At 36.6% G+C, this 72,089-nt stretch overlaps 1 protein-coding gene across 1 annotated transcript; it reads left to right on the plus strand.

The window, feature by feature from the left end:
* Positions 1-724: 724 nt before the first annotated feature.
* On the plus strand, positions 725-42,440 carry ZDBF2 (zinc finger DBF-type containing 2). The gene is given in 8 exon segments (XM_079135352.1): positions 725-4,878; positions 6,272-6,347; positions 7,960-8,060; positions 20,791-20,898; positions 20,900-20,926; positions 25,747-25,874; positions 33,421-35,213; positions 35,523-42,440. Coding segments are annotated over 6 exon segments (7,146 nt in total). The 5' UTR covers positions 725-4,878; positions 6,272-6,347; positions 7,960-8,000; the 3' UTR covers positions 40,553-42,440.
* Positions 42,441-72,089: the final 29,649 nt, after the last annotated feature.

Here is a 72,089-nt window from a genome sequence, read left to right on the forward strand (position 1 = left end):
TTGCAAGCCCAGGAGTGGGGCCCCGACCAGGAAGGCAGTGTCCGCTTTAAGAGAGGGGAGGAAGGGGCTCCTCCCGGCGAGCGGGTGAGTGGGTGGGCGGGTGGGCGGGGGGCGGTGCCGCCGCTCCTGCGTCAGAAGGGGCCCTGTTTTCGCACCTTCCCTGACGTCAAACCTGCAGAGGGGCTGCAACGCCGTTGCCAGTGGATGCCAGCGAGAGCCCAGTCGTGACTCGGAGCCCGCGTCTTGCGGGACGCGCTCCAGCTCCGCTTCTCCTCTCCGGCAGGAGTGGCCGGGGGCTCGGGTTTCTGGCTCCGCGGCGCTCTGGACGGCTCGGGAGTCCAGGCGCCGCCGCGGACCGGGATCCGGAGAGAGCGCGCCCAGCACGGCCTCGGTCCCTACCGCGGCCCGGAAGGAATCCGGGCGGCCTCCGCGGAGGTGAGTGCCCGGCGGGGGCGGGCCGGGGCGGCGCGCGGCCGGGGCGGCGCCCGCGGGCGGGGCCTGCTCGCCCGGCGCCCGGAGCGCCTTCTTCCTCCCGAGGGACGGCGGACGGCTCGCCGGGCTCCCGCACCGCCTCGCAGGTCTTCGGCTTCCCCTCTCCCCGCGTCCCTTCCTGCCCCTGCGGCGCGAGCGGGGCCCGCGCCTCCGGGCCGGGCGGGCGGCCGGCGCGAGGGGAGGAGGTGGGCCTGGGTCGGAGGGGCCGGCGGCGAGGCCTGGGGCGGCGGCCGGGGCGGGGGCGGCCGGCGGAGGCCGGCGGAGGGCCGCGTCCCCGCCACGTCTCACCGGGCACCTGTGGGCGAGTCCCCGCGCCACCTGTGCACACTCCCGCTTCCCCGCGGCGTGTCCAGCCGTCCCCGGACCTGGGCCTGGACCAGCCTCTGGCGGTTAGAGTTTAATTTGGAAACGTTCGATTTTGTTCCTGTGTGTGTGTGAATAATCGTTTTACTACAGCCGTGCAACAGTTGTGCAAATCTGGTCGAATTACGCCATCGTCATTACTTGCTCCCGAGAAGGCCCTTTCCAGCTCCTTCGGTTTTCTGACGCGATGATTGTTGGTAGCTCGCGGGAGAAATGCATAACACGATACTGGTTCTCAAGGGACTGGAATGGTTTTCGCCCCAAAATGGAGCATCCTTTTTATTTATTTAGTTAGTTTACTGCAGCAGAATACTACGGGGGGAAGACGGGGCATGAAGAAAACCCGTAGTAATCTCATCCTCAGTAGAGAATTTTACAGTTTCGAGTGTATCTGTTCATTCTTTTTAGGTAATGCATAAATTTATATTTGTGTTGCATCCGCGGGGTATTCATTTTCTGATTTTTTTCCCCACTTAATACTAGGGGACTTTTTCCTGTGTAGTTGTAACTATAGCATCGATGGCTAGAAAGAAACTCGTTAAAGATTTGATGACGTATCACTGCAGTGGCCAGTTTATTGGATAGAAATAAGCAGAATTCAGGGTAGCAACCGGTTTCTAAATGGTATTGTTTATTCTTGTTAACAATTTGAGACCGTGTTTTTCAGACTGCAATTTTCAATCCATTGGCGAATGGTAAAATTAATTTAGTGGTTCGTGACTAGAATTTTGAAAATTCATTTTAAAAATGAAATAAAATAGCATAGAAAATACCAGACTACATTACTTGTTCTGAAGGGTATTGTTTTGTGAAACCTTGTTTTTAACTGCGCATGTGTGCCTGTGAGTGTGTGCTGGGTTGTAATAGAAAATGTATTGCTTCCTATGGCCTCATGATAAATAAATTTGGAGCCACTGATCCAAGGTACTGTTAGTACTCGAAATGGGTGCAGTGATGCAGTTAAACTAAATGTTAGTTTTATTCATTTTCTCTATCTCTCCCCCCCCCCTTTTTTTTTGCGGGGGCAGGGGAATAATTAAATTGTTTATTGCAGCATGTTACGTTCTTATTTGTTTTCGCCTAATATTAAAAACAATTTGCATTTCTAAATACACAGAAAGGTATTTATAGCAATTAAAAGATTAAAGCATTAACTGCTTAGATTGACCAGCTTCACTAGTTATTGGTGTGAGACCTGGAAAAAGATCGCTTCTTTCAGAACTTAAGTTCCCTGATTTTTTTGAGTGGGAGTGATTTTGATTCCTACCTTTTAAAACTGTTTGGTATTTAGATGAGATAATGCACATAAAGCTATTGAGAGTGTCTGTACTCACTAAGCGTTAGTTATTATTTTATTAAGATTGAATGGAGGTGTCTAGGATAATGCTTGTTGCCGGACAAAAGGAAACTGGAAAATTAGTTAATAGTGTTGTGTGACTGGAAATTAAGATGATCTTTTTATATATATATATTTTTTGGGCACTATTTTGTGATTGCTTACCCATTGTTATCCCCTTGATAGGTAATGTAGATTGTCTTATTAAAAAAAAAAAAACAGATTCCCTTCTATTAGTCTTTTCTTACTTTCTATTAAGTTGATGTCTTTTTTGTCAGGCAATTGAAAAATATTTCCTTTGAGGATTCTGGATTTTGTTAGCTCTTATTACAAAGCTGCAGTCAGCTTGGGAAACACACATTACACCTCCAAAATCATTTCAACAATATTTTTCTTGATATTTATCTCTACACCCGGTGTAGATTTCAGATGTACAAGAAATATTTCTTAAAAACAAAAAAACCAAACAGCTCACACCGTTTATATATCTGTTGGTTACTGTTCCAGGTGGGTTTATTCAACTTTAAATGTTGCAAAAAACAATGAAATAAAGAGGGTGATTGTTGTTATTTTAAAAATATCATTAAAATTATTAAAAATAAATAAAATGGTTTGGACTCGGAAAAAAGATTTTGTCACTAGGCGTGATGACTGTAAACGGTTGTGAAAAAAATCCTAAACATTAGTTGTAATTCTCTCTGATTCAAAGTGTCTTTAGATTCTAAGCACATGATTTGAAACTAATTTGTCCAAGAAAAACAAAATCAAAACCCCAAATAACAATGAAGCAAAAAAAAGTCCAACTAACTCTAAATTATATATATGCATTTATGTAAGTTAAAATATTAAGGTTATACGAGTATATATTTTTTTAAACTATTGACTCATCAACTGGTTCTTATTTTGTCAGATAAAAGGGGTTTTATCTGATAAAATGAAATACTATGTAATCATTAAACATTCTGTTTTGGAAATATGTATAGGGCACATGAAGTGCTCATATATGGTTAAACAAGGGGGGGTAGCAATAGAATGGAAGGTACATTCCATTTTTGTAAAAATATGATTAGAAAAAGAATTTATAATGTTAACAGTGGTGGAATTATGGGTATTTATGCTCCTTTTTAAAATTGTACGATAACTAGTGTTTCACTTTTGTAATAAAAATTAATAAAAGTCACTTTTAAGGAAAAAATTTAAATGTGTGTTTTTCTAATTTACAAGACTAAATGAGACTATGCTTTAAGGGATAATGACTTTATGAACTTGAATATTTATGAACTTGAATTCTGTGTTATCCTAGGAAATGGTGCTGACTAGTTTAAAAGTTATATATTTCTTATTTACAGTTGTATATCCCGTTGAGAAGCTCCTTTGAATAGGAGGAAATCATTGTTCCAGAATTCTCAAAGCACTCTTTGCCCCCCTCCCCAAAGTCCACTGCCTAAAGATATGTCTAAATTCTTTAGTCCGCTACCATGTCAAAACTCAATCTACTTTTTCTGCTTTACTGCCCCTTAAATTCACAAATAAAACCTTGGGTTCAGCCGAACTTGTTAATTTACTGTCTCAAATTGTATTTGTACCTTCTTGCTTTTTGCACCTATGCCTTTTACATGGAGTATCTTTTCCTGACCTAAACAAAGCCTTCCTATTTTCCAGAATCTGGTTTGAAAAACTATGTCCACTTTGACATCCCTGACCACTCCAGCTAAAACTGAACTTTGCAATTGAATCCACTAGGACTCATTATTATTTTTGCAGTGCTGGGGATTGGGCACGTGTTCTACCACTGAGCTGTACCCCCAGCTCTGCCCATACAATTTTTATTTAGACGTTTCTCAGACACTTCTTAACACTTTTGCATAAATTTTGCAGTTTCATTTAAAATTTCTTGATTGCAGGAAAACTTGTCTCATCTTTTGTGTCTATCCCTTAAAGCTCCTGAGCACAGAACTCTGCACAGGGTAATATGTGTTTAATAGCTGTATTTTGATTAAACAATGGTGTCACTGACTGTTTTGAGCCCAAGTGTTGGAATTTTTTAAAATCAATGATCCTGGGTAAGGGTCAATCCTTTGCCTACAATAATGTGGAGGAAAAAAAAAAAAAACTGATTAATCTGCTTAATTGAGAGTTGGGTCATTATTACAAGACCCAAACTTAATTTCAGTTATATATTTCTTTTAAAAGTGTTTTAGTAGCTTATTTTGTATTTGGCAGCATTTTGTCCTTAACCTTACCAGAGGCACAGTTGTGCCTTATATTCTTTTACAGCCACTCTTCCTGGGATCCAGAGGTCTGAAGTATTTGATGGTGGGTTTGTTGGGTCATCAGTCTCTGCTCCAGAACACCTTAGGAGGTCATATTGTGACATTCAGTGAGTCATAGTATGTAGTCTGCTTGTGTTCAAAAGTTAATATTTTTTTCTTTTATTGGAAGCATAATTGTATCACTTTTCAAACTTAAAATGACTTGGGGCTACTTGTTACTCAGTCATAGTCGTGGGATGACTTTTTTTTGACAGTGCTGGGTATCAAACTCAGGTCCTTGTTCATACTAGGACTAGCACTCTAACACTGAACTATATCCCTAGCTGGGACTTAAAAAAACTCGTTTTATTTTAATTTACAGATGTTTACCAAGATTCATATAGCGGATGAAATGCCTGACCTTTTCTGCTCACGGTAAATAATTTGTTACTTTGTAAAAAATATCAAGTTCTAATGGAATTCAGTTTGTATAAAAAGATCCAGTTATACAAAGTAATATAATCTCACACCCTGAAGAATGGGTCTTTCTAATGCGTAAGAATTTTATTAGTTCATAAAACCAATAATTTAGATTATTGGCTCAGCTTATATAGCAGATCACCTTGAAGTATTTTTTTTTAATTTAGAATTTTTTTCTACTTTTTTATTTGTGCGTTATAGTTTTACATAATGGGATTTGCTATTACATATTCATGCATGCACATAATATAACAACATAATTTGGCCAGTATTCCTCCCCAGCACTTCCCCCACCCTCCTTCCTCCCACCTCAGTTCCTTTCTTCTGTTCTACTGATCCTACTTTGCTTCTCATGAGATCCCCCTCACCCTTCCTTTTTGGATCATTTTAAATAAACATAATATCCATGTGCCTTGGACCCCCCCCCCCCAATCAAGGTGATTTGATTTGGTAAGTTGCAGGTGGGGGTCCTAACGTGAATTTTTATAAATGCTTCTGATTCATTTTAACTTGTAATTGTGGCACTAGAGAGGATAGAGATAGTAGGTGAAAATGCCATAGTGGTTAAAGGTTATAAGGATTAAAGATTAAATAATACTTTTTCATGTGTGATGTTTGATTCATTTTCATTTTGTTCTTCAGTGAGTGTTGAATTTATATATATACACCCATATATTTGTATATATGTATTTTTTTTTCCAAGTGTGACGGAGACTTTAATTTGGACATGATTCCAAACGAATGGTGACAAGAAAAAAATCAGAGGAATATAACTCTTACCATATTAATAATAACCTTTCAAAGGACTTGTTCAGAAAATTTCTCTGGTGAATAAGACTATGATTTGCATAGTGTTTCCAAGAATATTATTTTAAATCCTGCATTATTATTTTTTCACTTCTCTTCCTCCTTTTTCTTCTCCTTTACACCACCTTTGTTACTTTCTGAGTTTTTTGTGATGGGCATTGAACCCAGGGGCGCTTAAACCCTGAGTCACATCCTCAGCCCTTTTTAAATATATTTTATTTAGAGACAGGGTCTTGCCGAGTTGCTTAGGTCCTCTGTAAGTTGCTGAGGCTGATCTTGAACTCTTGATCCTCCTGCCTCAGCCTCCCCAGACTCTGTGATTATAGGCATGCATCACTGTGCTCTGCTGAATTTTATTTTCAATGCATCACTAAAACATGTTATTTTATGATACTCAGAGTTTAAGCTCAAGAGTTCTCTTAGCTTAAAAATTGCTGTAATTATAATTTGCAAACTTTCATTTCATTGCTTCAGATTAATAAATGAAGTAGATTAATGAGAAAAAAGACCAAATAATGTTATTTCTTAACTATTATTTCAGATGCTGGTTTAATTGATTTATTTTCCCCTTCAGTGTGGGAATTCAGAAAATCAAAGCTTTCAAATAAAAGTAATAGGTAAGTAAATGTTATGATGGAATTTTTACTTGAAGCTTTTATATTATATTGTTGATTTTAAGGCTGCAATTTCATTTTTTCAGTCATTTTATTTTTTGGTACCAGGGATTGAACACAGGCACTTAACCACTTGAACACCAGCACTTAACCACTGAGCCGCATCCCCAGCCATTTTATTTTATTTTTTTATTTTTCGTTTTGGGACAGGGTTTCACCAGTTTGCTTAGAGTCTCACTAATTTGCCTAGGCTGACTTTGACCTTGTGATCCTCCTGCCTCAACCTCCCAAGCCACTGGGATTATAGGTGTGTGCCACTGTGCCTGGCTTTAGTCATTGATTTTAAGACTTAAATCTTTTATAGAATAATCTCACTTAGAAATATTCCATTATAGTATAATTTTTATACAAAAATGTTTAAAATAATTGGAATTAAAAATGACAAATTATTTGTAATTCTATTTTCAGTTTAACAGAACATCAAGAAAATTGCATTGAATTAATGTTTACTTAAAGTAATCATGACTACATACATTGTGTCAGCTAATAAATTGTCTGAGCCTCGGAATTACTTGGGAATTGAAAAAATTCTGAGCTGGCATGGTAGGAGCACACACCTGTAATCCCAGTGGTTTAGAAGGCTGAGACAGGAGGATCATAAGTTCAGGGCCAGCCTCTGCAACTTAGCAAGGCCCCATCTCTAAATAAAAAATAAAAAGGGCTGGAGATGTAGCTCAGTGGTTAAGTGCCCCTGGGTTCAATCCCTGGTACCAAATAAATAATAATAAATCAATAAATCTGAATCCCAGACTTTTAACTCAACTCTACTAACTTAGAATTTTGAGGAATGATTTTGGCATTATCTTGTTTGAGAACTACTACCTTATCTAATGTTAGGGAATTACAGTTAAAGGAGGGTGGAAATTAGAAAATTTTTTGTTGGGAAATCTCAAAAGTACCAGAAGGAAAAGGTTCCTAATATTTTTTTGGTTTATATATTTGTCAGAAGAGAAATGCCCCACGTTTCAGAGGCTTCTTTAGTTGTTGTTCTGATTATTGGCAACTTTGTTGGCTAAATTTTCTCTGCCTCTTTTATGAGCTGAGCAGAAACTGCCATGTTAGGGATCTTTACTATTATCAGAGAACTGGATATTATTATACATGATACTATGAGTTCAAATAATCTGAAATTTTGTAAAGAAACATGGTGGGAAAATTAATGAGCACCATAAGATTATAGAAGTATATTTTAGTAAAACCTTAGAAGTAATTTTTCTACACATTAAGTACTGTATTCTTTAATGAATCAGTTCCTAATAATTCTTGTGAATTATCAGAAAATTGATAAGTTCAGTCATCTAAATCTTCAGATATTGACAACAAACTATTTATTTTTTATTGTAAACAAATGGGATACATGTTGTTTTGACAGCAAACTCTTTAAGAAGGTGTGTTGTTCTCGGATCCATTGCAGGATCATTGAGTGATTCAGTAGATCCCGGCTGCTTTGTGCATTTTCTTAACTACTAATAGAAATACTAGTGAATTTCTGAGTCATTTTCTTCGTAGTAATAAGGAATCACAGTGATTTTTTTTTGTCACTTTTTCCCCCCAGCTTTGAGTATTCAAGGACAGTAGCCATTTTGGTTATTCAACATGCAGAGGAAACAAGGATATTGCAGCTATTGCCGTGTGCAGTATCCTAACCTGGAACAGGTGAGAGGTTCCTACTAATATGATAATACCTCTAAGGACCTTAGTTGTGACTTTCTGTTCTTTTATGTTTTATTAAATTCCTTTATTCATTCATTGAGCAGATTATATTGAGAATCTACTAGTTGGGCAGACACTATGTAAGATTCTAGGGATATGACCATGAACAAAACCAAGTTTCTTTTTTTGGGAGCTTAAATTCTAGCACAGTAAGACAGAATATAGTCATATAAATTTAGTACCTACTATATCAGAATGTGATAATTTTTTTAGGAAAATAAAATAGGGACAGGAGTGTTATTTTAGATGGAGCAGCCAGGTAAGACCTTTTTAAGAAAGTGACACTTGATTTGAGATTTAATGAAGTTTAGTGCTAGTCTTGCATATATCTGGGAGGAGAGTTTCTAGGCAGAGGAAAGAGCAAAGACAGGAATCCTGAGGCAGAAGAGTATTTGTCACACGAACCAAAAGCTAAGAAGCTATCGTGACTGCAGTAGAGATGATTAAATATGTGTTAACTAATAGGCAAAGAAGTCCAAAAAGCAGATACTGTAAAGGCCTTGCAGGTTAAGGTAAGGACTTTGAATTTTATTCTAAGTGAAATGGGAAGCCATCTCAGGGTTCAGAACAGAAGAGTTAAATCATCTAACTTATACTAAAAGGATCATTCTGACTGTTATTAGGGAGAAGAGTTAGTATAGAGTTTGTTTTAAATTTATTGTTTTATTGCAATATAATCCTTACACCATAAACTTAACTCTGTTAAAGTGTGTAATTCAGAGATCTTTAGTATATGCACAAAGTGCATATACTAAAGCCATAGTGTCTAATTCCAGAACATTTTCATCACCCTAAAAGGAAACCCTATACTCATTAATCAGTTACTCTGTATTCTTTTCTACCCCAACCCTTGGTAACAACTAATCTGCTTTCTGTCTCAATAGATTTTGACTATTCTGGATATTTCGTATAAATAGAATCATATACCATGTGACCTTTTGTGTCTGACTTTTTCATACAGTATACAATTTTCAAGTTTGATCTGTCATAGCATGTACTACTACCTCATCCTTTTTCATGACTGAATACTATTCTGTTATAAAGATAATGCCACATTTGTTTATTCTTTTGATAATTGATGAATGCTTAGGTTGTTTTTACTTTTTTTGGCTACCATGAATATTGTTGCTTTGTACATTTGTGTGTAAGTTTTGTGTGGAATATGTTTTCAGTTCTTTGTGTGTGTGTGTGTATTTATATATATGTATATATATATATTCATAAGAGTGTTATTGTTGGGTCATATGGTAAGTGTGTTTAATTTTTTTTTTGAGGCGCTGCCTCACTATTTTCCAAAGTAGATGTACTGTTTTATTTGTTACCACCAGCAATGTGTGAGGGTTCCAGTTCCTCCTCATCCTTGCCAGCACTTATTATCTTTTAGAAAATTACAACCATTTTTGGTGGATGCAAAGTGATATCTCATTGTGGCTTTGATTCACATTTCCCTAATGTGATTGAGCATCTTTTCATGTGTCCTTTATGTATCTTCTTTGGATGAATGCCTATTCAAATCCTGGGTCTATTTTTTAATTGGGTTGTCATTTAATTGTGTTGTCTTTTATATATTATGGGTACTAGACCCTTATGAGATATATGATTTACAAATACTTTCCTGATAGTATACTTCAATATACAAAAGTTTAAAATTTTACTATCATTGAATTTATCTTTTTTTATGTGTGTGTGGTCCTGGGGGGGTCAAACCCAGGGCATTGTACATGCAGGGAAGTGCTCTGCCAGTGAGCTACATCCCTAGCCCTGTTCCTTGTGTTCTTGATGTCAGAAGGATTGCCTAATCCAAGATCATGAAGATTTATGCTTATGTTTCCCTCTAAGAGTGTTAAACTTGCTCTTACAGTTAGATGTTTGGTCAATTTTGAGTTATTTTTGTATGTGACATGAGATAGGGGTCCAGTTTCATTCTTTTGCATATGATATCCTGTAATCCCAGCACAATTTGTTGAAAAATATCTTTTCCTCAGTGAATTGTCTTGATATCTCTGTTGAAAATCAGTTGACCATAATTATCAAGTTTCTTTCTTTACTTTCAATTCTGTTCTACCGGTCTATATGTTTACTCTAGTGCCAGTACTACAGTCTTTTTCTTTTAATATATTTTTAAGTTTTAATTGATACATAGTAATTGTACATATTTATGAGGTACAACTTGACATTTCAGTTCATGTATACAATGTGTAATGGTGAGATTACCATAATTGGTGGATTCATAAAGTAAGACATTTATCATTTCTTTGTATTGGGAACATTCAAAATCTTCTCTCCTTTTTGAAATGTACACCTGCTGGTGGTTAACCATAGTTATTACTGTAATTAGGGCAACTATTACTCTACACTTTTATAAGATCAGCTTTTGAACTTCCACACATGAAAGCATGCAGTATTTGGCCCTTTGTCTTATTTAACATAAGGTTCTCCAGTTCCATCTGTTACTACAAATGACAAGGTTTCATTTTTTATTATGGCTGAATAATATTCCATTGTATTTAAATATACCACCTTTTCTTCTCTCCATTCATTCATCAATGGACAATTTATTTGATTGCATTTCTTGAATAGTACTGTCGTAATTATGGAAATGCAGATATCTCTTCAACATGCTGATTTTATTTCCTTTGGATATATATCCAGTAGTAGGATTGCTTGATCATATGACAGTTCTTGACAGTTCTGTTTCTAGTGTTTTGAGGAAACTCGACACTGTTTTCCACAGTGACTGTACTAATTTTCATTCCCAATAGTATATGAGAATTCCCCTTTCTCTACATCCTTCCCATAATTTGTAGTTTTTTGTCTTTTTGATAATAGCCTTTCTATTTCTTACTAGACTAAGATGATAATCTCATTAGTGATGTTGAGCATTTTTTCATACACTTGTTCACCATTTGTATATCTTCCTTTGAAAATGTCCATTCTGGTAATTTGCTTATAATTAAAACAAATTATTACTTTTACTGTTGAGTTGTTTGAGTTCTTTATGTATTCTGGAAATTAATTCCTTGTTAGGTGAATAGTTTGCAAATATTTTCTTCTACTCTGTAGATTGTTTCTTCACTCTATTGATTATTTCCCCTGCTGTGCAGGAGCATTTTAGTTTAATGTAATACAATTGGTCAATTTTTGCTTTTGTTGCCTATGCTTAGGGATTATATCCAAAAACATTTGCCCAGGCCAGTGTTTGGAAGCTTTTCTTTTATGTTTTCTTCTAGTAGTTTATATTTTTGGAGTCTTAATCTTAGGTCTTTGATCTGTATTGAGTTGATTTTTGTATATGGTGAGAGAAAAGTCTAGTTTCATTCTCTTACATATGGATATTTAGTTTTCCTAGCACCATTTACTAAGAGGCTTTCCATTTTCCAGCATTTGTTCTTGCTGCCTTGTTGAAAATCAGTTGGTTGAAATATGGATTTATTTCTGGGTTTTCTGTTCTGTGCTTTGATCTATCTGTATGTTTTTATTCTAGTATCATACCATTTGGTTACTATAGCTTTGTAGTATGATTTGAAATTAGGCATTATAACGCCCCATCTTTGTTCTTTTTGCCCAGGACTGCTTTGACTATTCAGGGTCTTTTGTGGTTTTCATATGAATTTTATGATTTTTTTCCCCTATTTCTGTGAAGAGTATCATTGAGCTGGGTGCAGTGGTGCATGCCTGTATTCCTCATGGCTTGGGAGGCTGAGGCAGGAGGATTGCGAGTTCAAAGCCAGCTTCAGCACCTTAGTGAGTTCCTCAGCAACTCAGTGAGACTTTGTCTCTAAATAAAATACAAAAAAAAAAAAACAAAACAAAACAGAATGTGGCTCAGTGGTTGAGTGCCCCTGAGTTTAATTGCTGGTATCAAAAAAAAAAAAAATATATATATATATGTACATATATATATATTTGATATCATAGATATTTGAATATCATTGATATTCTGATAGAATTGTATTGAATCCGTTCTTCTAATCCATGAACATGGGATGTCTTCCCATTTTTGTGTCCTCTTCAGTTCTGTTCTTTTGTGTTTTCATAATTTTCATTATACAGTCATTAGCTTCTTTTGTTAAATTTATTCCTAGGCATTATTCTTTATTTCTTATAGTATTTTTAATGATATTTCTTTCTTGGAAATTTTTGTTATTGGTGTATAAAAAGCTACTTTTTAATGCTGATTTTGTATCCTATAACCTTTCTCAGTTTTCTCATTAGTGCCAAAAATATTTTGGCAGAGTCTTTAGGTTTTACCTATATAAAATAACACAGTCTGCAAACTGATAATTTGACCTTCTCTTTTCCTGTTTGAATGTCTTTTATTTGGCTAAGACCTATAATACTATCAAATAAGAGTGGTGATGTAGACAGCTTTGTCTTATTCCTGATCTTAGAGGAAATGGATTTCAGCTTTCCCTCATTTAGTATTAGGTTGTAGGTGGTGGGTTTCTCATGTATAGCCCTTACTGTACTGCAAGACCTAATTTTTGGGGGGAATTTTTATCATGAAGAGATACTGAAGTTTATCACATGCCTTTTCTGCATCTATTGAAATAATCATATAGTTTTCATTCTACTGATGTGAAGTTTTGTTTTTATCACTTTGTATATATTGAGCTATCCTTGCATCCTTGGGATAAATCCTACATGATCTTGGTGTATAAGCATTTTTATGTGCTGTTGGATTGATTTATTCATATTTTTTTTTGAGAATTTTTCATCTCTGTTCATCAGGGATATTGGTTAGTCATTTTATGTAATTTTTTGGTGCTCTCGTCTCATTTTGGTGTCAGTATGATGCCTTGTAAAATGAGTTCTCTTCCTTTCGATACTTTGGAATTATTTGAGAGGTGGCATTTGTTCTTTAAAGATTTGGTAAAATTCATGAGTGAATTTCTGGCCCTGGACTTCTCTTTCTTGGTACACTTTTTATTACTAATTCAATCTTTTATTGGTCTGTTGGATTTTTCTGTCTTGGTCCAATTTCAGTAGGTTATATTTGTCTAGAAACATTTCTTTTTGGTTTTCCAATTTGTTGGCATGTCATTGTTCATAATAGTTCCTAATGACCTTTGTATCCCTCTAATATCAGGTTTAATGTCTCCTTTTTCATCCTTGATTTTATTTGGGTCTTCTCTCTTCTTTCCTTTTTTTTTTTTTTTTTTTGGAGGATTGAACTCAGGACCTTGAGTATGATAAGCACATGTTCTTCCACCGATCTACATCCCTGTCAGTCTTTTTTCTCTGTTAGTCTAGCTATTGATTCGTCAATTCTGTCATTTTTAAAAACCAATTCTTTGTGTCATTTTCAATTGCATATATTTTTGTTCTCTATTTCATTTATTTTTGCTCTGGTTTTTGTAATTTGTTTCCTCCAATTAGAATGGGTTTTGGTTTGTTCTTAGTTTGCATGATTAATTCTGTTTATTTTAAATCTTTTTCTTTTGCTATAGGCACTTACTGCTATAAGCTTCCCTCTCCATACTATTTTTGCAGTAGTCCATAGGTTCTGGTATATTGTTGGAATTTTCATTAATTTCAAGACTTTTTAAGCCCTCCCTCTCCTTTTTTTCTTTTTTCCTTTGAGATAGAGTCTTGCTGTGTTATCTAGGCTGGTTTCAGTTCCAGTCCTCCTACTCAGCCCCTCAGATGCTAAGAAAACAGACATGTACCACCACCCCTGTCCCTAAATTACCCTTTTGAATTCTTCATTGACCCATCGTTTATTTAAGAGCATATTTTTTAGTTTTCATGTATTCATATAGTTTTTAGAGTTACTTTTGTTTATTATTAGTTTTATTCAGATCTGGTCAGAGAAGATCCATGTGCTGATTCTGATTCTTTATATACATTTTTGAGACTTATTTCATAGCCTGATGTATTAGAAAATATTCCATGTGCTGAGAAGAATGTATATTCTGCAGCTGTTGGATAAATTGTTCTGTAATTCCCTGTTTGATTCATTTTGGTTTATAATATAGTTTAATTTGGATGTTTATTGATTTTCCTGTCTGGAAAATCTGTCCATTGATGAAAGGGGTTTTTTTGTTTCTGTTTTTGCTTGGAATTGAACCCAGGGCCTCGTGCATGTGAAACAAGCACTCTACCAACTGAGCTATATCCCCAGCCTGAAAGTGGGGTTTTGAAGTCTGTGTTATTGTACTAGAATCTATCTCTTCTTTTAGATCTAATGATGTTTGCTTTATATAATTGGAAATTTTACCAATGTGTGCATATATTGATATTTGTTATTTCTTCTTGTCGAATTGGTCCTTTCATATAGTTACTTCCTTTATCTTTTTACAGCTTTTTTTTTTTAATATAAAAGTCTTATTTTATTTAAGTAGAGCTTCCCTGCTTGCTTTTGGTTCCCATTTACATAGTATAGTTTTTTTGTATCCCTTTACTTTTAGTCTATGTATAACTTTAGTGGTGAAGTGAGTTTTTAACAGCATTATCCCTGAGACTTTTTAAAAAATCCACTCAGCCTTGTGTTTGCTTGCTTGTTTTTGTTTTTGTTTTGGTACCAGGAATTGAACCCAGGGGCTCTCAACCACTGAGCCACATCCTCAGCCCTGTTTTGTATTTTATTTAGAGATAGGGTCTTGCTGAATTGCTTAGGGCCTCACTTAAGTTGCTGAGGCTGGCTTTGAATTCACGATTCTCCTGCCTAAGCCTCCCAAACCACTGGAATTACAGACCTGTGCCACTGCACCTGGCTACTCAGCCATTTTTATCTTTTAATTGGGGAATTTAACCTGTTACCATTCAGGCTTATTACTGGTAAGTGAGGGCATACTCTGTCATTTTCTTAATTTCTTTCTTTTTGATATTGGGAATTGAACCTGGGGCATTCTACCACACAGATACCTCCCCAGCCCTTTTTCATTTTTTACTTTGAGATAGGGTCTTGGTACTTTGCCCAGACTGTCCTCAAACTTGTGGTCCTTCTTGTTTAGCTTCCTGATTTAGCTGGGATTACAGGCATGTGCCACTAGGCTTTGTTAATTTTTCCCCTGGTTGTTTTGCATATCCTTTGTCTCTTTCTTCCTCTCTTATTATTTGTGGTCTGGTGATTTTCTGTTACAGGTTTGATTCTCTTTCTTGTGCATCTGCACTACTGCTTTGTGTTTTCATGCTGGTAGTTATCCTTTTGCTTCCAGTATAGCAGTCCCTTAAGCATATCTTACAGGACTGATCTGATGGTGGTGAATTTCCTCAGTTTTTGTCTTGGAAAATCTATTTCACCTTCATTTCTGAAGGATAGCTGTGCTGGGTATGCTACTTTTTTTTTTTTAATGACTACCTTTTATTTTTTTGATTTTTTTTTTTTTTAAGTTGTAGATGAATATAATACCTTTATTTTATTCATTCATTTCTATGTGGTGCTGAGGATAGAACCCAGCACCCCAGCCCATGGGTTTACTACTCTTGATTGGCAGTTTTCTTCCTATAACTGTGAATACATATATTTTTATGTCTGTTTTTATTTTTTTTTCCTTTTAGAACCAATAAAAATCTTTTTAACATCAGGATTCATTTTGACATGATTATAAAGGCATGGAATATAACTTGCTCTAATTAAGTCCCCAATATTTCCCCTTTCCTTTTCTTTCTCCATCCCCCTGTTCCCTTCTCTCTACTCTAACTGGTCTTTCTGCTATTTACTTTTAGTTAGCTTTTTTTTTTTAAACTTAGTGTCTTGAGGATACACATGATGGTGAGATTCACTGTGGTATATTCATATATGTACTTTGGAAAGTTAGGTTAGATTGACGTTGAATATATTATCCCTTTCTCTCTTGACCTGTAAGGTGTCTCCTGGTAGGTCTGCTATTAATCTAGTAGGGATCTATGTGACTTGATTCTTTTCTCTTGCTGTTTTTAGAATTTTTTCTCTTTGACTTTCGAGAGTTTGATTATGATTTAGAGATTGTGTTTAGCTATCTAGTTATTACTGTAACAAAATGCCTGAGAATAAATCAACTTACAAAAAGGGAAAATTTATTTTGGCTCACAGTTTTGGAGGTTTCAATTCAAACTTGGTTGACCTTGGTTTTGGGCTTGTAGTAAGTCTGGGAGTGTGTGGTAGAGCAAAACTGTTTACCTCTTAGCCTGGATGCAAAAAGAAGAGTAGGAATGCACTGGGGTTTCACAATTCCCTTTGAGGGCTTTTGCTTTTGCTTCTAGTGTGGGAATTCTTTGCAATGACCTAAAACCTCCTTTAGGCCCCATCTCCTCAGTTTTCCATCTTTTTTTTTTTTTTTTTTTTTTTTTCTTTTATGCTTGGCATCAAACCTAGGACCTTGTGCCTACTAGTGTTCTACTATTGAGCTATGAGCTATGTCCCCGTTCTACCACTTCAAATAGTTTTAAGTAGGGGACCAAGCCTTTATTTAACATGAGGGCCTTTGGGAGATGTTCCAGGTCCAAACTGTTATATAGAGGACTTTTTTTTTTTTTTTTTTTTTTTTTAAATAAAACAACTGCAGCCATTATTAGTGACTTTATTGAAGGCTCATTGGAGTTTGCCAAGAAATGGCAATTATACACCTTGAGGCAGTCACATTGATCTTATTCATGGGATTCCTTAATCTCCCTCCTTAGATTTCCTAATAGTTAGAGGACCTTTTATGTTAGAATCTATTACAGCTCCTTTGAGCTTCCTGGACCTGAATGTGCATATCTTTCCCATGATTTGGAAAAATTTCAGAAGTTATTTTACTGAGTAGATTTTATTTTCTTTAAATTCCCTTTTTCTCCTCTTGTTTTTAAAAGAATACCCATAATGCAAATATTTCCTTGCTTAGTCATCTCCCTTAAGTCTTACAGACTTTGACCATTCTTTTCAATTCTTTTTTCCCCCCAGTACTGGGAATTGAACCCAGAGCCTTCATATATGTTAAACAAGTGCTTTACCACTGAAGTATATCCCTAACCCACAGAAGATCTGTTTTTAAGCTCAGAAATTATTCTTCTTGATCTAATTTGTTGTTATGAGCTTCAACTGCATTTTTTCTTTCATTTATTGAGTTCTTTAGCTTCAACATTACTATTGAACATTGGTTCTTTTTGGTGAATTTCTTGTTCATATTATAAATTATTTTTAATTTCATTAAATTGTCTGCATTCTTTTGTATCTCATTGAGTTTCCTTAAAATCATTATTTTGAATTCTTTTTCAGACAGTTTGTTGGTTTTCTTTTCTTTGAGGTTTGTTGCTGTAGAGTTACTAAGTTGCATGTGAGGCATCATATTAACCTTTTTTTTTTTTTAATGCTTCTTGTGTCCCTATATGGATATTTGTGCGTCCAGCAAATCAGTGTGTATTTTATAGGGTGGCTTTCATAATAACTCACTTGTTGATGTGTCCTAGGTTATTGAGATGGATAAAATACATTGGTTTTGGTTCCAGGTTGGTGTGTTAGCATAGTATCTATGTAGTTTTCAGCTGTAATAAATGTTGGTGTTGCCTGGGGATGTCTCAGTGACTTAGATTCAGGGGTCATAGGACTGCACTTTCAACTGAGATGCAATTTTCTTAGGCAGGGTATTTGCTGGCAGCTCTGGGTGTAGTACTACTGGCTCCTCATGGGTGTGATTTGCATAGGGGTTGTGCCGTTGTGGTGGGCCCTGGCAGGTGTGGCACAGAGCTGTAGCGGTGGAGGCAAGGGTCCCATCATTTTCCAAGAACTGGGTTGGGGCAGGCCTGCTTTGGTGCACCTCCATGAATCTGGTACTGTGTGCCTAGTAGTGGGTTGGAGTGTCAGTGTGTGTAGGGACTGGTCTGCACTGGAGGGGAGGGATCCTGTCAGTGTTCAAGGGTGGTGAAGGTGACTTTGCACACCTTCTGGAGGCTGATGTGCTCGTATACGGCTGTCCAGTTGCTTTGCTCGACTGAGGGTGGGTTGGTGGGTGGGTCCTATCTTTGCATCTGGGTCTTGAGTCAAACAGCTTTGCTCCATCATATGCTTTCTGCCATGATTTGCTGCTTTGCCATAGGCCCAGAAGCAACCCAGCCAATTTTGGACTGAAATCTCTAAAATTGTGAGCCAAAGCAAACCTTTCCTTTTGTAAATTGATTATCTCAGGTGTTTTGTTTTGGTAACGAAAAGTTGACTAACATACTTTCTCTGTAAGGCTATCATGAGTCTTTGTGATCTGTGATATCTTTGCAACATTTCCACTTTACTGTGAAGCACTACTTCAAACACTGTAGTGTGTTTTCTTTTTGGTCTTCGTGTGTGTGTGTGTGTGTGTGTGTGTGTGTGTGTGTGTGTGCGTGCTTGCACGCGCGCACATGTGTGTGGGGAGGAAAATGTGCTAGGCGCAACTAGTTAGCCATCTTGCACACTTTACTCCTACAGTCTTGAGTACTGTAATTTTGTATCAAGTTTTGAAATCCAGAAGTTTGAGCCATCTAACTTTGTTCTTTACTTTCAAGTTTGTTTTTGTTCCATGTACATTTTAGGGTTACCTCATCAATTTCTTCAGCAAGGCAGCTAGATTCTAATAGGGATTGTGTTCAATCAGTAGATAAATTGGGGGAGAATTCATAAGTCTTCCAAATCATGATTAGGGAGTATATATTTCCATTTATATACAACTTCTTTAAAATCTTTCAACAGTGTTTTGTGATTTTTTTAATGTACAATTCCTATGCTGTTTATGTTAAATTTATTCCTAAGTGTTTCATTCTTTTTGATGCTACTGTAAATGAAATTGTTTTATTAAATTCATTTTGAATTGTTCATTGCTAGTATACAGAATGCTATAACAGCTTTTTAAAATACTGATTTTGTATTGTACAACCTTTCTGAACTTGTTAGCTTTAATAATTTTTTTATAGATTCCTTAAGATTTCTTATATGTAAGCTCATGTCATCTTCAGATAGTTTTGCTACTTCTTTCCAATCTGGATACATATATTTTTTTCCTTGCCTAATTTCCTTTGCTGGAGCGTTCAGTATAGTCATTGTTGAGTAGAAGTGGTGAGATGGACATCCTTGTCTCCCTTGATCTTGGGGAGAAAGCTTTCATTCTTTCACCATTAAATATAGTGTTAGTTGGACTTTATTACAGATAACCTTGTTAGGTTGAGGAACTAACCTTCTATTCCTAGTTTTTAAAGTGTTTTAAAGTGTTTTATTATGAAAGCATGTAGCCTTTGTCAAACACTTTCATGCATCTATTAGACAATTATGTATTTTTCATTTAGTCAATTAATATAGCATATTGCTATAATAAAATAGCTTAAATTAATTTAAACAAAATCATTCCAAAGGCTAGGAAGTCAAGATCTAGGTAGTAGTTTTTGGTGAAGGCTCTCTTCCTAGTTTGTGGATGTCTGTTTTTTTAATGTGTCATCACTTGGCAGAGGGGGAGGGTGATCTCTTTCCCCTTTCTCAAGTCAATCCTATTTCATCAATCTTATTATAGATTAAGAATTCATTCTTATGATTTCTTTTAACCTTAATTACCTCCTAATAGCTTTGTCTCCAAGTATAGTCACATTAGGAGCTTCAACATATGAATTTTGGGTGGATGCTGTTCAGTCTATAGTAATTACACTGATTGATTTTCTGATGTTAAACTAATCTCACATTCCTGTGATAAATCATACCTGGTTGTGGTGTTAAAATCCTTTTTGTGTGTTGTTGGATTTGGTTTGCTAATAATCTGTTGAGGATTTTTATGTTTGCATTCATAAGGTCCAACATTTATTATGAATGCAGATGTAAAAATCCTCAACAGGGTTGTTGGTAGTGTTCCTTTCTTGTAATGTCTTTGTGTGATTTTTGTATGAGGTTAATATCAACCTCCCAGAATGAATTGAGTAGTGTTCCCTTCTTTTTTGTTGGAAGAATTTATAAAGCATTGTATATGGAGAGTTTGACATAAGTATTCTTGGTATAGTAGTTACAGTTTTCTGACTAGGGTTGTTAACTTAGAACTGAGCCTCAAATTTTTCTTTAGGGTCTGAGCAATAGAATTGCATCATGAAGTGGTCATATGATGACATTCCGGGTCTGCTAATGCTAAATGGTTACACCTTAGATGATAAGTTTATAATATACAAAAATTTGGCTGTGTGGTGGCATTTGTTTTGTTTAATTACCTAATAGTAATCACTTAATTTCCTACTAAAAAAATTTTTTTATTGTGGATTTGTACCCCTCTGCCCTTTTAAAAAGAAATGATTTTTAATGCTGATCATAAATATGAGGCAGAAAATAAATCTCAAGGTTCTCTAGTATTTTTCTCATGATTGATAAAATTATATCATTACTTTAGTGGAAGATTACTTGTTGAACCTTTGACAATGGTCTACCTCAATTCCTTAACTACAGGTTCTATTCAGTAAGAATTTAGTGCAACTTTTTAACCTAATATTTAAAATAACAATTTTCATTCATTTGGATACTCTTGCACTAAATTGACATTTAAAAAGATTCTGTTGATGACAGGATAATTTGTATTACTGTGAAAGCTTGGAAAAAATGTTTCAAGGCTTTGGAAAACTAATAAGGCAGTGAAGAAATATGGGGGCCTAAATCTAGTGGAGTATTCCATAGAAACAATGGAAGCCAAAAGAAAGAAAACAACTGCCAACCTAGAATTCTCTACTCAATAAGTATATCTTTTAAAAAGTAAGGTGAAATAAAAAATATTTTCAGGAAACAAAAATTAAGGGAATTTGTCACCAGCAGACCCTCACTAAAGGAAAAACTAAAAGGAGTTCTTCAGGCAGAAGGAAAATGATTCCAGATGGAAGCTCAGAGATAACAGGAAGTAATGAAGAGCAATGGAAAGGTAAATATGTAGGCAATCTAAATAATGTTTTGTGGGATTAACAACAATGCCATATAGGTTGGGAGGGCAGTAAATGGAGTTAATTTCTAAGGATCTTATATTGTTCGTGAAGAGATAAAAGTAACAAATAATTTTAGACTATAATAAGTAAGGGTTGTTTGTTTTGTTACTACTAATAGACTAGGAACGAGTTTACGACCACCAAATTAACAGAAAGGGAAAAAAAATGGACTAATAAAATATAGTCCAAAAGAAGGCAAGAAAGAAGAGGAAGAAAAGAATATTTATAGTATAGACATGAATAATAAAAACAGTTTTTAAAAAAGGACATAGGGTGTTGGGGATTAAGCTCAGTGGCAGAGCGCATGCCAGCGCAAGGCCCTAGGTTGATCTTTGACCATTGGAGTAGGGGGGACATGGAAAAAAAAAAAGAAAAAAACAAGGCAAAAGAAAGGAATTTAAATCAAAGTATATCTATGTATTATATACTGAGTGAAAATGGATTTAATGCTTGAATTAAAACTATATTCAAGGTCTATGGGTATAGCCCAGTGGTGGAATGCTTGCCTAGCATGTGTGAGACCCTGGGTTTGATCCCATTAGCGTCACAAAAAGGAAAGAAAAAAAAAAAAAAAACCTATATTCAATATTTTATTAGAGGTTCTAACCACAGAAATAAGGAAAGCAAAAGATAACAAAAATGATAATGATTGAATAAGAAGAAGTAAAGCTGTTACTTATATGCAACATAATTGTGGGTATAAAAAAATCCAAAAGATATCCAGGCAAGCTATTAGAATTGATAAGTGAGTTTGAAAAGGCTGTTGGAGGTTGCTGTGGTGGTGTGTGCCTATAGTCCAAGATACTTAGGAGGCTAAGGTAGGAGGATCACTTGAACCTAGGAGTTGGAGACCGACCTGGACATAGAGACACTGTGACTCAAACAAAGAATGCTCTTGGACCAACTTTTGTATTTTTTGATGCAGACACTATACAGAAAATGGGATTTAAAAAAATCCTTTATAACAGCATTAAAGAACATCAACTCCTAAGGAGTAATAACAAAAATACGTGTAAGATCTTTACATAAAAAAGCTATAAATACTGAGAAATTTTCAAGTTCAAGGATGGGAAGAATCAATATTGTGAACATGTCAATTTTTCCCATATTGTTGTTTTTATCCAATGAAATTCCAGTCAAAATCTCAGAAAAAGTATTTTTTAAATGAAAATTAAGCTAACTGAAAAATAAAAATGGTAATGAAAAAAGACTAAGAACCAGGATACTCTTAAGATCATAATGAGAGGACATACTCTAGCAGCATACTCTACTTATTAAACTACAGTCATTGAGACAGTGCACTCTTGGTGCAAAGTTATAAGGATTAGAAATTTCAGAAATAGGTGTATCTGAATATTTGATATATGACAAAGGTGACATTACAGAGCAATGAGGGTAGGACTTTGTTCAATAAATGATACTGGTGAAATTAGACATCCATATGGGGAAAACATGAAATCTTATTACTGAATCATCCTCTATTCAAAAATGAATTCCAAATGGATTATAAATATAAATATAAATATTTTAAGAAATACAATAAAGCTTCTAGAAACCCGAAAAACTCTTTGTGACTTTGGAGTTAGGAAGTTTTCTGGACACAAAAAGCACTGAAAAATAAAACCATTAACACACTGGCCTGCAACAAAATTAAGAAACTCTGGAAAATGCTTAAGAAAATGAAAAAGCAAGCCACAGAGAGGAAGGTGATACTTGAAACATGTATAACTGAACAGAGAACTTGCGTCCAGAATAAATAATGAATTTCTACAAGTCAATAAGAAGGAGACTGAATATCTATTTGAAAAACAGAAAGAGATTTGAATAGACTCATCATAAAAGAGGATGTGCCAAATGACCAGTGAATATGAAAGCTATTGTAAAAGATTGCAGATTAAGGCTACAGTGATATAAAATTGAACACTTTCTACGATAGCTAAAATTTGAAAAGACAATACCAAGTGTTGATGAGGAAGTAGAACAGTGCAATCTGATACATTGCTGGTAGAAGTATAAATTAGTACAGCTACTTTGGAAGACTAGCCTACAGTGAATACTTAAAACTGAACATATGCAAAATTTATGACCTTGAAGTTTCATTCCTAGTAACATACTCAATAAAAATACATGTGCATTGGCACTAGAAGACATGTAAGAAGGTCCTTTGTAACATTATTTATACTAGCCAAATGCTGGTAACAACACAAATGTTCATCAGGGTCTGAATGGATAAATAAATTATGATATAGTCATACAATGGAATACAGATGTGAAAATAACCAAACCTCAGCTAACATGGAAGATTATCACAAATACAGTGTTGAGTAAGAAAAGCTGAATGCAAAAGAATGAATGTTGTATGACTCCATTTATATGAATTTTAGACACTTTCAAAACTACAGTATTTCTGGGCATGGTGGTGCATGCTTATAATTCCAGCTGTTCAGGAGGCTGAGGCAGGAGGATCGCAAGTTCCAGGCCAGCCTGGGCAACTTATCAAGACCCTGTCTCAAAATTTTACGAAAGGTCTGGGGGTCAGGCACAGTGGCGCATGCCTGTAATCCCAGCAGTTTGAGAAGTTGAGGCAGGAGGATTACAAGTTCAAAGCCAGCCTCAGCAACTTAGCGAGGCCCTAAGCAAAACCCTGTCTCAAATTTTAAAAAATTTAAAAAGGGACTGGGGATGTGGCTCAGTGGTTAAGTACCCCTGGATTCAATCCCTGGTACTGAAAAAAAAAGGGGAGGGGATGGTGCTGGGGATGTAGCTCAGTGGTAGAGCGCTTGCCTAGCATGCGCAAGCCCCTGGGTTCATTCCCCAGTACTGGGGAGAACAATTGTAGTATTAAAAATTAGGACAGTAGCTAACTTTGGGGGGGAGTGGGAAGGAATATTGGTATGGGACATTAGAGAAATTTCTAGTGCTTGCTGATTTTTCATGGATAAGTGATTATGGATGTGTTTACTTGGTGATAATTTGAACTGTATGCATATAATTTTTGTATTTTATGTATATTATATATCAGTTCGAAAATTGTAAAGGAACCCTTCTGGGATGTATATGATATGGTGGTTACTGCAATTTATGTAAATGCAGTTTTCCATTGCTTTTTTTCTTTTCACTTTGGCAGAGAGAGGACAGGGTTGGATTTTAATTGAATCTTTGTTCCCTTGTGCATGTATTCCCTCAACTACCAGCGGTGTAACTCCTATGATGGGTACTGGACAGTGGGGAGTTTTATAGTAAGAAGATTTCAAGATTGTCATATATGTATTTTTTTTGGTGCTGGGGATCAAACCTAGGACTTTGTGCATGCTAGTCAAATACTCTACCACCGAGCTATTCCTCTAGCCCCAAGACTGTCATAATTTTAGATTATTACTGGGGCTTAAGGAGTACTAGAGAAAACTTCTGAAGTCAACATGGAAGAAGTAATTCCAAGAGTTGTAACGGTGGTCAGGAGGTAGCAACCTCATTTTAAGTTCTTTAGCATGTTTACTATGTTGTGTAAAACATGATTTCCCCAAGTATTATTAAACTAAATGTTTTTAAATTGTAACATGTTAGAAACATTCCATTAGTTCTAGCATGATACCATGAAAAGAATATAAACTTTAGATTTAGATTCAAGTCCCGACCTTGATATTTGTTAGCTATATAACACTGGGCAATTACTTTCTTTTTGGCCCAGGTTCTTTATGTCTAAAGAGAACACTTTATTCATACACTGAAAATCAATGAGACTATTGCCTAAACAGAATAATACTACGTTTGGTACATCATATGCTTAGTCCACAAAATAATATTTGTTAAGACAGAATCTTTCTGTGGACAAAAGAATTTAGTGTATTTATGTCAGTATTTACTTAAGGCAGAATTTTTAATCTATGAAGGAAAAAGTACTTTTTGTGAATTAATCTTTGTCCTTTTAAAATATAAGGATATAGCTGGAGCACAGTGGTGCACACCTGTAATCTCAGCAAATTGGGAGGCTGAAGCAGGTGGATCACAAGTATAAGGCCAACCTCAGCACTGTAGTGAGGCCCTAAGCAACTTAGTGAGACCCTGTCTTAAAAATAAAAAATAAAAAGGACTGGGGACTTAGCTCAGTGGTAAAGCCCCCCTGGGTTCAATCCCTGGTACCAACAAAATAAAATAAAAGGATCCAACCGTGTTCTCTCTTTTAGCAGATCAGATTTTTATTATAAAAATAAGGATTTATAAGAAAAACTTTAAAATTATCCATAATTATACCACAGATATAAATGCTTTTAAGATTTTGGTGTATTTTCTTCCATTAACTTGTCTATACATTTTTAAACTGTAATTTGAGATAAAACTCTACATGTGATTTTTACATCTCCTATTTTTATTTTGATATGTAACATTTCTTCATGTTATTAAAACTTGTACTATTATAGGTAGCTGCATGGTTTTACACCCTAGGGCATATTGTAATATAAGGATTTCATTGTTGGACACTTAGAGAGTTTCCAGTTTTTTATCACAAAGTGTGATAAGCACCTTTTTTGGCATCTCATTTACCTTTGAGATGATTTTCTTAGGATATATTTAGAGAAATGCAGTTATGGTATCCAAGGGGAAGATACTTTTATGGTTTTTAAATTTGTATTTTCAAATTGCTCTACAGAGAGGGTATCAGTTTATACTTCTACTAGGAATATATAATTGAATCCATTTTGTGGAATTCTTACTAATGAATATTACTCGTTTAAAAATCCTCACTTTTTTTTTTTTATAGCATTTGTTCAGTGCTCAGCACAGAAGCTTGACCAGACAGAGTAGACGTCGGATATGTACCAGTAGTTTGATGGAACGTTTCTTGCAGGACGTACTGCGACACCACCCATATAATTATCAAGAGAACAGGTAAAGTAGCTCAGTGGAATAATTTAATATCATATAATTGTATGTTAAGGTAGTTTGTGTTAAAAATGGTACAAAACTACTACTGCTACTACTACTTTTTTTTTTTTTTTTTTGGTGGTACTGGGGATTGAATGGGATTGAATGCAGGAGTGCTTTATCACTGAGTTGCACTTCCAGCAACTTAAGCTAAGAAAAATAAAAAATTACAAATGGATGTCACTAGACAAAATTTCACTACAGGGCTGGGGGTGTAGTTCAGTAGTACAGTGCTTGCCTAGCATTCATGAGGCCCTAGGTTCAATCCCTATCACTGCAAAAAGGTAACAAAAATTTTTCTACAGAAGATCGAGACTACACTATGCTTTTTCCTAAAGAAAGTTTTTGGTCAATAAATAATTATATATCATTGTTTTTTATAAGTGTTTCATAGGATTAAGTGGGGGTAAAAGGGGAGAAAAAACAGTTTTTAAAAGATTAGTAACAAATTATGTCATTTACAGGGAAATGGATGAACTTGAGACTGTTATGTTAAGCGAAATAAGTCAGAATGTCAGCGGTTGTATGTTTTTTCTCATGTGAAAGTTAGAAAAAATGAAAAGAAAAGTGGGGGTTGGTCTCATGAAAATTTAAAGAGAAATCAGTAGAGTAGAGGAAAGGGAGCTAGGACGGGGGATGGCTTTGAAAGGGGAAATACTGGGAAATGATATTGAAGAAATTATATTGTTACATTGTGTGCAAGTATGAAAATTTAACAACAAATTCCTCTAGTACTTAGAACTATAATGCACCAATAAAAGATTGGGGGCGGGGAAGATTAGTAGCCAAAAACCTGGGTGACCAGCAGAGTAAGAATAGAAAGTAAAAAACTTTGGAACTGTTTGCTAACTCTGAGTAGAAGAGTTATCAAGTAGAATTGTCTCCTTTTATAATCTCAATTTTGATGTCTTATATGTTTGTTTTGGTTGTTTTTTTGTTGTTGTTGTTTTGTTTTTTTGTGGTGCTGGGGATCGAACCTAGGGTCTTGTGCTTGCAAGGCAAGCACTCTACCGACTGAGCCTCCCCAGCCCTGTTTTGGTTGTTTTAATAAAAATAAATATTTTGCTAACATTTAAGACTTAATGTCCTATGTTAAAGAAAAACATTGGTAGAAAGAAAATGAGATTAAGCTGAATGTGGTGGTACATGCCTGTAATCCCAGAAAGTTGGAAAACTGTGACAGAAGGATTGCAAATCCAAGTGCAGCTTGGGCAATTTAGCCAGACTCTGTCACAAAATAAAAAAATAAAAAGAGCTAGGAATGTCGCTCAATGGTAGAGCCATCCTGGGTTCAAATCCCAAGGCCAAAAAAGAAAAGAAAATCAGATAAAATACTATAGTGAGTTTTCAGCTCTAGTTATAGAAGATAAGGTAAGAAAAAGCACACCTGGAGACTTAGCTGAGGTGCACCCTTCTAGTAGAAAAGTGATAAACCTTTGCTTTGTTAGACAGTAACCTGGAAATGGTGAAAATGTTTTGGTGGGGAATTTCTTCTTTTAAAATTATTTTTTTAAGCTGGCATATAGATTGATTTAGACTATCCTGGGTCAGATATGAGTGTTTCTAGTTTATAATTCTCTATTTCTATGGTTTCAGTTTCTAGAATTTGAACTTCTAGATCAGGGTATATGGACCTTAAAAAAAAATCTATATTTTTTTAAACTTTTCATTATGGAATGATTTCAGGTGTACAGAAACATTACAAAACTGGTACAAGAAATTCTCATCATATTTACCCAATTTCTTTGAATATTAAATTTAAAATAACAATAGTATAATGATCAGAACTAGGAAACTACATAGATGCCATACTGTTAGCTACCATACTAATAGCTAATAGAGAAACCTTATTTGAATTTTGTCAGTTGTTCTGTTTTGGTCCAGGATCCAATCCATGATCACATATTGCATGTTGTTGCCATTATCGCCTTGGTCTCCCTTAATCTTGAACAGTTTTTGAATATTTACTTTTAAGACCTTGATACTTTTTTCAAAGTGTATACTGACCAGTTATTTTATGGGATATTCCCAAATTTGAGTCTGATGTATTCTCATGATTGAACTTAGGTTATGCATTTTGGGCAGGAAATCTCAGAACTGGTATTGTGCCCTACTGTGTGCTGATCTGATGGCATATGATGTTGCCATATCTCAAGTTAAATACTTGATTAAAATTACTTTTTTCCTGTTTTAATTAATAAGAATCTTGTGGGTAAGAACTTTGAGACTTTGTCAATGTCTTATTTCTCCTCTTTTAACCACTTATTTTAAGTGTCCATTTTTTTTCTAGAAGTTTACTAAATATTAATTAATCAGAATTCTGCCACATAGAAGAGCTTTATTTTCCCTATATAGAGCTTTATTCTGTTACCTATTTACATCATGACAAACTAATAGGTTTTTTTTTTTATTCTTTGGGTTTTATTCTGTTACTATTTGTCATTTTGTTATTCAAATTGTGTATGGATATTTTAGATTGTTGATAGATACTTCCTGGAGGGCAATACCAATTTATGCTCATACCAAAAGTACACGAGGGTACTTATTTTATGTCACATTTAACAATGGGGATTCTCAACCTCTTCCCACTCTCCACCATAACATAATAGGCCAGAAAAGGGTATCTTTTAGTTACCCTTTCTTATGAGTAAACTAGAAATTCTTTTTATATACTTATTGGCCATATTTTAACCTAGGTGTTGTTTGTTCATACATTTTGTCCCCTTTTCTGTTATTTCTATACTTTGGAACTGTAAGCAGAATTTAAATATGAATGATAGTTTTTTTTTATCATAGTTCTTTGTATTTTAATGTTACTAGTATTTTCATAGAATCTGTTGTCTTTTAACTGTACATGCTTTTTTTTCCTTCTTTCCCATATGGAAATGGAATTTTTTTTTTTTTCCCCTGGTACTGGGATGAAACCCATGGGTGCTCTACCACTGAGCTACATCCTCAGTGTGTATTATTTTATTTTTGAGACAGTGTCTTTCAAAGTTTCCAAGACCAGTCTCAGACTTGCAATCTTCTGCCTCAGCCTCCTGAGTAACTGGGATTATAGGCAGTCATCACTAGGCAAATTAAACATTTTTAAATAATCAGATCTAAGGAGAAATTTACTTTATGGCTTCTTTTATGTGTTTTTTTTCCTTCATGCCCTTGTTTCTTCTTTTAAATATTTTAAATCATCCTAGATTTGTTTTTATATGGGGTATGAGGCAGGATTTACTTATTTTTTTATGTATATGTCTAATTTATACTGATATAAAATATCATCACAACTGATATAAAATGTTGTCACCACATGTAATATAATCTAATTCACGCATTGTGTGTGTGCGTATACACACACGTATACATATACATATGAATAGCTAATTTTATTTTATTTTTTTGAACTGGGGGTGGAACCCAGGGCTTTGCCAATGCAAGACAAACACGTAGCCACTGAACTCTACATCCCAGTCCACATATCTGATCTTGAATACCATTTTGTCCCTTCTAGTTTTCAAAATCTGTGCAGGTACTACATTGTTTTGTTTATGCATTTTCTAAATTATAGGGTTTGTAGTTTTTTAAAAAATCTTTTCCCCTCTCTTTTCCCTTGTCTAGACACTGTAGATTTATTAGTCTTCCGAAAAATTAGCTCTAGCTTTATTCATTTTTCTTATTTGTTAGTTTTTTTTTTCTTTATTTCACTTTCCTTTTTGTTTTTGATGCTGGGGATTAAACCCAGGGACACTTAACCACTGAACCACATCACCAGACCTTTTTTTTGGTATTTTATTTAGAGAGTGGGTCTTATAAATTGCTTAGGGCCTCGTTAAGTTGCGGAGGCTGACCTTGAACTCACAATCCTCCTGCCTCAGCCTCCTGAGCCCCTGGGATTACAGGCATGCATCACACTGCTCCTGGCTCACTTTCCTTTTAACTAGGGTAGTTCAGTGGTTCTTTTTCTATCTTCCTGAATTGGATTCTCAGTTAATTTGTGTTTAATAATTCTTTTTTCACTTGGTAGTATTTGAAAGTATATTTTCATTTTGGCCATACCTCACAGCTTTTGATATGTGATTGTTTTATTTGTTTTTAAAAGATACATTTTAGCTTAGTAGTTATATAAAAGCTTTATATGACTTTTCTTACATACCTTTTTTTTTCTTTATCTTTAATGGATAGATTTTTGGAGGACTTTTTATGTTATAGACTTAAATTACAAATAACTAGAAATATGGGATATGATTTATTTGATAATTTTAAACCCACAAATATAGAAGCAAATCAAAGGATGTAGATGGCAGTTCCTAATCTTTTGGGGATTTTTATCAATTTTGTAAAGTTTATGATTCTGCCTTCTGTACTGCTCCTTTCCTTTCCTGTTCTGTTCTAAAATTAGTTTCATTTTGAGACTAGTGATAGTTGTGATAGTCCTTAAGACAAATGAAAATAGTCTAGTGTTCTGAAAACTAAGGTAAAAGTGTTTATTGCACTGTAATTTCATTGATTAGAGTTCAAAAGTATATGTTTTTATTTTTATTTTTTTGCCCCATATTATTTTGATGTCAGGGTTAACTTTTATTTTCAAATCCTAAATTAATTAAGATAATTATTTGGGAATGAAAATAACAGTAATACTTTTGTTAAAAAAGGATAGTTGCATGTTGTTGGTACATTTGCCTGTTCTCTTATGCAAACATGGTATTTCTCAAATTGAAAAATATTTAATAAATATTTTAGGGTTTTTTTTTAACTTTCACTTATTTCTGAATTTCTGATTTTTATAGCCATATTGTGTGTTGCTGGGGATCTACAGACTTTTTTTTTAAGAAAGTGAATGCCCTGTGGTGTTTTTTTTTTTTTTTTTTAATTGTAGATGAACACAATACCTTTATTTTTTTCTTATGTGGTGCTGAAGATTGAACCCAGTGCCTCACATGTGCTAAGCAAGCACTTTACCACTGAGCTACAACCCCAACCGTACAGATTATTTTTTAAAACAGCGTTAGATATATAGAAAAATTGAGAAGATGTAAAGAGAGTTCCTATAATATGCCCTCATTCAGTTTCCTTAATGTTAAAGTCTCACATTAATAATGTATATTCTGATTAAAGTCTATTGTTTATTTAGATTCCCTTAGTTTTAACCTAAATTGTTTTTCTAAACTAAGGTTTTCTTGTTTTACTTCTTTTTCTCTTTGAGAATCCCATCTAGAATACTGCCTTACATTAATTTTTCATGTCTCCTTAGACTCCTCTTGACTGTGATAGTTTAATCTTTTTTGTAGGTTTGGACATTTTGATATTTATCACTTTGAATTATACTGATTTTCTGTAACACCTTCCGCCACTACTTGAATGCTCCTTAAGAGGCAGATCAGCGTTCTTTCAATTTCCCCCTGTACTTAACATAGGACCTGTCACATAGCAGAAAGTCCTTGGTGTATGGTTGTATGACTGGATTTTTGCCTCTTTAAGAATTCAGGACATGGTATTATTCTTAGGTCAGCTGCTTATACATATGAAAGAGTGATCCTTGTCTTGATGCTAGTAAAAAAGATTCCTTGGCTGATTTTAGTTAATAAAGTTTTATGTCTTTGTAAAAAACAATTTAAAAATTTGAATGGTAAATACATATAAATAGGTATAATTCAAAAATGGCTTAAAAACCAGGTGTGGTGGCACATGCCTATAGTTGTATCTACTTGAAAGGTAGAGGTAGGAATATTGCTTGAGGCCAGGGGTGAGAGACCAACCTGGGCAATATAGCAAGACCCCATCTCAAAAAAATTTTTTTTTCTCTCTGTGGGTACCAAGTATGACCAGTTTCTTACCTGCCCTCTCTATAGATATTCCAGGTGTATCGTTTTCCTTCCCCTCCATTTTAGTGTTAGCATTTTAATATTTAGTGTTCTACATGTACTTCACTTGCTTTTCATTAATGATGCTTATAGTGACTGATTTTTATTAGTGCACATAAAGCTGCCTTATTATTTTTTAAACCTACATTGTATTTCATTAAGTACCATTAATTATTTCATCAGTGCCCAGTTGATGAGTATTAAGGTAGAAACACTCATCAGGAGACTATTTTGCTAAGTGAAATAAGCCAATCCCAAAAAAACCAAAGGCCAAATGTTCTCTCTGAAATGTGGATGCTAACACACAACAAGAGGTGGTGGGGGAGGGAAGAATAGAAGTTCATTGAATTAGATAAAGGGAATGAAGGGAAGGGAAGTGGGATTGGAATAGGAAAGAGTAAATTGGACATAACTTTCCTTTATTCATATATGAATACACCACTAGTGAAACTGCACATCAAGTATAACCATAAGAATGGGATCCTGATTAGAATAAGTTATACTCCATTTATGTATAATATGTCAAAATACACTCTATTGTCATGTAATCTAAAAAGAACACATAAAAAATAAATTAGAATAATTTTTAAAAAGGTAGATCCCCCCAGTGCAGTGGTGAACACCTGTAATCCCAGCAGCTCGGGAGGCTGAGCCAGGAGGATGGAGAGTTCAAAGTCAGCCTCAGCAAAAGTGAGGTGCTAAGTAACTCAGTAAGACCCTGTCTCTAAATAAAATGCAAAATAGGGCTGGAAATTTGGCTTGTGGTCGAGTGCCCCTGCGTTCAATCCCCAATACCAAAAAATATAAAAAGCAGGATCCACTCATTTAAAATAAGGAGTGAATATTTTTGTATATTCCTAATTAAACACATGAGAAAACCAGGAGTGAAATTACCCAGGTCAGAGGGAGTATACATAAAATTTTAATTGACATTGCCACATTGCTCTTCATAGAGGTTACCAGTCAGAAAGGGTTAACTAAAAATGGGCTGGGGTTGTGACTCAATGGTATAGTGCTCGCCTAACAAGTGCTCGCCTAACAAGTGTTTGATCCTCAGCACCACATAAAATTAAAATGAAGTTATCGTGTCTGCCTATAACTAACACAAAATATATTAAAAAAAAAAGGTTAACTAATAATCTGAAGTTAACTAATGTATACTCCTACTAATAGTGTATTAAAGTATCCTTATCAAAACAGTAGGTTCAAATAAAATAGCTGACATTAGTGAATGCTTACATTGTGCCAGTTTTTTTTCTTTTTAATGCTCTTTACACATAACAACTAATTTACTCTTCAAAATGGTCTCATGAGGGAAAATAGTATCATCCCATTTTTTAGAGGTGGAATATGAGGGATACAAGGTTAAGTAACTTGTGTCAAATTTTTTGCTGTTTACTTCTCTAATGACTAAAAGTGATACGTGGTTTAATTTGCATTTATTTCTCATGTGAGGGAGCCATTTTTGTTTTTTCAGTAGATACTTCTTTTACAATGATTACCTCCCTGAAGCCCATTCAATATACAGTTTGGTGTAATTGCCTCGATTCTTTGTTCTTTAAGAATTGCTCATAGTAGAAAGAAAATAGCACAATGCATTTTAGACAGGTGTTAGAATATTTTTATGGGTTTTTTCTCCTTTTTTTCTTTTTTAGAGCATCACAAAATGAGATGTCTATGAATGCTGCATCACCTGAAGTGGTTCACTTGGAAGACTTCTTTTCTGAAGAATACGTTGAGGATACTCCTGAAACCATAGGAGAAACACTCTCTGAGAGTTCTGAATCTGTTGAAGAGTTAACTTCTGAACCTAGTGATCAATCACAGGAGCCTGTAAAGGAGATAACAGTTCGACCATCAGTTATTCAAAAACTGGAGAAGGGACAGCAGCAGTCCTTGGAGTTTGTTCATAAAATTGAGAGTGGTATGAAAAAAATAAATCCGGTAGATATTGGTCAAGCTACAAGTAGTGGGAAAAATCCAGTACGTCCCCCGGTGATTTGTAATGCTCCTGCTAGTTGTTTAACTGAAAGGTCTTATGATAGACCAGTTGCGACTACTACTGCTAGGCTACCACTAGCAGTCCACTTGGATTCAGTTAGCAGATATGACACAAACAAAGTTCACAAACACCTTGAACAACTAGACATGGTCTCTAGAAATCCTGTGCCATCTGCCCATGTAGAAACTTCAGTTTCAAACAAGAATCCTAAAGAATCAAATAGGAAATCTTTAAATGTAAATTCTGATAAGTTGGTTTTACAGAAAGATGTGAGATCTCAGGGTGAGTTGTCACCTGGCTTTAAATTCTGTGAACTTAAGGGTACTGAAAATTCTGTAAGAGTTAAATCTTCTTTCAGATTAGCAGTTAACTCAGCAGTAAATCTGAATAAAACTGACAAGCCTTCTGATAAGGGAATCTTTGAAGATGCCATTCCAAAACACCATGAGGAATTACTTTCAAATATGGATTGTAGCCAAGAAGAAGAGCATTTGGTTTTTAAGAAGTCATCATTTTTGAAACAAAAGTTCTCAGTAAGTTCTGAAGCGAAGTTTGATTGTGGTCCTCTTCAGTCAGCATCTGATCAATCCCAAGAGGCTGTCCAAGACTTAAGCCTTTGGAAGGAAGAGCAAGTTGACCAAGAAGATGAGAACTATGAATCTAGAGGTTCTGAAATGAGTTTTGATTGCGGTTCTTCTTGTCATTCACTGACTGATCAATCTGAAATGTCTGACAGAGAAATAAACCTTTCAGAGGAAACACATGCTGATTTACCACATAAGAATAAAAAGTCTTGTGTTTCTGAAAAAAGTTCTGATCGCAATGATTCTCTTCAGGCAGTTACCAAGCAATCACAAGTGATTGTTAAAGAAGGAGGGCTTCAGAATACAGCGCGTATTAGCCTGGTTGACGAAAGCTATGAAACTAGTGGTTCCGAAATGAATTCTGATTGTGATGAAGACTTACCTCAGTCAGCTAAAAAGTACCGCCAACAGCCTGTGAAAGAAGTAGACCTTCCTCAGGAGGTTCACATTAGTTTGGTTGATAGGGACTATGGATGTACCAGCTCTGAATCAAGTGCTGATTCCATTTTCTCACTTGAGTCAGTGGTTGATGAGTCCTCAGTGGTTGTTACAGAAAAGCAAGTTTGGAAGAAGGCTCACATTAGGTTGGTTGATGCAAGCTATGGATCCAGTTGTTCTGAGTCAAGTTTTGATTGTGATACTTCACCTCATTCAGTAGTTGACCAACCTCAAGTGACTGTCAAAGGAAAAAAACCGAAACACAGACACGTCCACCTAAAAAATAAGAAACGTAAACCCAGTCGTGCTAAAGCACATCTTGATTGTGATGTTTCTCTTGAGACAGTGGCTGATGAACCCCAGAGGGCTGTTGAAGGAAAATATCTTCTGAAAGCGAAGAATGCTGACCTTGTGGATATGAACTGTGAGTCTCATGGTCCTGAAATGGGTTTTCATGCTGATGCTCAATTAGTGGCTGATGAATCTCAAGTAGCAGTTAAAGAAGTAAACCCTCAGAAAGTAGATAATGACCTAGAGAATAAGAGTATTCAAGCTAGCATTTCTTATCTAAGTTTCGATTCTCATGCTTTTCTTTATCAGTCAGCTAATGATCAACCTCAAGGGGCTTTGGGTGAAGTAAATCTTAAAGAGTTAAATGTCGACATGGAAGTTAAGAGCTATGGGTGCTCCAGTTCTGAGTTGACATTTGATTCCGATTCCCCTCTTCTGTCAGTTACTGAGCGGTCTCAGCTGGATGTTGAAAGAATAAAAGAAGATCACATTAACCTGGAAGATGAGAGCTGTGAGTCAAATAGTTCTGACATAACTTTTGATTCTGATATTCCTGATTGCTCAGTAGTTGACCAACCTGAAGTAGCTGTTGGTGAGGAGGAACCTGTTGATCTGGAAAATAAGAGTAATGAATCTTGTATTTCTGAAATAACTTTTGATTCTGATATTCCCCTTCATTCAGGAATTGATCATCCTGAAGTAGCTGTTAAAGAAGTAATCATTCAGGAAGAAGAATACGTACATTTAGAAAGGAAGAATGACAAACCCAATGATTCTGAAATAAATTTGGATTCTTATGCCCCTCTTCATTCAGTGACTAATCCTCCCGAAGTAGCTGATAAAAAGCTAAGTCCACAAAAAGAAGAGCAGGTACTCTTTAAAAACAAGGAAAATGAGCCTGCTGATTCTGAATTAAATTTTGCTTATAATACCATTTTTCCGTCAATGACTGGACATTCTGAAGATTCCTTTAAAGACATACACTTTCAGAAGGAAGAGCATATACACTTTGAAAATCAGATTAATGAATTAAGTGTTTCTAAAACAAGATTGGATTCTGATATCCCTCTTCATTCAGTGATTCACAAACCAGAAGTAGTTGTTAAAAATATATGGCTTCAAAAAGAAAAGTATGCTGAATTCCACGGTAAAAATGTTGAACTTAGTTGTTCTGAAATAAATTCAGATTCTGATATCCCTCACCCTGTGGCAGAACCTCACATAGCTGTTAAGAGAAAAGAGAAAAGGAAGCATATTATAGAAGCGAAGAGTCATTATCTTGGTGATTCTGAACTACTATTCAGTTCTGACATCCTTCCTCAGTCAATAGCTGAAAAACCTCAACTAGCTGTTTTGAAGAAGGATCATATTAACCCAGAAGGTCGAAGTACTGTACTTAAAGGTTTTGAAATAAATGTGAATATTGATGCCTCTCTTCATTCAGTCACTGACCAACCTCAGCTGACCCTTTGGAAGGAAGAACATGTTGATCTGAAAGATAAAAGTAACAAACCTAGTAATTCTAAAATAAATTTCCATCCTGTTGACTCTCTTCAGACATCACTTAAACGTCCTGAAGTGATTAAGAGCATAAGCCTGTGGAAGGAAGAGACTGTTGGCCTGAAAAATAAGACTGATGAACCTCGTGGTTCAAAGGCAATGCATGATACTGATGTTTCTCTTCAGTCTACAGCTGACCAACCCGAGGTAGCTATTAAACAAACAAACCTTGCGAGTGAAGATCAAATGTATTTGGAAATTAAAAATAGTCAATATAGTTCCGAAACAAGTTCGGATTCTGATTTCTTAGTTCAGGCAGTAGTTGATCGACCTCAATTAACTGTTTTGGAGCCAGACCACTTTGAAGTAGAAGATAAGCACAATCAAGCTTGTGATTCTGAAGTAAGCTTTGATTCTGATGACTCTATTCAGTCAGTGACTGACCAGGTCAGTGAAACTGTTAAAGAAAGAAATCTTTGGAAGAATGAAGACATTGACATGGAAGATAAGAGGGATGAAGCCAAGAGTTTTAAAATTGTATATGATTCTGATATAGATGTACTTCAGCCAGCAGCTGGCCAAGCTGAAGAAGTAGTTCCAGAGATCAGCCTTTGGAAAGAGCATGTTGACTTGGGAGATAAAATTGTTAAACCTAGTGATCCTAAAATAAATTTTGATTCTGACAAACCTCTTCAATCTGTGACTAATAAAATTCAAGAGCCTGCTAAAGAAATAAATCTATCAAGAGAAGGACATGTTTGTCTGGATGATAAGGGCTATGAACCTGATGGTTCTAGAATAATATATTTTTCAAATACCCCTTTTCAGTCAGTGATTCAGCGAACACAGACTTTGGAAGAGGGGCCTGCTAATTTGGAGGTTAAGAGCAGTGGTCCTTGTGGTCCTGAAATACATTTTGATTCCAGTGATCCTTGTCAGTCAATGGCTGGCCAGCTGCAGGAAACTGTCAAAGAAATCAGTCTGAAGGAAGACCATATTTACCTGGAAGATAAGAGCTATAAACTAGTTGATTGTGAAGCATGTTATGATTCTGATGTTCCTGTTCAGTTTGTAGCAGATCAATCTCATGTGTCTGTCAAAGAAATAAACTTGCAAAAGGAGGATCACAATGACCTAGAAAATAACAACTACACACCCTGTTGTTCTGAAATAAGATGTGATTCTGGTGTTCATCTGCAATCAGAAGTTGACCCATCTCAAATGGCTTATAAAGAAACAAACTTTCAGAAGAGAGAACTTCTTGGTATGGAAGAAAAGTCCAATGAACCTAGTGATTCTGAAATGATGTCTGATTCTGATGTCTCTTTTCAAATAGTAGTTAATTCATCATCCCAAATGTCAGATGGAGAATCAGATTCTCCAGAGGTGGTGTTTGTGGATGTGATGGCTAGTGATAGTGATTGTGATCGTGAAGTAATATCTGATTCTAATGTCCCTCTTGAGTTAGTGACTGACCCACCTCATATGACTATCCCAGAAACTAGCTGTATAAATGCAGAACCTGTAGATGTGGGAAATAACTACTGTAACTACTGTGGTTCTCAACTAAGAAATGTTTCTGAAGCATCTTCTCATTCAGTGGCAAGCCAACCCAAAGAGTCTTTCAGAATAATAAACCGGAAGAATGACTATATTATTCTGGGAGACTCTACTTGCCAGTCATGTGGTTATGAAATAGATTTTAATGGTGATGCCTCCGATCAGTCCATGACTTACCAGTCACAAGGGCTTGATAGAAAATGTATTGACGTGGAAGATAAGAGTTGTGAATATAGTGGTTCTGAAAGAAATTTTAATTTGGAAAATAGTTCTCAGCCAGTGACTCATCAACTACAGCAAACTGACAAGGAAGACAACCTTTGGAAAGAACTAAAAGATAAGAGCTGGGAAACTAGTGTTTCTGCAGCAGGTTCCGCTGCCTCTTCTGCAGCAGGTTCCGCTGCCTCTTCTGCAGCAGGTTCCGCTGCCTCTTCTGCAGCAGGTTCCGCTGCCTCTTCTGCAGCAGGTTCCGCTGCCTCTTCTGCAGCAGGTTCCGCTACCTCTTCTGCAGCAGGTTCTGCTACCTCTTCTACATCAGTGATCCGTCAGACAACAGTTAGAAAGGGTGTTTTGAAGTCAAGACGTAGAGATCAAGAAAGTACGAGTTGTAAATCTTGCTCTGAGATGGGTTTTCAGTGTGATCCCTCCCATCATTCTGACACTAACCAGCCTCGAGATGCTGTTAAAAAACGCTCAGTTAAGAGGGTAACTTTTGACTTAGGAGAAAAGAGCCATGATTCTCAGTCAGACTCTGCTCCCATGGTTGATTCTGGAAAAAACCTGGAAAAAGACAAGGTAGTCATGGATGATCCTGATGAACCAGTTATTGAGGCCTCACCACATGTACCTCCTTCATTTGTGGGGAAAACATGGTCTCAAATAATAAGAGAAAATGACTCAAAAATTAATGCCCTTGTGAAAGAATTTAAGGAAGGTCGTTTTCGCTGTTACTTTAATGATGAATCTAAGATCAAAAACATTGCTTTGAATAAAGAAAAACAGACTGCCTGGCCTGTCTTTAATCAGGCCACTGCATCAGTTCAAACTGTGTCAAATCATGATGATTTTGCAGGTGGAATTTCAGATGTTGATAACTGTGCAGTGGCCGTAGAGAAACCATGCTGTTACTATGCTCTAGCGGAGAGGTTTCTTTCTAAACAAAATTGGCATGTGGCTTCTCAGAGCCAGACAGAAAAAGTCAGCCATGGAACTCAAACCAGTTTTGTGACTTACCCATTGAAGAAAAGAAAAATAGTTAGACAAGAGGAAGAATCACCAAAAAAAAAGTGTTTGCAGACTGACAGAAAAGAAAAAAAAAAAGTCCAGATTGGAACAGTTGAATTGCCTGCATCGCAAACTAAAATTATGGAGTCCGTACATCTCAAACCTGTAGTTCGTGTTCTTTCTTCTCTAAATGTTAAACCGAAGGAAGGTGAGTCCTGCAGCTCACCTAAAGTGAACCACTGTGCTTGTGATAATGATCTACAGTTTCTGTGCAAATATAAACAGGGTAACCGTAATTGTCCGTCACTTCTGAAAATTGTAAATACTCTTCCACCGAACCTGGTGATATCAGAGTCTGACATGTGTAAGTGTAACATTCATCTTCATGAGAGTGACTTAAACTCTAGTGCAGGAGAGAATGATGCTGTACAAAACCTTGCTTCAACATCTCATGTGCTAATACCAGCAAGATATGAATTGAGGTCACGTCGTGGGACCAGTGAATCTTCTACATTTCTAGAAAATTCAGAGGTGGTAAATGCTAGTGAGGTTCCAGAGGGAGGTAATTTCCAGCTAACTCTTTTAAGTCATGGTGTTGCCAAAATCTCTCCAAAATTGGTCAGAAATGAGTTTTTTGAAAGTAAAAGTAAAAAGAAAATTCAGAGAAGGAATGTTATGACAACTAGTAAAAACCCAAGTTTTCCTAAAAAGCTATTTAAAGCAATTATTCTCCGTCAGAAAGCCAGAATAGCTTCAGAAAAATGGTCAGTTTGGATTCGGACCAAAGTAAATGACATAATTAGAAAATACATTTCAAAATACTCAGCTTTTCTGCGTCATAGATACCAGTCCAGGACCACTTTCTTTGGAATACATCTTAAGAAGAAAACATCAGGTGCCAGTAGGCTAGAAGAGGTAGAGAAATCAACCCAAACGCTTTTGGACACCTCAGTTCCACCAGCTGGTGCTAAAGAGAAGCTAAGGGCTATCGTGAGTCCTCTGAAGCAACCTGTGCAGCACGCTTCCAGTGCTGTAGGAAGAAAGAAGCCTAGTAAAAGTCACCGTCGCAAAAAGAAAAGGCCTATACCTGTTAGAGAATACGATCTGAGAAGTTCATGTTACATACCAGATTCTGATAGAATGATGACTCGGCTCGCAAGCAAATTGAAAAGTAATGAGGTAAAATAGAAGTTCTTGTGTTACGTCTGGTTGAGGATTCAGTACTTCAATTGAAATACATTTGGTACTTTAGTGCACATAGCTTTCCCAACTTTGGTGGGAAAACTAACCTTAAACTATTTTGCTATAGATATTATTTTTCAGAACTTTTATATTCATTTACAATTAGTGTTTAGGGTCTTTTTTTTTTTTTTTTTAAGATTCATAAGCAACCTTTGTCCAACATTTTCTGTAGAAGAGCTTCATCTTAATTTGTCATGATATAATTTAGCGCAGTATATAGAATTTTGTCCCTCAAATTGTCCTTATTTATTTTTTTATAATCTCTCTTGTGCCAACAAGTTATAACATTAGGAGAATGAACATAACAAACTTACTAATGCCATCTTCTTTTAAAAAATTGAGACAAATGCATAAGTACTTACATTCTATTTCAGAGAAGCATTGTCAATACAGTATTCTAAATGGATAATTACAAAGAAGGAACTACAATACCAACTATCTCAACTTTTAAACAGGGTTGACTTAAACTATCACAAACAAAATATAATTTATCTTTCTCTTAAAAGCATTCCAGAGAATGAGATTTGATAATCTTCAATCCAGTTTTTAAAAAGTGCCTGGTGATTTTATAGATACAATACAAATTCCTTCTGCTTCATTTAAATTGGATCTGCAAGTCTGTAACTTTCCTCATTTGGACATGGACTCATAAGACTCCTCTTTAGCATTCTTAGCTCTTAAGGGGAAAAAATTTTACTAGCGTGATTAGGCTTTTTAACCACCTTTACTACCTTTTACAAAGAAGGTTGGTGGTTTAATATAAAAATCTGGTTAATTTTATGGCCTTATCCCTTTAAAATATCTTAGACATTACTTACCACTTTTAATAAATTGAACTGGAATTATTGGCTTGGTAACATTATTTGGGGAGGCCATTAATTATTGTCATTAGTAAATTACTTAATATTTCAAAAAATTGAATAAAACTGGTAACCTAAATGGAGGCCCATTTTGCAAATGAAAACCCATAGCGTGTTAGTTTATCTTAAATTATCAAATTGGTTATCCTAAACTTAGATAACCAATTTGATAGTTTATCTTAAACTAACTGATTTTAATAGATTAAATAAAAGATGTGAAGATACACAGCATAAGTCTAGAGTACTTGAGCATATTCAGATCCTTTATTCAGGACATTGGTTAAACTGGTACATGTTAATCCAGTTATCCTGTTAAGCCAAGATCCTGAATCTTTTTCAGTCATTGATGTTAAGGGGAAACATGATTTCACCTATACTGTGTAACTACTATATTTTATCGAAACTAGAGTCAGTGTTAAGATGTGTCTTGATTTCAGAGATTAAAAAATGTGTTACCTTAGAATTAATGAACTATAAATGTGGTTTTGTTTCAGGGGCCATTATTTAACCTGTGGGTGTGTTATGATGGTGTTTTGATGTAATTTCTTTACTTCTAAATTTAAACCTAATTATGTCAAAAAAAAGTGGACAATGTGGTGTATCTTTTAGTTGCAAAGCAACATATATAGCATTTCTTCAAACTTGCCTCCTTACATACAAACATTTTAATTTCCTTTCTTAAAATATCACTGTGGGCCTCTAGTTCACAATCATCCTCCAAATTTAATTTAGAAAGAAAGTTCTGTCCTACTAATTAGAAAGTAAACGAACAAGCCAATATGTAAAAATACTCAGATTGGGGACTGATGTCTTTTTTCCCTATGAAATAGACACACAGCTCCCTTAGGGTTCTATTAATAGACATTCTTTAAGTGTAAGCATAAAAGCAAGAGTTTATATGGAAATAATATACTATGTAAATATTACAAATTGTATCTGTTGTGATTACATCATGGGGAGAGGCAAGTGATCAAGAGTAAAAGCTAAAAAAAAAATGTTGCCACCATTTACACATTGGAAGCTCTTCTAAGTACCTTTTTAAGGGACAAAAGGAAAAACGCTTGTTTTAAAATCTACATTAACATAAGTACATTACAACACTGATGATTTTGTTTAACATCTTGGAAATGTTTACTAAATTCTTATAACCATTATTTTAGGCAAGCTTGAAAACTTGATATTGTAAAAATTATAACTTAAGTTAAATTGGAAATGAATTACTTTCAGAATTTGATAGGATACAAGATGTGCCCCTTTGTCTAAATAAATGTTGGCTTAATTTGCAGATTAAATAAAACAATTGGTGATTTTGTGTAGTCACGAATGCATTATATTCTTTTCATAGTAAAAAGTCAAATTACAACCATAATGAATATTTTATCAATCTTGTCCTTTTTCAGTATCTTGCATAGATTTTTATTGTAATTGTCCTGAGTTATACAGTATGTGGACAATATTGTGTAATGTGTGTTTTTGCATTTGTGCATTTAAATTATTTATGTAACTAGGGCTCTGAGTAACACTTTTTTTTTTTTGCTTAAAGAAAAGCTATATTTAAATATTCAAATAATTATATATTTCCATGTAAAACTAATGTGAAGACTAATGTATTTTTTATAATGCAATTTAAAGTGTAAACTTGTTTTTGAAGTTATCAAGATAAAATTTATTAAATATTGAAATTTGTGTCTACTCTCTCCTCATATTAGAAGCCTTTCTGGAAAAACTTAAAGAATCAGAGAATAATTAAAACAGAAGTACTTTTTATAAATGGTCTGAGAGATATTAAATAAGAGATTATAAATGTTGATGCTGGTGAGAAAATAGTTTAACCAAAGATACACAGATTATATTCAAAACAATGATTATTTCAAAGAATTAAAATTAAACAACCATTTATTTATCTGATAGAATGGTGGATTAGCAACTTTTCTCTCGGTTTACCTGTATTGAAAGTACCCATGAAAAGGATTGAGTTCAGGAGGCATTTCACTGTTTGACACCTACTGGGAAGGGAAAAATTTAGTGCCTCCAGTAACATAGCCTATATTATGAAAGACAGAATAGTATGGAATGTACATATATCAGTGAGATAGGTGCTTTTGGCCTCAGTTTAAAAAACAATTGCTATCATAGTGAAAGTCTTTCAGTAAGAACTTTATGGGTAGAAAATATGGAAAATACTGAAAAACCTTGTAATTATGGAATTACATGCCAAAATGTCAACTTAAGAATATTTAGGAAAGGAAAGGAGACTGGGTACTACACGTTCCAGTATTTCCTTATCCTTTAGAGTCTAGATATTAAGGAAATAACAAGATAATTTAGTATATTTTCCTTTGCCTCTTATTCCCTATATGGATATTTTTAAAATTCTCCCAAAATATTTTAAGCTATATATCTTAAGGAATAGGTCTAGGATGAAATAAAATTTGTTGCTGAATCTTTATTTTTTTATCTTTTTTTCTGTTTTTAATTTATTGCATACATGTTATGATAAATTGCTTTCTAGTTTTATTTATTTTAATACGCTTTTAAATAAGCCTGGAAAGACATTTATTTTCCAGATTCTCAAGCTGTGCAGACATCTTGAGTCCTTCCTGAGTACAGCTCATTGTTCTAAGCTTTACCTGTATTCTCATTCAATCTTCAAAGAACCCTTACGAGTTAGTTTATAGTCCAATCTCCCCTTGACATCCCCAGTTTTAGGCCACCATTATTCTAATTTCTGTCTTTATCGTTTTGCTTTTCTGGACATTTCATTTAAATGGAACCATAAAACATGTAGTCTTTTGTGTTTGCTGCCTTTCATTTACCATGACTTTTTGAGGCTCACCTGTGTTGTAGCATATATCTGTATTTTGTTCCTTTTTATTACTATATAGCATTCACAATTTTTAATGAAGCCAATAACAAAACCCTGGTCTCCTGATAACAATTATGATAAAGTCATTGGGTATGAGGCTAACTGTTCCCTTTATGCCTCTTATATTTGTTGTTATTGATTAATCCCCAAATCTAAGACCAGATAGGATTATTGCTTTTTTTTTTTTTTTTTTTTGAGTGTTTTTATCCCACATTTCAATGCTTTATGCTTATTTTACTGACCATGTTGTCCTTTTTTCCCCCCTATGCTCAGTGAATTTGCATTTTCAGTGTCAACACATTACCCCATGTCCTCAATCCTTTCATGATGGATTGCTTGCAGGTAACTGGAATTTGAGAATCATATTTCAAGTTGCATATTCTAATCCACATATGCCACAGAACCAGAAAGTGTTCATGGTGTACTGGTTGTGGTGAACACTCTTTATTTTAAGTTACTCTCCTACATACTTAAAATACATACCATCAAAATTAGGAAATCAACATTGATATGATAGAATCATCTACTCTACAGACCTTATTCAGATTTTACAGATTGTCCCAAGATGTCCTCTGTAGGTCCTGGATTTGATTCAGGATTGAAAACTTCATGGTTCTTTAGTTTCTTTCAGTATGGAGCAGTTCTTCAGCCTTTCTCTGTATTAATAGCATGGCATTTTGAAGATGAACTGGTTTCTTTGTGGAATATTCCTCAGTTTGAGTTTGTCTGATGTTTCTTTGTAATCTATGCGTTTTTGGGAATTCTGTGTTCTCAGTGTATCTTAACAGAAGCCATGTGATGTCAGTTTGAATAAATGTGGTGACAGAAGATATCCAGTGTCAGTCCTTATGTTAAGGGAAAAACTTCTCAATCCATTGAAATGGGAGCTCGCCTAGAGATTATCAGCAAATAGGCTTTTTACAATTATTGTGACAGTTGTGACTGTGAGAATTATAACTTAACATTTATCACCAAGCCAGTCGTAATCTAAACAGTAGTTCATTCATACATTTAACAATTATTTCTTCTACCCCTTCTACATGCCTGGCCCTATGGTGGGTACCAAGGATCCAAGCATCACCCAAACAGGACCTTAATTGCTCACCCTCATACACTGTTAGGAGTAAAAGAAATTTTCACTAGTGGTAAGTGCTAATATTTGGTTTAATTTGGCCCCTAAAGGTTCATGTGATTGGAAGCTTGGCCCCCAGAGCGGTGGTATTGGGAGGTGGATTCTTAGTGGGAAGTCATTTGGTCACTGGGGCCATGAGGTAGTTCTTGCTAGAGGGTATAAAGGAAGTAAGCTCAGCTCCTCACATTCTTCTTCCTTGCTGAAGAAGTAATCTTGCTCCACACACCCCTGCTATTGCTGTCTGACATGAGTGAAGCAACCTCAGGGAGGCCCTCACTGAGCCAGTGCTATGCCATTTGAACTGTGAGTCTTCAAAATGAGCCAAATAGACCTCTTTTGTTCATAAGTAGCCTGTGTCTGGTTAACACAAACAAAAACTGACTTGATAGTCAGTGGACTTGCAACATAATTGTGCCTTCAAAAGATCATTAATAAACGCACAGAGAGCACTCATCGAATACTGCTGTTTGGCATTGAAAAATTCCTCCACTTTCATCACATACTTAGTTTTTCAGTTGAGATTTTATGAGCTCCTTTGAACTGGAAAAATGGGAGACTTATTTTTTGAGAATTATTACTGTGAAAAGATAATGAAACAAGTTCAGTAAATCATAGCTATCATCCAGTGATCTGAAACTTTAGTAGGAGATTGGCTACCTGAAAATCTAGTTCTAATTTGGTTATTTTGCTATACCAAGTGGTAGCTTAGAAGGACCTGATCATTACTGCTGTTTTAAAAAGTGGTCTTACATCTAGAATATATTTAGGTTAGTATTTGAGGTAGCACTGATGACTGGAGAATCAGAGAAACCATTTGACCCTGATGACTGATACTTAACACATTTATAACCTAGCAGAGCTTCAAAATTGTTCTTTTTCATGTTCTTAAAGAAAAAGAATCTCAAGTCTTAGACTGGTAATGTGTGACAATCTTTTGAGGAACAAATCACAGTAATTTCAAATTGCCCAACATAATCAGTAACAACTTCTAGGGAGCATTTAGAGTCAGGAAATAATATTTCAACTGTACTGGATGATCATGTAAGATCTGGCAGAATCTGAAGATGGTTATAAGTTGCTGGATTAAAAAAAACTAAAATTTATGAATTCCTGTTGAATTAAAGATGAGAATTATTTTGAGGACTATAGCCACTACATTTTAAGTGGTAATTTAAGGATGACTAACTTCTCAGATATTGTTGACTATGCTGTTTCTAAATTACGTGGTTTAAGTTATATGTCAATTTAAACCCCTGGAATTGTTTCATTTGAATTTTTTTTTTTTTGCAGAGTTGGGATTGAAGCCAGGGTGTCTCTCAAGCTAGGCAAGCACTCTACCACTGAACTACCTCCAGCCCTGGAATAGTTAAATTCATTTTTTTTACATCCTTTTCAAATATAAAGTATCTGGTTTCACTTGTGATAGTGAGTGAAACTATGGGCAAAAATTCCTTCTAAAGTGCAGTTGTGTTATAGCAATAGATCACTCTATATAATAGCTACATGCTTAAAATGTTTCTAGTATAGAGTCTATGAGTTAAAATTATTCTGTGTAATGATCATGGAAGGCTGATTTCCTTCCTCAGGCCGATTTCCTTCCTCAGGCCCTGTCTGATGAGAAAACTATTCAGATATAGTCTTCAATATGTAACTCTTGTCTTGGATTTGTATTATATAGTACTCTTAGGGCTGAACATTTCTGTGCCAAAGTAATTTGTATTCCTTCTGAACCACAGTGAAACTGGAAATCAATTTGATGAATATTTGCTTGAGATGGCAGTGCATGATAAGTGTAGGCACTGACAGTGCCATTCTTAGTAAAAGGAAGAGAGCCCGTTCCTTAGGCAGCGTTGATTCTGAAAAGGAATTGCCTCATGCTCCCAATGAACACAATGCAGTCCAGTCAGGAAGAGTAATGGTAGGCTCGGCATCATTTCTCTTTGTGGCACCATATCCTAGCACAAAGTTACATTGAATATTTACTTAAAATTTCTTCTACATTGAAACAGCCTGAGTCCCTCAACAAATGCATTTTAAATTGTGGCATATGTACACAATGGAATACTGTGCAGCTAGAAGAGAAACCAGGAGATCTGTCATTTGTGACATGCACAAACGTAGAGAACATTACATTACATGAAATAAGGCAGACACAGAGAGACAAATCACCTCATGATCTCACCATATGTGAAATCTAAACTTGAACTCAAGAGAGTACAATCATACTTCCTTTGACCCGATTGGAAGGGAAAGGGGAGACCGATCAGCAGGTAAAAGGCACAATTAGGAATAAGTTCTGGTGTTCTGTCACACAGCAAGGTCACTTGCATATTTCAAAATAGCTAAAAGATAATTTTAAATGTTCTCATTCAAAAAGAATGAATATTAGAGGTGATGGATATGCCACTTAGCTTGATCATTCACAGTGTATATATGGAATCAAAATAACACTTTGTACCCCATAAAATGTAATTATTAAAATACTAAGCCTCACTAAACTACATTTAAAATGGGTAAGTTTTGTGGTATGTAAACTACCCCAATAAAGTTGTAAAAAAGAAAATTTCTCCCACATTGGTTGTCTCCATTCCTGGGGTCACTAAATTAGTCTTAAACATTATCTCATGCCTAATGTATTCTCAAAAAGGCTAAGGCCTCCAGAATGATAGGATGGGGACCTCTGTCAGTCTACGTCTCCATAAAATCAAAACTGGCAACAATGGTTGAAACCGCCATTTTAGAACTCTAGGAATTAACCAAAGTTAAGTAACCTTCTAGATCAATAATCTGAGGAGTGTTTATTAGAGGAAAATTGCTGAATCTCAGAACAATGGACTTTGTGGCATTTCGTGTTGCTCTTGCTGCATTGACCACCTGCACTATAACCTTGAAAACCAGCAATTTTGAAATCCCAGTGCTGTGAAAACCAGTGGCCATTCAGCCACCAGAGGCAGTAGACTTTGGGGCTCCTGCAAAAAAAAAAAAAAAGCTCTATCCCCAGAGCACTGAAACTGACCTGCCTTACAGCTTCCTGGAAAAGCCCCATTTGAGGAGAATTGTCTTTTTAAAAAAGAAAAAAAGAAAAAAAATCATTAGGTGGAATTAACTCTACTGAAAATCCTATGCTTCTGCCTTTTTTTTTTTTTTTTTTTTTGGGTGGCATTTGTTTAATATCACAGCTGCTTCCAGCTAGATCATGGATGAGGCAAACAAGAGCCTGGCAAAAACATTAGAGGTAAATCTGTCCACAGGGACTTTGAAAAGCTCTGATGTATTTCTGGGTATCTAAAAGTCTGCACAAATATACGCTTGTAAGGTTGAGAGCATGCTCAAGAGAACTCAAGGGCCCCAGCGTCTCACTCCTGACTGACTAAAGGCCATGAACAAGCAAAAAGTGAACCTACGGCTGTTGAGGGCATGTCCTAATACATATCTATACAGAGCTCCTCAGCAAATAATAGAAAGTTTATTGATTCAAGGCATTCAAGGATATCTCCATTAGCTGACCACTAAGCTAAATGAACAGAGAATTTGGTGGTTGTACAGAATTTGGTGGTTGTACAGTATGGGGAATAAAGACTTTCCAGAATTAGTTCAAACAGCAGCAACAACAAAACAGGAACAACAACACCCCTGAGGGTGGGTTAAATCTGGCTTCCAGAGATGTACCATTCTATTTAAAATACACAACTTTTAATAAATTCTGAAAAAAACAGGAAAGTATAAACATACACAGGAAAACAAGAGGCAGTTGATAGAAAATGTCCCCGAGGGAGCTAAATGTTGGATTTACTAGACAAAGACTTTAAACCAGCTACTATGCATATATAATATATATGTAATATGTAAATATTAATATGGTGAATGTATTAAAACAAGAAAACCATGTCTAAAGAATTAGCGTATAAGGACATTTCACCAGGGAATATCAATAAATAAAAAGAAAAAATACATATCCCAGAGTCGAAAAGTTTTTTGATCTATTTTTCTGTAAAATTAATGCAGCTTGTCCTCATTACTACTAGTGCTCTTCAAAGGTGCACTAATTATATAAGTACAGTACATTTTTTCATTATGTCTAGTGTAATAAATGATTTTCCTTGTTAGCATTTGGCATAATTGGTGACTATATTATCTCTCATGTGTCCATCTTCATATGGAGACTTCATGAGTATGGACCTTGTCTACTTTACTCATCACTATCCAACATCTGGCTTTATATTTGATAGTAATTTTTTTAAAAAAAATTTGTTGGATAAGGAAATTTCAAACAAAATAATGAAAGGAATTTTATGAACATCTATCTCATCTCAGGCACTATACTAGATTAATATATTAATATTTATAGTGTTCACAATCATTCTAGGATGATATTAGTAGCCATCACTATTCCTAGACTCCATACATCAATTTCCTTATTTTGGAGGTGGAAAGAGTACTAATTAAGTTGGTTTGTTTAGCATTCTGTTTGCAGGCTAACAAGCAGATGATCTGTAGGCCAGGAATTCTTGACCTCCCTGGTTCCCTCTACTGAGTATGTTTGGTTAAGCAAATGGTCTCCTCTTACCCTTTGCAAGTGAGCACATGCATGACTCCAAAAATTTTTTACATCAGATTCATAAAGTAGAATTCATGTGAGGCCCTTAGTGGTATGACTCCACTCTAGTACACTGGTAACCTTGCACGTATCCTCATAGACCATGAGGCAAAGGCTAATCTGAGTCTTGGCAGAGTGTTATGATTTGGGTCTGGAATGTTCCCAAGAGACTCCTGTGTTGAAGGCTTGGTCCCCAATGTAGCAATGTTCATATCATGGGCTCAACCCAAATACTTAGTGGATCCCAAAGGTGCTGCAGCTGGAGACTAAGTTAACTGCACTCCTGGCTTCCAAGAGCAAGTTCATCTTCATGGGAGATTGAAGAGGTGCACCTCTGTAGTTACCATAGTCCTCTCCTTGTACCATAGATCTATCTACTTCTCCATACACATGTGGGGAGCAACTTCTCCAGGGTTCATCACAGAATATTTCCTCTAAGCTTGTGCCTTGGCAGGCCATTTTGCCTTGGTTGCTTTTTGGTTGATATTGTGTAGAATATAAGAGAATACCATGATCATAGGCTTATGAACTTCCTTTGCTGAGATTGGATGCTATGTTTTATGTGATTTCATGACTGCCAGTTAGCCACTCTAGATTGTGGTGCTGGCAGGAAAACCATAGGTGGGAAAGACAAGCTCTTGAAATAAATGTCGATTCCTGAAAGAATAAATCACTGGCCCATCCTTGACCTAAAGGGTCCAATGTAACCATCTTGACATTATATGATTGTTCTTCTCAAGGAGTAGTACTTGGGATCCCTGGGATCGATTTTGGTCTCTTTTTGGCAGGTGAAGTAGAAGTTCATGCTGCTGCGGGCACAGTTGCCTCCATTTCTGCCATGGTGAATACTCAGTTTGTATGCCCATTTTTCTGGTCTTTACATGACAGATAAAGACTTGCTAATGTCAACTGGCTGAGCCATTTAATCTCCTTGGTTGTTTATTGCCTCTTCTGTGGTAGATGCTTTCTAGTTGGCATTAATGTGTGATACATAAATTTATACTTCATGTCCATTTCCCCGGTGTTCATCCACTTCCCTCTACTCCGTAACTCATACCAGTCTCCCAGAAAGTTCCTTCTAGACCCTTGACCAGCTTAGAAGGTCATTGTATATATGATTCTGTATATATTCTAACCTTGGGCCACTTCTCTTTCTCCACAAAGCCAAGATAAAATGTACCAGCCAAAGTTCTTGCCTTTGTAATGATTTTCTCTCTCTCTGACTTTTAGGGTTTTCCCTTAATGGGACTGCAGTGCAGTCTCCATTTATTTTCAGCTTTCACTTAAATGTAGAGGCAACCATTTGTAAGCCAAGTTGAGGCTTTCTCCTCTTGCTTCAGAAGGTCATATGGGACTCAGTATGAATAGTAGGTATAAGCTCAAGGAGGGCATTGAAAAAGAAATCTGGACTGCCTGCCTCCTCATATAGCTTGCACGTGCACTTAGACTTGTACTCAGACATGCCCTGTCCATCCTACAAGGGACTTTAAAAAATTCTTATTGTTTGTTCTATTTAGTTATACATGACAGCAGATGCATTTTGATTCATTGTACACAAATGGGGTACAACTTTTCGTTTCTATGGTTGTACATGATGTAGATTCACCCCATTTATGTAATCATACATGTACATAGGGTAATGATGGCTGTCTCATTTCACCATCTTTTCTTCCCCCTTCCCCGATCCCTCCCCTCATTTCCCTCTACACAACCCAATGTTCCTCCATTCTTCTTGTGAGGGACTTTAAAAAAAACCTTTATTTATTTTTGTGGTTATGAACTGTATATATGTTCTATGTAGTTCAGCTTATCACTGAACTATATTCCCCAGCCCCTTTTATTTTTTGAGACAGGGTCTTGCTAAGATGCCAAGGCTGGCCTTGAACTTACAATCCTCTGGTCTTAACCTTCTGAGTTATGAGGGAATTCTGCTGGACAGTTATGTACTACTGGCCTCCACTACTTCAGGAACTCATTAGTGTTTCTGTGAATGAGTCACTGTCTCTGGTTGCCTCTCCCGTTAGCCCTGACCTGTAAAGGAGGACCAACACTGAATTCCTCCGTGATGTTGGTGTCCCCTCACCATTGCATTTCTGATGGTCTTCTGTAAGTAGGATGTTCTCTAGGTTCTCTGGTGGAGCACAATCCTCTAATTGATCTTCTAACCCCACATAATTTATACATCCTAACATGCACAATTCCTTGAGCCTTCTAATTGTTTTCCCCCTGCCTCTCGTGTGTTTCAACTTCACATAGCATAGGCTGTCATTTTCTTCAAGATTTTAAAGCCATCCTACCACTGAATTTATCTTGTCTTTTGGGGTCCTTGTTAAATCCTGTGTTCTGAGTATCTCTAAGTGAGTAAACTCATGCAAGTAAAGGAGTTGATCTAGTGTACTTGAAATTCAATTCCCTGACTTCGGCTAATCCTTACAGCTCCTTCAGGATATAATCTCTCTTCCCCTACATCCAGTCTGTTCCTAGTTGTGTTACACTGGGATTTGACACTAGCTATTGTTCAGGCAGCCAGGTGAGAAGTGGAGGACACCTCTGAGGGGGAAATCAGTTGTCTTGTGGCCATAGGCTTAGCAGCATCTTTTTGCTTAGGGGAAATGCTTTCTCAAAATAGGGCCTTAAAAAGAAGGAGTAGGTGACCAAAGTCCCCTCTCTCCCTCTAAGAGCCTTAGACTTTGAGGGTCCATCCCTGTCCACCAGACAGAATTTCTTACCAGAGCCTTGATCTTTGCATAACAGACTTGCCTTGACTGAGTATTCAGTAGTCTCTGAAGTTGGGCAACCCTGAACGTGCTCCACAGCTGTGTCTGTTTTCTCACTATAATAAAAAAAAAGAGAGAAAATACTTATATAACTGCATAACCAATGTGATCCTACAATATGTACGATCAGAAAAATGGGAAATTATACTCCATTTATATATGATTCATCAAAATGCATAAATGCATTCTACTGTCATGTATAACTAATTAGAACAAATTAAAAAATTAAGATATAAAAAAAGAGATAAAGTCCTCTTTTAAGCTGCCAGAGAGGTCCTTTGGCTCTTGTGTTTGTTTTTTAAATGTTTGTCAACTGCCTTCAGTTTCCCATTATACCTTTGTGTGGCGTTGAGTCAATAATAACCAGCCAATTCCACTGTCCTAGTTTGTGTTGTTCACTCTCAAACATCTGAATTATCATGCTGGCCAGAGAAGTTGCCTCTGCCAGAGTACTCTTCCAAGACATCACTGACAAAAGTTTAGCAAATAGGCCTCCACATGTGCTGCTGGTGCCTGGGGTCATCCTTTCCAGCTGGGGAGTGAGTAACCTAATCTCCCAAATTCCTCTTGCTACCTGCCACCTTGGACCCTCCCAGTATCAATGGATTGAGTTTGGATCCTCTGGGTCAAAGATGCCAAGCTCAAGTTGGCAATGCAGATTCATAGGAGTAACTCTGTGAAACAGAAGAAAAAAATGGGCAGGTAAGGAGAAAGAAAAGGAAGCTAGATAAGGTAGGAAGAACTAAATCTCAGCCAATGGGGGGCTCTGGTATAAAGACTGGATGAGTGGTCCCAACCAGCAAGTGACTAGCTCCTTGTGTACCTGCTGCACTCAATCTTTGGCTTTGGGCTGCCCAGGAAGACAATGGCTTCAGCTCAAATGATGTGGCATATCCCGAAGGTTCTGTAGCTGGAGAGTTATCAGCTAATTGTACATCTTTATTCCCCTCCCCCCGCCCCCGGTACTGGGAATTAAACCCAAGGGTGCTTTATCACTGAACTGCCTCCCTAGCCCTCTTTAAAAAATTGAGACAGGGTCTTACTATGTTACCTAGACTGACCTTGAATTTGTGATCCTTCTGCCTCAGCCTTCTGAGTAGCTGGGATTACAGGCATGTGCCATTGTGCCCAGCTAATTGCACATCTTTATGCTGTTTGGTAAATTCTTTCTTGAAGAAAAATCCAAGTAGTACACATCTTTATGTGAGGATATATCTATGTTAATTGCCTTACGTAGAAAATGGGTGTTATCAGGCATGAGTAGGTTAAGAACACTGAGATTGCATTAACTGTCTTATGTAATTGGTTTATTAATTTTTGACATGGGATCTTTCTGTTTCCCAGGCTGGCCTTGAACTCATGATCTTCCTGCCTCAGTCTGTCAACTAACTGGGATGAACATACCTGGCTGATACAGTTTTTAAATTGAGATCTAATTCATTTATCATGAATTTCACCCTTTTAAGTATATGATTAGGTGATTTTTGATATAGCCACAAATTGTAAAACCATTACCACTATTTAATTCCAAAACATTTTATCGTTCCCTAAAAAACCCTCATACCTTTTGTCATTCCCTATTCTCCCTCACCCCATTTCCTCGAAATCACTAATCTATTTTATGTCTCTATGGCTTTGTGAGATTGACACTTTCACATACATGGAATCATGTGGCTTCTTTCACTAAGCATAATGTTGTCAAGGTTCATCCATGTTGTAGTATGAATCAACACTTCATTCCTTCTCATGGTACAATAATATTACATTTATGGATATGCTACTTTATTTATAATTCAAAAGTGACTGACATTTGGTAGTATAATTTCTTTAAAAATTTAAAAATATTTATTTTTAAAAGATACATAAAAGCATAAATTATACATATTAATTGGGTACTATGTGATATTTCAATACATGTACACATTGTGTAATGTTTAAATTGAGTTAAACAGTACTGGGGGTTGTAGCTCAGTGGTAGAGTGCTTACCTAGTTGCACAAGACCCTGGGTTTGACTATGAGCACACCCCTCACCACACACACACACACACACACACACACACACACACACACACACACAGTGTGTTAAATTAGGTTAAACATATCTACTCAAAAATCTGTAATTTCTTCTTTTGTTGCCCCTTGCAGTGGTGGGGATTGAACACAGGGTGCTCTACCACTGATCTACATCCCCAGCCATTTTTAAAAATTTGAGACAGGGTATCTCTGAGTTGCCCAGGCTGACTTTGAACTTGTAATCCTCTTGCCTCAACCTCCATTGTGCACCACTGCATCTAGTTTCTAATTTCTTTAGAGTAAACTCAAGACCTTTTTAGCTTTTTGAGATACATACAGTGCATAGTTGTTATCTATTGTTACCCTAGTGTGTTAAATAGTGCACTAGGACTTCTGATTCCTTTTTAACTGTAACTTAGTACCTACCCTTCCATCATGAACCTGTCCCATTCCTCCCTCCCCACAACTCTCACAGGCTTTGGTGACACCATTTTGCTCTCAGCTTCTATGAGATCACCTATTTAAGATTTCCTATATGAGTGAGATCATGTGGTGCTTATTCTTCTATTCCTGGATGATTTCATAATGATCTACGGTTTCACTCATGTTGTTGCAAATGACAGAATGTCATTCTTTGTTTTTTTGTAGCAGAATAGTATTTCATGGTTTATATATACCACATTTTCTTTATTCACTCATCAGTTGATGCTTTGGTTGTTTCCTCTGCATTGTAAATAGTTCTGTAGTGAACATGGGATATTTCTTTGGCATACCTATTTTATTTCCTTTGAATATATATCCAGTAGTGAAATTGCTGGACCATATGTTAGTTCTATTTTTAATTTTTTGAGGAACCTCCATACCATTTCCTGTAATGGCTTTGTACTAGTTTACATTCCCACCAATGGGAGTAAGAGTTTCCTTTTCACATCTGCACTTGCTACCGTGTGTGTGTGTGTGTGTGTGTGTGTGTGCGTGTGTGTGTGTGTGTTATTGGATATTGAACCATCCCTGGATTCAATCCCAGGACCACTGAGCTATATCCCCAGTGCTTTTTATATTTTTGAGACAGAGTCTTGCTAAGTTTCTGAGGCTGGTCTTGGAACTTGTGATCCTTCTGTCTCAATCTCTCAAGAAGGTGTGGTTACAAACATGCACTTTATTGCCTTTTTGATTAATGGCCATTTTTATTGGGGTGAGATTAAATCAATTGTGGTTTTGATTTGCATTTCCCTGCTAATTTGTAGTGATAAGCATTTTTCAGATACCTGTTGGGCATTTGTACATTGTAGTGTACAAACTTCTTGAAATAAGATTTCTGTAGGGAAAATTTATTTTATTCAGACCAATGTTAGCCAGATGTGAATACAAATCATCCTTCCTCTTAATATTTTGAATAAGTCACAATTACAAATCTGTTGAAAAATCCAAAGTGCCCTGAATATTTCTACAGATCCTTAAGTGGGGGTAAGTAAGGAAGATTATTAAATTATCATGGTCAACCTTTGGCTCCTATTTTCCTGTAGTCATTGAATTCTTATTCTTTGCTCTGAATATTGAAGCTGATTTTTTAAATATATGCATTGGTATGACCCCAATGTTGGAATTCAGCTCCGTTCCTTTCCTCCTATATAGTCTCTATCTTTAGTTATAAGTAATGAAAAATGAACTAAAACTGGCTTAGGCAAAACAAGCATGTTAGCATCTTGAATAGTGTTTCTCAAGCTTTTTGGACATCATACTCTTAAAAATTATTCAGCTCTCAAATAACTTTTGTTTCTATAGATAATACTGACCCATACTTATTGTATTAGAAATTAAAACCGTGCTTAAATTTTTTACTTAATTCAATTAAAATAGCAATAGTAGTCCCATTATGTGTGAATCTAAATAGCACATTTTATTTTTTTTTATTATTTTTTTTTATTGTAAACAAATGGGATACATGTTGTTTCTCTGTTTGTACATGGCGTAAAGGCATACCATTTGTGTAATCATAAATTTACATAGAGCAATGTTGTTTGATTCATTCTGTTATTTTTTCCTTTCCCCCCACCCCTCCCACCCCTCTTTACCCTCTATACAGTAGTTCCTTCCTCCATACTTGCCCCCCTCCCTAACCCTAACTCTAACCCTTCCCTCCCCCCCATTATGTGTCATCCTCCACTTATTAGCGATATCATTCGTCCTTTGGCTTTTTGAGATTGGATTATCTCACTTAGCATGATATTCTCCAATTTCATCCATTTGCCTGCAAATGTCATAATTTTATCATTCTTTATGGCTGAGTAATATTCCATAGTATATATATACCACAGTTTCTTTATCCACTCATTAATTGAAGGGCATCTAGGTTGGTTCCACAGTCTGGCTATTGTGAATTGAGCAGCTATGAACATTGATGTGGCTGTATTTCTGTAGTATGCAGATTTTAAGTCCTTTGGGTATAGGCCAAGGAGTGGGATAGCTGGGTCAAATGGTGGTTCCATTCCAAGTTTTCTAAGGAATCTCCACACTGCTTTCCATAGTGGCTGCACTAATTTGCAGCCCCACCAGCAGTGTATGAGTGTACCTTTCTCCCCACATCCTCGCCAACACCTGTTGTTGCTCGTATTCTTGATAATCGCCATTCTAATTGGGGTGAGATGGAATCTTAGGGTGGTTTTGATTTGCATTTCTCTTATTACTAGAGATGTTGAACATTTTTCCATATGTTTGTTGATTGCTTGTAGATCTTCTTCTGTGAAGTGTCTATTCATTTCCTTAGCCCATTTGTTGACTGGACTATTTGAATTCTTGGAGTAGAGTTTTTTGAGTTCTTTATAGATTCTGGAGATTAGTGCTCTATCTGAAGTATGATTGGCAAAGATATTCTCCCACTCTGTAGGCTCTTTCTTCGCATTGCTGATAGTTTCCTTTGCTGAGAGAAAGCTTTTTAGTTTGAATCTATCCCAGTAGTTGATTCTAGCTTTTATTTCTTGTGCTATGGGAGTCCTGTTAAGGAAGTCTGATCCTAGACCAACAAGGTGAAGATTTGGACCTACTTTTTCTTCTATAATCTGCAGGGTCTCTGGTCTGATTCCGAGGTCCTTAATCCATTTTGAGTTTAGTTTCGTGCATGGTGAGAGATATGGGTTTAGTTTCATTCTGTTGCATATGGATTTCCAATTCTCCCAGCACCATTTGTTGAAGAGGCTATCTTTTCTCCATTGCATATTTTTGGCCCCTTTGTCTAGTATGAGAAAATTGTATTTATTTGGGTTTGTGTCCGTGTCCTCTATTCTGTACCATTGATCTACCTTTCTATTTTGGTACCAATACCATGCCGTTTTTGTTACTATTGCTTTGTAGTAGAGTTGAAGATCTGGTATTGCAATACCCCCTGTTTCACTCTTCCTGCTAAGGATTGCTTTAGCTATTCTGGGTTTCTTATTCTTCCAGATGAATTTCATAATTGCTTGCTCTATTTCTGTAAGGTACGTCATTGGGATTTTAATTGGAATTGCATTGAATTTGTATAGCACTTTAGGTAGTATGGCCATTTTGACAATATTAATTCTTCCTATCCAAGAACATGGAAGATCTTTCCATCTTCTAAGGTGTTCTTTAATTTCTTTCTTTAGTGTTGTATAGTTCTCATTGTAGAGGTCTTTCACCTCTTTTGTGAGATTGATTCCCAAATATTTTATTTTTTTCGAGGCTATTGTGAATGGGGTAGTTTTCCTAATTTCTCTTTCTGAAGATTCATCACTTATGTATAAAAATGCGTTCGATTTATGGGCATTGATCTTGTAACCTGCTACTTTACTGAAATCACTTATGAGTTCTAAGAGTTTTCTGGTGGAATTTCCAGGTTCCTCTAAATATATAATCATGTCATCAGCGAACAGGGATAGTTTGAGTTCTTCTTTTCCTATTCGTATCCCTTTAATTTCTTTGGTTTGTCTAATTGCTCTGGCCAGAGTCTCAAGAACGATGTTGAATAGAAGTGGTGAAAGAGGGCATCCCTGCCTTGTTCCAGTTTTTAGGGGGAATGTTTTCAGTTTTTCACCATTTAGAATGATATTAGCCATGCGCTTAGCATAAATGGCCTTTACAATGTTAAGGAATGTTCCCACTATCCCTATTTTTTCTAGTGTTTTGAGCATGAAGGGGTGCTGTATTTTATCAAATGCTTTTTCTGCATCTATTGAAATAATCATGTGATTCTTGACTTTAAGTCTATTAATATGGTGAATTACATTTATTGATTTCCTGATGTTGAACCAACCTTGCATCCCTGGGATGAAACCCACTTGATCATGGTGCACTATCTTTTTAATATGTTTTTGTATGCGATTTGCTAAAATTTTGTTGAGAATTTTTGCGTCGATGTTCATTAAGGATATTGGTCTGAAATTTTCTTTCCTTGATGAGTCTCTGTCTGGTTTAGGTATCAGTGTGATATTGGCTTCATAGAATGAGTTTGGGAGGGTTCCCTCCTCTTCTATTTTATGGAATACTTTGAGAAGTATTGGAATGAGCTCTTCCTTAAAGGTTTTGTAGAACTCGGCTGAGAACCCATCTGGTCCCGGACTTTTCTTTGTTGGTAGGCTTTTGATGACTTCTTCTATTTCAGTACTTGAAATTGGTCTATTTAAATTGTTTATGTCCTCCTCATTCAGTTTAGGCAATTCATATGTCTCTAGAAACCTGTTGATGCCTTCGAAATTTTCTATTTTGTTGGAGTATAGATTTTCAAAATAGCTTCTAATTATGTTTTGTATTTCCATCCTGTCTGTTGTGATATTTCCTTGTTCATTCCGAATTTTAGTGATTTGGGTTTTCTCTCGTCTTCTCTTTGTTAGTGTGGCTAAAGGTTTATCAATTTTGTTTATTTTTTCGAAGAACCAACTATTTTGTCAATTTTTTGTATTGTTTCTTTTGTTTCAATTTCATTGATTTCAGCTCTGAGTTTAACTATTTCCTGTCTTCTACAACTTTTGGTGCTGTTCTGTTCTTCTTTTTCTAAGGCTTTGAGCTGTAGTGTTAGGTTGTTTATTTGTTGAGTTTTACTTCTTTTATTAAATGCGCTCCATGAAATAAATTTCCCTCTAAGTACTGCTTTCATAGTGTCCCAGAGATTTTGATATGATGTTTCTTTGTTCTCATTTACCTCTAAGAATTTTTTAATTTCCTTCCTAATATCTTCTGTTATCCATTCATCATATAATAGCATATTGTTTAATCTCCAGATGTTGGAATAGTTTCTGTGTTTTACTCTTTCATTTATTTCTAACTTCAATCCATTATGATCTGATAGAATACATGCTAGTGTCTCTATCTTCTTGTATTTGCTAACATTAGCTTTGTGGCATAATATATGGTCTATTTTAGAGAAGGATCCATGTGCTGCTGAGAAGAAAGTGTATTCACTCTTGGTTGGATGGAATATTCTATAAATGTCCGTTAAGTCTAAATTATTGATTGTGTTGTTGAGATCTATGGTTTCTTTGTTCAATTTTTGTCTGGAAGATCTGTCCAGTGGTGAGAGCGGCGTGTTAAAATCACCTAGTATTATTGTGTTGTGGTCTATTTGGTTTCTGAAATTGAGAAGGATTTGTTTGACATACATAGATGAGCCACTGTTTGGGGCATAGATGTTTATGATTGTTATATCTTGCTGATTTATGCTTCCCTTAAGCAGTATGAAATGACCTTCTTTATCCCTTCTGACTAACTTTGGCTTGAAGTCCACATTATCGGAAATGAGGATGGATACTCCAGCTTTTTTGCTGAGTCCATGTGCATGGTATGTTTTTCCCCATCCTTTCACCTTTAGTCTATGGGTATCTTTTTCTATGAGGTGAGTCTCTTGCAGGCAACATATTGTTGGATCTTTCTTTTTAATCCAGTCTGCCAGTCTATGTCTTTTGATTGATGAATTCAGGCCATTAACATTCAGGGTTATTATAGAGAAATGATTTGGTTTCCCGGTCATTTGGTTCATTTTTAAAATTTTGTTTATTTATTTTTTTGACACAACTTGTTTCCTCCTTTATTTGACAATTCCTTTAGGATAATTCCTCCCTTTGCTGATTTGCTTCTTTGTTTTTCATCTCTTCTTCATGGAATATTTTGTTGAGAATGTTCTGTAATGCTGGCTTTCTTTTTGTAAATTCTTTTAGCTTTTGTTTATCATGGAAGGATTTTATTTCATCGTCAAATTTGAAGGTAAATTTTGCTGGGTATAAGATTCTTGGTTGGCATCCATTTTCTTTCAGGGCTTGAAAAATGTTGTTCCAGGACCTTCTAGCTTTTAGGGTCTGGATTGAAAAATCTGCTGATATGCGTATTGGTTTCCCCCTGAATGTAATTTGGTTCTTTTCTCTCACAGCCTTTAAAATTCTGTCTTTATTTTGTATGTTAGGTATTTTCATTATAATGTGCCTTGGTGTGGGTCTGTTGTAATTTTGTGTATTTGGAGTCCTATAAGCCTCTTGAACTTGATTTTCCATTTCATTCTTCAGATTTGGGAAATTTTCTGATATTATTTCATTGAATAGGTTGTTCATTCCTTTGGCTTGTTTCTCTAGACCTTCCTCAATCCCAATAATTCTTAAATTTGGCCTTTTCATGATATCCCATAGTTCTTGTAGATTCTGTTCATGATTTCTTACCATCTTCTCTGTTTGTTCAACTTTGTTTTCAAGGTTAAATATTTTGTCTTCAATGTCTGAGATTCTGTCTTCCAGGTGTTCTATCCTATTGGATATGCTTTCTATGGAGTTCTTAATTTGGTTTATTGTTTCCTTCATGTCAAGGATTTCTGTTTGGTTTTTTTTCAATATCTCTAACTCTTTATTGAAATGATCTTTTGCTTCCTGTATTTGCTCTTTTAACTGTCGATTGGTGCGATCATTCAATGCTTGCATTTGCTCTTTCATCTCATCGTTTGCTTCTCTGATCATTTTAATTATGTACATTCTGAACTCCTTTTCTGTCATTTCTTCTGCCATGCTGTCATTGGGTTTTATTGATGTAACATCTAGATTTGTTTGCAGCATTTTCTTTCCTTGTTTTCTCATATTGTTCAGATATCAGTGGACCGCTGAGATATTGCAGATTTCCTCTGTTGATTTACAATGTCCCTGAAGATTTCTATATATATCCCCTCTTAGCCTTCAGTAGGCTGAAGTCTTGGAGGAAGTTGATAATGCGGAGCTCCACAAGGAAGCTGCCTCTCTAGGAGTGGTGGCCTTCAGGTGGGGTATATTCCCTGCTAGTGGGCAGAGGTGCCTCCACTTGTTGACCAATGGTCATCCAAAGGGGACCTAGGCTGTGGGCTGAGTCAAGGCCTGTTTGGGCCTGTGTCTCTGGTTTTACCGTCCTTGTGGGGAAACCTCACCAGGCAAGGAAGACTCACCCAGTGGGGAGGTCTCGCTGGTCAGTTTCCTCCTAGAGGTTCCCCTCAATTTACAGCTACTGCCTGGGCTGGGCTGCCTTCCTCTGCAAAGTTTCCAGGGGCCCGGCCCTACCTCCTGGGCCTGGGCGCCTCACCCTTCACAGATGAATCTCCTTAGGCTGCCCCTCCTCAGAGAATTTGCCCATAGGCCTGGAACCTTCGCTCCGCCCTAAGCCTGTCTCTGTGCGGCTCTTCCACCCAGAAGCCTCCTAGATCCTGGGACCCTGTTCTGCACCTAATCGCCTGGCTGCGTGGCCCCTCCTCTGAGCAGCCACCTGTGGCCCCGAACAATCGCTCTGAGTCCCAGAGACCCGCCAGAGGCCTCTTCCTCCAGACAGCCGCCCAGTATTCCGGTGCGGTCACTAGGAGTCCAAGAAACTCACTTCGTGCCTCCTCCTCCCACCAACCACCCGTAGCCCGGGGCAATCAATCACTCCGAGTCGAAGTGACCCTCCCCGTTCCTCCTCCTTCTCCAGATAACCCCCCGGGTGTTCAGGAGCAGTCCCTCTGAGTGGCTCTGAATCCACGTGACCCGCTGCACGGGTCCTCTGGGCACCGCCCGGAGCTCTGGTGCGGCCACTCAAGACCAAGCGTCCCACCACGCTTCTCCTCCAGGCAGCCCCCCTGTGTTCAGGAGCTGTCACTTTAAGACCAAACAACTCACCACTCGCCTTCTCCTCTGAGCAGCCGCCTGGAGCGCTAATGCAGTCACTGCGAGTCCAAAGGACCCGCCGCGCTCCTTCTCCTCCTTCTCCTACTCCTCCGGGCAGGCCCCAGGGTTCAGAAGTGGTCAGAGTCCAAACAGCTCGCCACGCAGCCCCTTCTCTGGCAACCGCCTGTAGCTCCCGTGTAGTCACACGAATCCAAGCGGCTGCTCCTCTTCCTCCTTGTCCTCAGGGCAGGCCCCGGGGTTCAGAAGCGTCGTTCTGATTCCAAACAGCTCGCCGCGCAGCTTCTCCTCTGGCAACCGCCTGCAGCTCTGGCGCAGTCTCTCCGAATCCAAGTGGCCACGCTCCTCTCCTCCTCCTCAGGGCAGGCCCCGGTGTCCTGAGTCCACACAGTTCTCCCCGCCACTCCTCCCCCGGGCAGCCGCCGGAGCCCCAGTGGCTGCTCCGAGTCCCAGCGCTGTGCCGAGCGGCCTCCTCTACGGCGCTCCAGCGGGGGGAGGGGTGTCTCGCCGGCAGTTCTACTTCACAAAGTTTCCTGCGTTCCAGGACCCCCGTCCCATCCGGGATGCCCCCCCAGGGGGTGAGAGTCACCCGGCTACTTTGAGTTGGTCCCAAGCGTCCCAATATCTCCTCTCTTGAATCCTGAGTCCTGGAGCAACACGAAATGCAGCCACCCTCTAGGCCGCCATCTTGAAAAACCCCTAAATAGCACATTTTAATGAAATACAGCTATATTTTCAAGAACAAAAAATTACTGAGAAGAGTGACTCTGTTACACTATTTTTCAGATTTTTTAGTGTTTTATTTAATAGAAGACAGTTGCATTATATCTTTCCTCATTCAATCTGTTGTTCTATGTAGTTTTGATTGAATTATGAAGAAAATCTGGCATCAGAGAGATATAATTTGAAATGGATGAGGAGTATTTCAGTAGCCATGTCAAGTAATTATGGATTTTGTTCTTTGAAATTACATCTGAACTTGACAAGGAATAGTTTCTTAATGGTGAGTTGCAGTGTGGAATCTAAAATCATACCAATGACTTTGTTATATCATAAAATCCATCTATGAATCTTGCACTTTGAATGACTCTTTTACTTGTGAATAATTTTGTAACATAATACATTGGCCATTAGATGGGTTCGGTGGTTTTGCAGATCTTCCAAATATTGACACATTTTATCATACAATATAAAAAAATGACATTTGTTTATGTTACTACCAATATCTATAGAGAAACCTTTTATGTTCTTTCAAATAAAATTGTTTCACATGAAAAAGGAGCTTGTTCATTTTGGAAATCAGCTGCACAGATGTGCTTCCTGGAGAAGGCTGTTTTAAGTATGTAGTAGAAGTTCTTCATGCATACAGTACTTTCCATTTCATCTTACAGAATATTTTTAAAACATGTATCTGCTAGGCGTGGTGGTACACACCTGTCATCCAAAGCTGCTTAGGAGGCTAAGGCAGGAGGATCACAAGTTAAAGACAGTCTGGGCAACTTGGTGAGTACCTCCTTCAAAAAGAAAAAAAAAAAAAAGTGGGAGAGGTGCTGGGGATGTAGCTCAGTGGTAGAGCACTTTCCTACTATGTGCTTGGTACCTGGGTTTCATTCCTAGCATTGCAAAAAACAAAACAAAAAGCAAACAAACCAAACCAAACCAACAGCAACAAAACAAACCCAAAATAAAACAAGCAAACCAAAGGTATCCAATAGTCCAGATTGAACAAGATTAATAATTTTTAGTGCTTCATCAAGGGCTTTATTAAGTGAGATTGTTTCCCTTCCCCCACAGGTAGATTTGGGTAAAGAACATAATGACCACTAACACAGTTGGGTGTCACTGTCATAGTATGTGTTTAAGTATCAACTGTTTTATTCACTCTAGCTTTGTGTTATCAGTAGGAATGTTAATATATTGGGGGGATAATGTTAATTACTAAAGTTTTAGTAATTTTAGTAATTTTTTTTAATCTCATGTATCTCTTGAAAAAGCCTCCTAGATCCCAGTGGTGCACTGGGTGTGCTTGGAAGCTTTCCAGCATCTTTCCCCCCACATCCCATGTTCCTCAGAGTTCTAAGCCTCAGTCAGGAAGCCCTGAGAGGTAGCGAGCTGCAAACGTTGCGGTTTTGCATTACGTTAGCCATAGACAAACAGGCTTTGAACAGCTTAATCTGCCAATTATCTATTTATCATCTACCCTGTTTGTTTGTTTATATCATTTGGCTCATATGGTTTATATTATAAGCTAAAGAATAGACTCATCAATGAAATTTTAGAAATATTTTGTAGTTGGTGTGAAATAGATTGATGAGATAAAAGAAAATCTTCCAGCTTGATAAATGAGGCTGTTCATTTTCTAGAGAACTCTAGGTGGTTCAAGGATAAAATTTACTTATAGGAATAGAGAAAAAGGTAGAAATCAATACTGGTACCTCAGATGGAGAAAGTGCATTTTCACATCCGAAATTAATTATCGTTATACCAGAATCTGAAAAGATAGTGTTGTCAATATGAATCCTGTTTCCATGAGTTGTTAAAAATGGATAACATTTATTGATAGGTAGCTTCACAGAACACAGAAGTGCTGTTTTTTTTTTTTTTTCCAGCACATTTCAATTTAGACCACTTTCAGTTTAAGCAACAACAAGATGAAAAAGCTGTTATGTGGGTGGAGAGTTATACTAAAAAGGTTTTCAGAATGGTGAGGATATGCAAAAAGAGAATTTCAGTGTGTCCTCTTGTGATACAAAGGGACCTGCTTTATTCATTAGCACTAGTCACTGAGAAAAAAAAAAAGTTGTAGGTATCACTTCGTTAGGGGAACCAGGATGTGGTATGCGGTGCTCTGATATACAGAATAAAGGAAAGGTTTGATCAAATCTCTGCTGGGGTAAAGTGCTATGATCCTAAGCATTTAAAATTCCTTTGTCAGGGAACTTATGTGAAATTCCCTGATGCGGTGACATATTGTGTTCATTTAAATAACACTTAAAAAAAATTGAGGGTTTACTATACACCAGGCACAGAGTGATTGATCTTACAAAAGATTATGAATGTGTCAAATCTGGGTGTCAGAATTAATGAAAAGCTTAAAAATAATTCAGCACCACAGTAATGTACATGAAAATGGAAACATGGCACAAGGTCGAATACTTCCAGAGTCCTCCACTCCTTATTTATCTACTTGGCCCTGACTAACCTGCATTTGACCTTCTTCTTAGTCTTTCATCCTCTCCATTGTTCCCACATTACGCTTCTTTTCTTCCCTTTTTCACTCATTCAACAAGTCTTTATTTTTCATCACTTGTATCCTAGGCTCCCTGCTAAACACCAAGGATACAACCATGAACAGGAACATAATTTTATTTAACACTTGCATTCCAGTTGAGAATAGCTGAGAACAAAACAATTAAGCCAATAATTGTGTAATAATTACAGTTTGCTAAGTCTTACAAAGGAAAAAATAGAGAGGGCTATGGAGGTGTCTAGCAGGAGACCTGACCTAGTCTTGTGGGTTGGGACCTGTGTACTGCCTCATGAACAGGGCAGGAAACCAGAGTTCCTAAGCTAATAACTAGTTGTACAAACCCAAGGGATAAGGAGACACAGGAAACCATACTGTGGTTGCCAATCATCCAGGCTTTTCTGGAACTGAGGGGCCTCCTGGGTTTTCAGTGCTGAAATTGGGGAGGCCCTGGGAATATGAGCTGATTACCCCTAGCTATCCCCATCTCAGGAAATTTCCTATTAAGCAAAATGCTCGAGGTTTCTTTGGAAATGATGAATCGGATAGTGATATAGAATTCTCCCTCCTTGTCATCTAAACAGATCAATTGGGAAATCTATGAACTTGGCTATAGCAGGTGAGGCATAAGGACAGGTCTCTGCCTCTGCAGGATATTGTTTGGCATGGCACTGGAAATTTCTGGTGGCTCCAAGCCTAGTAAAATTTCTTCAATTACAGAGCGAGCTGTGATTAAGTGACTTTTCTATAATCACATCTCCAATTGAGAGTAGAGATGATGCAGGTCTGGTTTCCTTGGTAACAGACTCTGAAATGGAGATTCTGTTGCAGATGATTTATTATGGCTTGCTCTTGGGAGTGAGGAAAGCAGGATTAGCAGAGAGAAGGTGAACTGTGATGTAGCCTTAGCCTGGAAACTAAAGCTGGGGTGGACCTTCAGAGATGTGCAGATGGATGCAAAGGGGGTTGGGTCTGTCAGTCATTATATGTGGACTTCTCTGCTTCCCCCCAGGGAGGAGGCATAGCCTCATGGCTGAGGGCATTTTCATTCAGCTGAGGGATGATTACCGTTGTTCTTTGGTATCCACAGGGGATTGTTTCTAGGCCCCCCCCCCCCCCCTCTTCCCATACCAAATTCTGTGATGATCAAGTCCTTTATATAAAATGATATAGCAGTTGCATATAACCTACACAATCCTCCTGTATACTTTAAATCATCTCTAGATTATTTATAATAATACAACGTTAATGCTAGGTAAATTGTCATCATGCTGTATTGTTTAGGGAATAATAGCAACAGTACAATTTTTTCCTAAATATTTTCAATTCATGATTGGTTGACTGCATGGATATGAAGGGTTGATCATACTAGTCCCCAAAGGAGAGCTGGGTGGCACACAGTCCACACACCAAGTCTTTGGGTTTTAATTCAATGTTTCCACTGTACCTGGAGTCACCAGTTGTCAAGAAAAACTGGTAGATATTCTAAGTTCTTGATTTAACATCTAACTTAAAAAACTTCGTGGCTCCGGGAAGATATTGATTGATAATGCAAATTCATAAAGTTGTTAATAATGAATGAATCTGTAAATGCAAATGGCATATCATTACTATGTAATGCTTTCATAGAAAAGGCACTGATTATCTCAGGTGGAAGCTGACTTTCAAGACAAGCTGTGATGTTCCCATGAGCAAAGAACCAGATATTTCTAGAATGGCAGTGTTGGCCAAGACAAAATGTGAAATGACATTTCTCTGATAGGAAATATTTCATGGAATTCTGGGAAATTTAACACAAAATTCATAGAAGTTGAGAAACTATGTCTAAAAACATAGTCTCAAAAGAGTCACATCAGTCAGTTTAAAAAAAAAAAGATGGCTAAAACCAAAGTTCAGTCTTTGATTTTATCAATTTTGGACTTTCTTAAATATCATTATAGTATTTTGTAAAATAATATCCCAAAATCTACATTTAATTATATAAGATTGGTACTTTTAAGATTGAGTCAGTTATAAACAAAAAATAGATAATCACTCTTTTGCTTCTAACTCTGACACGGTGAGATTGCAGAATAGCAGTCTTCAAATTGATGTGAACATCAGAATTATCTGGGGAATATAAGATTTTCAGGCCCTACCCTAACCATTTTTTTTAAAAATATTTTTTTGTTTTTGGTGGACACAACATTTCTTTTATTTTATGTGATGCTGAGGATCGAACCCAGGGCCTCACACATGCTAGGCAAGTGCTCTACCACTAAGCCACAACCCCAGCCCCAGCGCTAGCCATTTTGAATTAGAATCTTGATGTGGGTCCTGGAGTTTGTATTTTAGCAAAGCTCCCAAAGCAATCCTCATGCAGCTCCCAGGTTCTAGTCTGGTGTCTCATTCGTTGGTGTGTAGCTGGACACTTGACTTGCTTCCTGCTTTAAGCTAATTTGAATAATACTACCATGAATGTGGTAGTACATCTGTTCAATTTCCAGCTCCTAGTTCTTTTGACTTACATCCAGATGTGGGGCTGTTTGATCACACAGTCATTTTATTCCTAATTTTTAAAGAAGTCACCATACCATTTTCCACAGCAGCTGCTAGTAATGTCCAAGGGTTCTGGTTTTTCCACAGTCTCCCCAACACTTATTCCCTCCCTCCCTCTCTCCCTTCCTTCCTGTTTTTAATAGCCATCTTAATGTGTGTGCAATGGTATCCCACTGTGGTTTGGTTTGGTAACTCCCTGACCATTTCTGCATGTGCTCACTGCCTTTTTTTTTTAGGAAACCAGGTGCTTATTTTGTTGTGGTTGAGTTGTGGGAGTTCCTTATATATGCTGGATATCAATTCCTTGTCAGATGTATGATTTACAGATAATTTCTCCCATCCATGGGTTACCTTTTCAATCTGTTAATAATATCCTTTGATGAACAAAAGTTTTAAATATTGAGCTCATTTTAATCTATTTGTTCTTTTGTGGCCTATATTTTTGGTGTCATATCCAAGAAATCATTTTTGAATTCAATGTCATGAAGCTTTTCCCCCCTATGTTTTCTCCCAAGTTTTAATAGTTTTAACTCTTACATGTAGGCCTTTGATCCATTTAAACATAATTTTTGATTATGGTTTTCCTCCTCCTCCTCCTTTTCCTTCTCTTTATCCTTCCTCTTGTTCTCCTGCATGTGGATATCTAGTTTTCTAATGCAACATTGTTGAAAAGACTCTTTCTCCCATTGAGTGGTCTTGACATCCTTGTTAAAAATCATTTCAACAAAAGTTTGTTATTGGGATCTTTTTTCTGTTCCATGGTGTATATGTCTATATGCTGATACCACACTATTTTGATGATAACACTTTGTTGTGAGTTCTGAAATCAAAGTATGAGACTTCCAACGTTCTGCTTCTTTTTCAATATTGGACCCCTTAAGATTGCATTTCTGTAGTTGACTTCAATGTTTTTTCTTTTAAAAATTATGGTAGGGGCTGGAGAGATACCTCAGTCCGTAGAGTGCTTGCCTTATAAGCACAAGGTCCTGGGTTTGATCCCCAGCTCCAAAAAAAAAAAAAAAAAAAAAAAAAAAAATTATGGTAAATGCAAGTACATTACACATAAAGGTAAATACACAAAATACAAGTGAATTATCAATAAATTATAATGAAGCAAATACCTATGCAACCATCACTTGGTTCAAACAACAGAGCATCACTAGCACACCAGAACTCCCCCTTTATCCCTTCCTCCCAGTTCCCATTTCTTTACCACTCCAAAGGGACTGACTGTCTTGCCTTCTACTGCTATAGTTTTCTTTTGCTTGAGTTTGAACTTCATATTCACAGATTATATAGCAGGCACTCTCTATTTCTGGTTTCTTTAGCTCAACATTATTTTGTGGGAATCACCATGTTTTCACATGTGATGGTAGTTCATATATATATATATGTATATATATATATATATATATATATTTTTTTTTTTTTTTTTTTTTTTTTAGGCACTGGGGAGTGAATCCAGGGGCGCTTAACCACTGAGCCACATCCCCAGCCCTTTTTTGTATTTTATTTAGAGACAGGGTCTCACTGAGCTACTTAGGGCCTACTAAGTTGCTGAGGCTGGCTTTGAACTCATGATTCTCCTTGCCTCAGCCTCCTGAGATACTGGGATTACAGATGTGTGCCACCACGCCCGGCAGTCTCTTCATTTTTGATACTACTGTAAGACTTGATTATTCACAAGCAGTCTTACCTCTAATTTTTAAAAAAGCTAGGAGGATGAGGAACTTTCTTTAATTATAGCTGCCCAAGCAACTAAGGTTAGCAGTGTGCACCACAGCATCCAGTTCTTTTTCTTTTATCTTTGAAAAGCCATATGTTTAACAAAATGCATATTAACTTGGGCTAGTCATTTGCAGATCAGTCAGATTCGGTAAACTTTCCAAATTTACAGTTAGCTGAGGTAACTGGGAAAGCCTCACTCATTCTCAGTAGACGGATGTAGCAATATGGCCTGGAAAATAGGTATCCAGAAGAAGTACTGATATGTATTTTTTCCAGAGACCTTCCAGAGAATAATATAATTTGCTCTTTCTTTCTTTCTTTCTTTCTTTCTTTCTTTCTTTCTTTCTTTCTTTCTTTCTTTCTTTCTTTCTTTCTTTCTTTCTCTCTCTCTCTCTCTCTCTCTCTCTCTCTCTCTCTCTCTCTCTCTCTCTCTCTCTCTCTCTCTTTCTCTCTGTTTCTTTTTTTCTTTCTTTTTAGCAGTACTGGGAATTAAACCCAGGGGTGCATTACCACTGAACTATACTCCCAATCCTTTTTAAAATTTTGAGACAGATCTTGCTAAATTGCTGAGGGTCTTGCTACATTGCTGAGGCTGTCCTCAATCTTGTGATCCTTCTGCTTCTGCCTCCTGAATCTCTGAGATTACAGAGATTACATGTTGTGCCACCATGGTTGGCTAGAGAATGATGTAATTTAATGGAAGGTTTTAATAGTAAGGATTTCAGGCTCTATGTCAAGCTGAAAGTGCAAAATTTGGGGGGTAAATGTACCTTCCAGTGTCTTTTATATTATACAAGATAGATAGATGACTGCTTATCGTGTGTGTTTATGAATAATTCATTGCAAATCTGGACAAGCAGTATCTTAGTAGGAGTTAGAAATACTTCTTACTTTATGAAACACATTGACTTGAGTCATTGAGTTCATGGGGCTGAAGTCAAGCCAGCAAATTGGTATGTGACAGGGATTCTGCTTCACATGCAGACCTATCACTCCTCCTGTTTCAACTCCTCTCTCCTCCCTTCCTCTTTTTCTCAACTCTCTTCTCCACTTGCTTTCACATCTGCTGTAACTATTTTCAGTATTCATTGTTCAGGCCAAGTCATTTTGACATAACTGGCAGGTTGACTCATGTGATTGGTTAAATTAATCATGGGTTAGAAGTTTGTCACTATGGTACCACATTGGAGCTATCATAACTTAAATGTTGTCTTTTGAACTAATTCTCCTCCCCTTGTCCTCAGTTTAACATCTCATTTCCATTTTAAATGAGAGCTCCTGGAAACTGTATTTTCTACCTTTGCTCACTATTCTGGTTTAATTAATTATCTTCATTGCTGAGCTATAGGGAATTGGACTGTTATTTCCTCTGTTTTGGAAGTGACATAAAATGGCTGGACTATGTTTCAGAATTAAATAAACTTTGGCAGGATATACCTATTTTTACTGTAAGTGCAATTATTGTAATCATCTTTTGGCCATATGAACAGTTCAGATCATGATTGGGTCACAAGTCTTCAGAGCTAAAACGACCTTTGTTATAATTTATCTAAAGGACTGGTCTGTTTTAAGCATCACAATTTGTCCCATTTGAAAGTTTTTGAGTTGTG

This window comes from Sciurus vulgaris (assembly GCF_902686455.1).
Source record: "Sciurus vulgaris genome assembly, chromosome: 3".
NCBI classification, from domain to species: Eukaryota; Metazoa; Chordata; class Mammalia; order Rodentia; family Sciuridae; genus Sciurus; species Sciurus vulgaris.